Source organism: Python bivittatus, unplaced genomic scaffold, assembly GCF_059951505.1.
Source record: "Python bivittatus isolate LINGU-HERP-01145 unplaced genomic scaffold, Pbiv_v1 ctg000340_np1212, whole genome shotgun sequence".
In the NCBI taxonomy this organism is placed as follows: Eukaryota; Metazoa; Chordata; class Lepidosauria; order Squamata; family Pythonidae; genus Python; species Python bivittatus.
In genome coordinates, this window is record NW_028277056.1 from 10,861,419 (window position 1) to 10,933,507 (window position 72,089).

The window sequence follows — 72,089 nt, forward strand, 5'->3', positions numbered from 1 at the left end:
TACAAATCTATCCAGGGCCTTTTCCAAACGCTAAATGAAGGCTGAAGATCTGGCTCCAATTTGGAGTGTTGAGCCCTTGAAGTCTATTCCAGAACGAAATTTCAGACCTGTTCCCTGAAGATTTTATAAGTGTGCATGTAATGTCTATGCATGCATGCATTAGAACACAGTCCATATGATCAACTTTTTTTCTTCCTGAATTCTACTTTCCACAATGCCAGTAAACAAAAGATTCATCCTGGTAGCAAGATTTATTCCACATTGCTGTAGGCCTTCCACTGGCCAAATCTATACAGCCACAATCTCTGGAATTTAGAAATATTATTCCTACTCTTATAAGTCAAGAGGAATAGTCACCATCTGTTATTCCATTTAAAGTAAGTGGACATTAGCCATGGATTCCATTTCCTTTCTTCCTAATGTCCAAAATCTTTATATTAACATATATTCTTACAGCTATATTTGCATGGATATATCTACACGGGGACACACAAACATCATTCAGTCTTTGCCCTGTGCAAATTATTTTATGCAATTTTCTCCCTTTTTTTTAACCTATCTCTCTACTTCTTTCTTCTCCCCCACCATTAAAAGTTGAAGTTCATCAGAACAGTCTTTGTTCCGGTTCATACAGCAATGCAAAATTCTAGCTATTCATTTGATAGATAGATAGATAGATAGATAGATAGATAGATAGATAGATAGATAGATAGATAGATAGATTTATATGGAAATAAGTCTGCCCACCTTCCATCAGAGAAAACAAGACATATTATTTAAGTCAATTTGAAAAATCTAGGTCTGGGCAAACTTGAAATGGAGAGATGCCAACTAGTGCTTGTAGCTTAAGAGCTTAAGAGCAAAGACACTGAACTTCCTGATTGTACAAGTTGTTTGGCAACAAATCAGCTTCTCTCAGAGAGTGATGGATCCGCAGATTTAAGCAGATGTGAGATGGCTACCTATTTCAAGATTGTGGAGCAGTATATTTCCTACAATGCCCAAAGGAGTTGGGCTCCATGATCTTTCTAAGATATTGGGCACTGTTTCCATGGTTGTTAAACTGTGATTGACTTGGCTTCTGGGGTTTCCTATTTTTCTGGTTTCAACATTGCACCAGCAAATGGAGCCTTCAACCTCCTGAAGTATAAGATTACATTGAGTCCACAAAGGATGAGTCGATTTCCCCAATTCCACTTAATTCCTTGGATTGTCTCTGTTTTGCTTTACAGAACTCTTGAGAGTTAATCAGGAAAAGTTGTAGTACTAATTCCAGGTTTGGAAGGTGGGGAAGTTGCCTTCTCTTCCAGTTCATCAGCATCTGCTTTCTTCCTCTGTGTTTCCAATGCACTGATAAACTATAGTATTTCAAATGCAACCTTTGTGTAGTAGCAAATTTGACTCATTGTGGTTGGTTTTGTGCAGAGTATTTACATGATACCGAGATGTGCTATTCCTATAGAAACAGAAAAAAATACACATATGCACATTAAATTAACCATATATTATCCCATGAAGTGGTTTTCTGCAAGATTTTATCCATGCAGTTTGGTGTGTTATTATGTTTTTGTTATGCTTAGCTTGATACGGCCTAATGGCTAATCAATAATAAAGAATGAAAAATGAAATCTTATGCTTAGCGTTTGTCCCCCATGATGGCAAGGTCCATGTGCAGTCACCCTATTCTCACAGCAAAGTGAACAATGCATGACGTGACAAAAAGGCTTTGTTTATCAGCCTGTCTGTTGCAGAGCTGGTGTTGATTAGGACTAAGAGGCCTTAGGTTGGCCTAAGGTCACCCAGTTGGCTTCTCTGGTTAATGGAGGACTAGAACCTGGTGCTCTCCACTCCTAGTCCAGCGCCTTAACAATTACATCACACTGGCTGTCATATTGGGAAGGAAGGAAGGAACCTGTGGCCACCTATGTTTGCAAAATTCACAAATTAAAAAAAAAAAAATTCTTAATGTATTGTTTTCAGTTTAGAAGCAAACCAGGCAGGCAACATGGCCTTTTTGATTGTTACTTAAGCTGGGCTTTTATGATGCAGTATTACTGTTGGGTTAGTCATGAACAGTGTAAGAAAATTGAGGGGGGGGGGGACTCCCTAGACACTTGTGAATAATCTATCTTTTTTTTCCTGGATCAGTTATGAATCTACCTGTATGTCTTCATGCATTGGGTTCTTCTAAATTTATACAGCTCTCCTGGCATGAATTGTCACACCTTTCTGCTCCATACCAGAAAGGAAAGCACATCAGAAACTTCTTAAGACACAGCTGGGCGAGCCACTGGCTCTCACCTTGTATGCGGCTGGCTGTGCAGTCTAGTAGGGAATCAGTTGCATTAGACCAGCACAACTTATTCAAACTGTGAAAGAGACAGAATAAGACAGAAAGTCCCTACAATAGGAATGGGCAACGTCTTGATAATTGGTAGACACAGTTTCCCAGCCTGTGAGAGGAGCCACAATGGACATGATAGTACTGTAAGATGGTGATATGACCAAATGGAACAGGAGTGACATTTCTGGCCTGCACTTTTTCGGTTTTGGGGACTTGTTTTCAAGTAAAATTGAAGCCTAGCAGAGGCTTAACATCAGCCCACTCTGTAAAGATTAAGAGGCTGATTGTGGTTGGCCATGGATGTCTTATATTTTTCATTTTTGTTTTGGTTATTTTTAACCTGATGTAGGCCACCTGGAGTTGCAATTGCAAGTTGGGTGGCCATATACATTGAGTAAAATAGATAAATCAATACATACTTATTTTAGCCTAGTTATTTTTTTAAAAAATGCAGCTGAAAATCACAAATTTGTCTCCAATTTCAATACAACCTTAAAGAAGTCTGAGGTCAGTGAAATTGGGTTGGCTACATGCAAACTTCAAGCTGCCACCAGTGCATTACTATATATCTTGAAACTTTCTTTATCTGGCAATATTCTGTCTCCTCTAAAATTATTAAAAGTTAGAGGAATTACATCCTTCCTTACAAGCTGTTATTTTTTGCCACTCTCACGGAATGGATTCTAAACCCTACTCTCTCACAAGATAATCTGCATGTGAACTAAAAGATTCAGAATACCCACAGAGTGAGAATCCTACTTTCCTACAACGATTCGAAGTTTGTTCACTTTAAAAAAAGAGCTAATGTACAGTACATTGAATAGAATCGATGCTCATTTTCCACAACTCCCAGCATCTGTATCAAAAGGAAACAAATCCTAGATCTCTACAATATCTTGTGCAAGATATTGTACCTCAGAGGGAATTGAGTGGATTACTGTCTCCATTGCAGTTTTGATGCTGGTGATATCAGCTGATTTGCTAGATATGACTCAGTGATGTCCTTTGAGGAGGGCTGAGAATTAGACCCCTCTTGATCCTTCAAAGAGCTGAGTTTCCTTGAGAACAGCTATTCTTTGCTTCCTGCGGAGGTGAGAAGGTCACTTCCTGCTGGATTGGAAATGTCCTGCAGCTGGCACAGAACCAAGACAGCATCCAAGCTAATCCCATGTGGGAGCCCTACAGTTAATCATTCATCTTGATTACCTGTTAAATAACTTTCTTATTAGAAGCCTATCTTTGGATCTCAGTCTGGCAGCACAAGCATCATTGCAACCTTGAAAGAAGACATGGAGCTTGGGTCAAAAAGTTCCCCCCACAATTTTTTCCAAGCACATGAATTTGGCAAACAAAGACTAGCGTGTTTTTCATTAAGGGGTTGAGCTTGACCATATGACAGCTGTTCTTGATTTGGTGTTTTAAAAAGTTGCAGGTTACTTGCTGTCTATATTTTGTTTTATAGTCTTTAGTCTTCCATAAGGGCTCCTATCCCCCTCTCCTTTCTGGACAGGATTTAAGAGACTGTGGGATTAAGTGTTGGGAGACTGATAGCTTAGGGAACCTGTATTAAGAATAAACACATGATCTGCAAAGAGGGAAAGATGTAATATTTTGCTGGATGAACACATCAAGGGAGAATTAGATGAATCTGGGTTGCTGAGTTGTCGAGTTCCATTAGTGGAGGGATTAACAAGCTTGAAGGACAATGTTCAATCCTTATTACATCATTATTATCCTGGGGTAAAAAGTACATATATGGTGATATTGGCTCCTTGAATAATAATGAGGGATGCTTCTAAATATATCCTTGTATGAATTTCTTTCTAATTTTGCAGCTTTAAATGAGTTAGGAATGGATTTTCTATATCTACATCATCTATGCTTATATCTTTTAAACCAATAACTGTATCTATCTGGAATATATTGTTCCATTTGACAGAGAAAGAGACAGAATGAAAGACGTGCCTGGGTTTGTGTGTGCTAGTATTTCATGTTGAATATTGATTCACACATGAATGATATGGTATTGCTAAAAAGGTCTCTGAAAGAACAAACATGATATAAGCAAAGTGTATCATGATTAGATTCCTACAATTCAGTCCTTCCGTCCTCTTGAAGACTGTTTAAATAGAAATTGGTGAGAAATATGGCCACCAGGGATTTTACATTTGGGAAATTTTCTTCCACCCACCCTCAGTATTCATTCCATTTGACTGGCTGTAATTTGTTTCTGAACACGGTTGAAAAGAAGATAAGCCTTGGTCACCCTAATGATTGGAAGAGAAGCAGTTGAAGTGTGAGCCTGTTAGTCTCTTGGATCTCATGGGATCATTTGATACACTGGATCCTTTTAGTGAGCTTGGTGGAAATGGGACTTGAAGGATGCACCTTTAAGTGTATTGCAACAATGCCCAAATTTACTCCTTGTTTACTGCAAACTCTGGGTTGCATATGTCCAAAACATCATGGGCTACAAAGCACTAGACATAATAAAACAAGCTGAATTTGCAGAAAGTAGGGATACTGTGGATTCCTCATTCAGTGAATTCTATTTAAGATCCATGCCAGTCTTGGAAGAGGTCATATCCTGTTAAGGATCAAATCCACAGTTGAGGAGGGGGAAGGTCCTGGAATCATCACTGATGATGGACAAAAGTGTAGGAACTGACAAGGGGTGTGTGTGTTTGTGTGTGTTTTATTAATTGTGACTGATAAATCAGTAGCACCTGATAAGAGTTACCTAGTATGAGTGAAACATGCATTGATTACCTTGACTGGAATATTTGTTTTTGTTTGTTAGACTTAACTCCCGGTTTTCATTCAGGAGCTCAAGTCAGCATACATAAGACTCCCTCATCCCATTTCCTACACCCTCACAAAAAACAAAAAAACAAAAAAACACTATGGTTTTCTGTGAGTTCCTGAGGGTGGACTAACTACAACACACTGTAGTCCACTCACTACAGCACACTGGCTCTCATGATTATGGAAATGTGCTCCTTATGACCATTGAGGCTAGTCTGGAAATTCTGCATTTTCTGTTGTGGGTCCTCAATTCTGAAATAATTTGCTTTTGGGGCTGAGGTGCATTCTAACCTAACTGTATTACAGTTTGTGAGGGGCCTCAAAACCTTACCTTTCATGCAGGCCATTTTAGAAGTGTATATTGTTAATGCTGCTGATTCTGTGCTTTAAACTGTGGAATGGCTTTTGATTATTGTTTTATTTTGACATAGTTTTCTCAACTCTCCAGAACCATTGGTACTGGACAGTATATATGTACTTTAAATTAAAAAAAATCCCTGCAATTACCCCAAACGTTTAGCCCTGAACATATGACACTTCATGGCCCATATGTATGGGTCATTCATATAAACACATAACTTAAAAAAAAAAAGTATTATGGGACCATTCATTTTCAATCTCTTGGGAAACTGTACCTTGTTACTGCTCTGTATAAGGGTATAACCTTTCCTACCAATTGTGGGATCATGAATATATTTGCAATTTTGCAGTAAATCACAGAATTCTCCTAATGTTTCACAGAATTCTCCCAGTCACAGACCTAACCTTCATGAGACATATGCACAAAATTTAATTGACCTGATCTTGGTTCCAGGTTAAGATCCTGGAAACAGAAGCAAAACAGAAAGTGACTAACTTTGGGTGATAAATTTGTATGTCCCTTGCTTAAATGTCATATCTGCTACGATTCCACTAGCTGGCTTTAAGCAAGCCATTTCCCCTTAGCCTCAGTTCCTCCATTTCCAGTAGGATAGGTATTTGTAACATTTATATAGCCACCCTTCTCACACAAAGCAACTCTGGGTGGCATACGACAATTAAATAAAAAACAAATAGATAAAAAAACAAGAATTATAAAAAGATAAAAAGTAATGATTAAAATGAAAATATTATCAAAAAAATTAAAATACACAAACCCCACGGAGAGGGCAGAATATCAATCATAGTGGAGCCATATAAGAATGTAATAATACTGGTTTCATAGATCAGTCAGAGCTAAAATTCAAAAACTAAAAGTAATATATAGAAGTCATTACATCCCATAGTTAACTTCCTTTGTTTAAGGCATATAGAAAAAATATAAGATGACCAAAACACATTATTACTCAAAATGTTGCAAAGGGCAGATATTGGTGGAAGATAACTGCAGTGTCTCGGTTTCCCATTTTCATGAACTATAGAGTAATGAATCTTATTAGAAACAGATCTCAACATTGCTTCAGTAAGGCAGAAGAAACACAACAGGAAATTTCTGTCATGCAGTAAATAATTCCAAAAGTAATCTATGAAATGATATAATCCTACTTTTCAAAAGGTAGATCTTACAACACTTTTTGCTGTTGTTTGTTGCAAATGATTAATTCATGAGGGTGAGAAAGCAAAGGGTTGCTTCATTAATGAGAAATTGCTTCTGCTTGGCAAGTAAAACTGCCAACATTCTTGTTCCATTAATGGGATAGAATAGCATCTTGAGTCCAAGTGCATTTTACAACAAAGCTACGTGTATAAATACTTGGAAGTTAAGTCCCCAATGGAAAAAAAAATAGTCAGAAAAGTCCCATGTGTGAGAACTTGCCCCTGTTCCTTAATGGCCCCTTGGTGTTCAGAAGCCAACCAGGAAAGCTTTTCACAGCATGAAAATCAACATTTTCATTTGCTTGTACCTGCACATCAAGCTGAGGATAAAGCTAGAGCTATAATATCCATCTGAAAAAGTGGCAATTCTTGATGTTAGAAAATGAAATCAAGCATAGCACAGCAAGTAAATCAGAGCTAAGATGTCTTCAGAGACAGATGAACATGTCATCTTCAAGATCAGACAGAATATGAGTTTGAATGCCAGCCAGAAGGGAATGGAGATTAAAAGCAGTTCTATCACAGATCTCCCTGGGAGCGAAAGTGGGTATTTTCCTTACAGCAGATGCATGACAGGACTACTGTTACTTAGATGGAAATTCAACTAGCATTTGTGCTTCCCTTTAAAAAAAGTGACTTGGCTACATGGTCTTTTCAGGAAGGGCTGGGAAAGAAGCCTGAGAATGCTGTTGCGTACTGGGCTTTCAAAAAGTTTTTAAAAGTTGGAAGAGAATTCTCAGCCATTCTATAATTTTCTCCCATACGTTTTAAATAAAAAGTGGTATAGTTTTTCACCTCATGCAAACTATTAGTAGTGCAAGCTACACAGCTAGGCACAAAACAGCAGTTACAGCAAATATCCTAAACTTCTGCAGAAGAATCTGCTGCAAAAAAAAACAACCCCAAAAAAACACCACACCAAAAAACCAAAAAACAAAAACAAAACCCCGAAACAAAACAAGATAGCCGAAAAGAAAGAAAAAGAGAAAAAGAAAGGCTCATTTCCCCACAGAAATCAGCCTTTTTTTTTTTTTTTAAAGTGTCTTCTTTCAAGAAGGTGTGCAGAAACAAAAGCAGCAGGCAGGAAGAAATTAAGTCAATGTCGTAGAAGCTGAATAGAAGTAAATTTCAAATGCATGAGGGTACAGAAAAAAGGAGTTGTAACGAAAGGCAGGAAAAAAAAGATTTCAGAGTAAATGTTAATGCTGCATTGAAAAGACAGCTTTGATAGGTACAAGTGATCAACGGGGAAAAGGGCAGAGGTGCTGGAGCGCATGATTAAACAAACTCTTTCCTTTGGGTGGGATCCAGATCGGCAGCTGAACAGCTGTGCATGTAAAACAAAACTCCTGATTAATAAAGGAAAAAGGAAAGCTAGGTGTAATCATCTCAGTCTTGCGCTCTGAATGCATAAATTGGGGTAGTCAATGTCTCCGGGAAAAAGTATGGCATACACAGTGGAACAGGTTTCAGGTGTTGAGATGACATACTGGGTTTTTCTCATATTCTGTGTATGCAGGTTCGAAAGTGTGTATCTGAACCAGTCTTGGCAATCCAACTTTTTCATGTATTTGAAGTGGGAATAATACTGAAGTTCACACCTTCTTGGTCTAGAGACTGAAACTAAGTGACTCAATACTAATTTCCATCCTGCCTGGAAAATTAGAACTCTACAGCCCTTTGACCAGGATGGTAATCTAAATAGGAGAAGACCTCGGCTCATCCCCATTGCACACACATTTCTAGGTGAGATGTTTCCTGCTGATACAATGCAGGCAATGCCTTTTCTGATATTGCGCAGAAATCATTTCTGATAAATGCTGACACTCTGAGTGAGAAATGGGCAAAAACCGCATATGCCCTTAAAATAAGGTCAACGTAATTTAAAAAAAAAAAAATGCTCAACATTTCTAAGAAAACTTGGTTATGCCTGATATATTTGATATAGGGTCCTGTTCATTTTATACATTCATCCCACCCAATGGGGTCCTTAGCCTCTTCCAAGTAAATGCATTCAGCCACTAAAAGTTTGCCCATCCCTCATCTTGACCATGAAGGTGCTTCATGAGACCAAGTCTATGTTAGTTCAAACACATCTGTTTCTCATATAGTCAACCAGATGTCTTTCCAGTGCTTTCAAGCAGGGGTGGGGACATAACATCTCTCCTGTTTTTATTCCCTGTAGCAGGTATTTGGAGGCACGCTGCACCCAACCCAGAAGTAACACTCCATGAACTTATCTACTTCCCACCACCACCTTTAAACCGGCTATGTTAATGGCATCACTACACCTTGTGGCAATGAATTTTATAGATTATGTGTTTTGTGAAGAAATAATTGTTGTCTCTTCTAAATTTCATTCCAGTTAGCCTTATCAGATGACCTGTAGTCTTAATGTTATAAGAAAAGGAAGCAAACTGTTCGCTGTCCAATTTCTGCAAGATCTTTTACATCTCAATCATCTCCTAATCGGTGATGTTAGTCTGAACGTGGGAAAGAACTTGAGCTTCAATGAATCTTTTGCATTGTTATCCCAAAGAAAATCTTATCAGCCACCACTTTGAACATAGTGGCAGAAGAGTGGGACAGGTTGCATTAGCAGTGCAAAAAATGGTGTATGTGTGTGTCTTTGAATCAAACAAATTCTTCCTAACTCTTAGTTCGTTTTGGCAGAGATGCTGCCTGGTCTACTAGACAGTCATTTTTGAGATCATTTGTTTGGTTTTAATTTTCCATCTGTCAAGACGTGTGGGAGGATAAGAATTGTGTGTTAACTTCTCAAATAGGAGACTACGTCTGGAACCAGATTTGACCTGCAGTAAATAACAGGTTCATGCAGAGCTACTGTTAAATTGCTAGCACAATGTAAAGCAGGTCAGCTGGAAATATGCAAGGATATAAAAATAAATAGCCACTACTATCTTCTGTCTGGGAGCTTAGAAGACATTTTAAAGCGTAGGGGACATTACTAAAGATCTCCCATACAAGCATAGGGATACAGTCTTAGCTGTCATCTTAACATTGAGTGGCTAGGAGCACCCATTATACAGTGGAAGATATGCCATTGCACCACTTTCTGATGTGGCCTGACCTGCCTACCATGAGCCACACACTGCTTAGCTCCTGATCTGAGTATTGCAGTGGGCTGTACAGGGGCAGGCCCTTGAAGGAGTCAAGGACATTGCAGCAACTCTCAAAGGTGGGACCCAGGCTCCTGTCAGGAGCATATTGGTGGGAGCATAACAGAGCGTGGCTGGCTTAGCTACATTGGTTGCCAGTAGTCTTCCATGGGTCATGCCCCTCCTACTTAAGCAGTGGCTTCTTCCCTGCAACAGGGAGGTTTACCCAGGAGTTAGAATCAGATAAGGGCCTTCTCGTGCTGCCCTGGAAAGATGCCCTCTGGCAGGGGTAAAAATTGTCAAGATGGTAGCTGTAGCTACGTATCAAAGTCCAATCCTTTTTTTACATGTGTAACACACATAAAAAGCATTGGGGCTTCAAAGGTGTTTTCCTAGATGCCACTTGACTTTTTTTGGCCCTCCTTCCTCACTAAAGACACTCCACTACTTGGAATCAGAGCTTTTCCACGATCTTTTCCATGACAGCACTCATGGAAATTCCTTTAGTGGGCTTCTTCTATGTTTTAATATAGAAGAACTGATCTGATTTCTTAACTTGCACTCACAGTGCTCATGCCTATCTACTGCTCATTTTTATTGCTGATAGCATGTATTTTTATGTATTTTAATTGCACGTTTTATTGTTGTTGCAGGTTAGTTCATGGAGAGAGTTTAATCCAGAGGGAGGGCAGTAATGCTGGCTGAAGCATTTTCTCTGCTTCCCTTCATCCAGGGAAAAGTGGAAGAAGCAGATCTTCCCTTGCTCCCTCTCCCACTTCACCTGCTACCTATGTCAAGAGAAGCAATGGAAATGAGAGATGGGGTATCAGATCTCTTCTTCTCCCATGTGTGCATGCATGCATGCATTCATTCCTTTGATTTTTAAGGCTGCCCACTCACCAGAAGACTCTGGGCAGCTTACATAGATTAAAAGCATCAAAGTGCAGCCTAACAAATCCATAAAACTTTTCACTAGGATAATTAACTGCAAAATCCCCCCAGGCAGGTTCATGTGACATCATGGCCCAGTGCCTAGGGCAATAGGAGAAGCTAGGGAAAGAGAAGAGATGGAGAACCAGGGCAGAACACTTCCTCTTATGTCAGTTCTCTGTCTTGGAGGCATTGGACAACTGCCAGCAGATGGCCACCTCCTTCTCCCTCTCTCCCCCTCAAAGCAGGTGAGAGAGAAGGGGCAGAGAACAGCACCCATGGCTCCAGTCCTCTCATCATTCATTGTCCAGACAGAGTAGGAGTTGGAATGTGGTTAACCCTTCTTTAAACAGCATATTGTTCTACCAGCTCCTGCACTGGTTGACAGTGCTTTAGTGCTGCTGTCACTAAAGCATGTCATCATTCTCAAGCCATAGGCCCAGTTCAGTTGGTTAGACACATTTTGTCTAAGTGCAATCAAAGCCTAGCTTTATTCCAAGCATGATCATGCTATTCTGTGCAAACTGGGATCTCTTTTTAAAGGGAATAAAAAAAACAATGCTTTTATAAGATCTACCTTTAATAACATGTAAAAGCGTTGAGTTTGATATATATTAATATTCTTCACTGGGACTTGTTGTATGGATCTTCCCTCTTCCCTTCCCCCTTCTTTTATTCTTTCTTTCTCATTTTTCAGTTTACTGTTATCATTATTCTTTTGATTGTATTATCATTGCTGTATTTTTCTTACTGTTTGCAGTCCACCAGCTTGGAAGTAAATCCAACGTACTAACCTATATTCAGATAAAAGAGGTATCTGTAAACCCTCACATTCTAACTATAAAAACCCCAAGCTCCTTTTCTCAGAAATCATATTTCTTGTCAGCAGTCACATCATTCAGTTTTTTCCACAGTTTGCCCCATCGTACCAATTGACAACCTTACCTGGGACTAGTCTTGAAGCAGAACCTTGAAACTGTACCCATTTCATAACAATATACAGAGACATGCACACAATTAAAGCTTTGCGAATTAAGATGGATATGGTGATATTATCATAGGCATATTAATTTATGCATCTGAGGAAGTAAGTTGCAGCTCACAAAAGCTTATGCCTTTTAATAAAATGTGTTAGTCAGAAAAGGTGCTACCAGACTTCTGATATTTTTGTCAACAAACTAACACAGCTGTCCTCCAGTTATGGTCTTGGAAGTTCACTGCTAACTGTGATACTTATATCCAATAGCTCCAGTTCTATTTTAGTACACAACTCGTGACCACAGAAAATCCTTTTGGAACCATGTAATTTCAAACTGTTAGCGGATATATGCTACTTTTATTCTTTGTTTATTGAAAAGTTCAAGGCAAAAAAAAAAAAAAACCCACCACCATGAATTAAGGTAGCATGAATATATATATATATATATATATATATATATATATATATATATATATATATATATATATATATATTTAAAAACCTACAGAATCCAAAGAATAAATTCACCAGCATTGGGGAGAAGCGGGGAGGAAGATATTCAAAGATAAGGGTCATGGCAAATACTGAAAGCCCCACACTTTTTTACATGTTCATAGGGTGGGGTTTTGATTTTGCTGTTGAGACTTGTCTTTTTGGACTCTCCCCCATGGATGCCAGTGAATACATTCCAAACATTGTGATCGTATTTTGCTTAGCCCTAATAAAGATACAGTCCCAATGTGGATTTAAAAGATTGGATTCTAGTCCATTATTACAATACTCAAAGGAAGATTTTTGGCATAAAATTGACATCAGAAAGGAATGCATATCTTCCATCTCAAAATCCAGTCCCACTTTGCGATCGCAAAATACCTATGATGGATTCAACAATTCTGTTTGGGCAAACTTTTACTTAGATGGAGGTGCTGATCATAGATAGGAAAACTGGAACTGGGGACCAGTTTTCTTATCTATGATTCAGCTTGCTTTTGTTAGGGTAGCGCTCTCCCCACCATGGAGCAAGCTTGCAATCTTGGGATCTCCTTGATCTTCAGCTGTCAATGGATTCACTGGTGGTGTCTATGTTGACACCCTTTGCACAATGAAGGTTAGTGCACCACGATTACTTCTGAGCCTGTTGGATTGACAATGATTAGCCATACCTGGGGTGCTTCTTGTTGTGACTGCTAATGAGTTCTTCATGGGGCTATCACTGACAATTTTTAACAACCTGCAACTGGTGCAAAAAACAGGAGTTAGATGCAAGGTATTTTAGTATTAAATTTAACTTATTTTTTTAAGTTGCTCATATTATTTTTATTACTGCATTAGCTGATTAGCTATCTCGAATACTTGTCAAGGTAGAAAGGAAAATAAACACTGAATAGCTAATAATAGAGTAATTAAAATAATCATATTAGTATTATTTTCCATGGTGTGCAAGCTATACACAAAAGGGCATTTCCTCTGCATAACACCAAAATTCCTAATCTGATCATTAAGTACAATCACATAAAAACTGCATTTTTACAGTGTTTTATCAATGTGTACAATGAGATGGTGGGGTAAAAACAGAACCGATCAATGGAAAATACTAATTCATGGATTTTGCTGCTGAAATAAGACCTGGGAATTCAGGAGTGGAAAAAAATTGACAGAGTTTTAGAAGCAGCCCTTGTCTAGACCTGACTTAAGAAAAAGCAATAACGCTTGTCAGCCTTGCGACTCATCAAAAGATTTAGAATTTCTCAAGCCTAGGTCCTGTAGTTTTGAAGGCAGATGGTGAGGAAGAGATGACTCTCAATTCCACCTTGACTATTGCAGTCCCAGTTTTAATTGTATCTTAGGCAACCAGCTGGATGGCTTTAGATCAAGCAGCCAGCTCAGACAAAGAAAGAATTATGCTCCAACCCTACAGATCTCGTCAGTCATCTGAAGCTTACAAACAGGGAAAAATGCAGTCTGAAGCCTCCTCCATCACCCTAAGCTCACTGTTCTCCTCTCCTCACATATGATTAATAACATCTGGGATCTAAAATGAGTTCAGCTGCAGTCAAATAAACTTGGTATCAGTTGTACAGGGCACAAATAACCATGTAATGCAATAACTCTACAAATAGCAGACAAACAGGGGCTCCTGGGGTGCAAGGGTGCAATAGTTCAACCCACAGAGAAACAGGAAGGCGCTAGATTCATTAAATTTCAGTGCATACCCTCAATCTCTTGCAGCAATCATCTGCAGCCTTGTTATCTCTTCCAGGTTTCTCAAGCAACTGCAGGAGAAGGAATCTAAACTCAAAGGGGTAGCTCAGCTGTTCAATTCAAAAGCATTGGAAACAGTTGGGGGATTTGACCACCTGGGGTTATAATGCCTTGTGATTTCCAGGGATACTAAAACTCTCCTCAACTCAATTAGGAATTACTTTAGTATTTGCAAACTTTCTCTTCAGGGTTCAGAAAGCTTCACTGAGGGTTCTCTAAGGGTTCCTTTCCCACCCCATAGTATCCCCACTGTGTTTCCGGGTTTTGCTTTCACTTTTTTCATTCATAAAAAGTATCTTGGTTCTTCTGTGTTTTTACAAAGGGCAATAGAAAATAAACAGGTAGGCCATGGAGTTTTGAGTTACATTCTGAACTGAAGGCAAAGGTTTCATGAAAATGATGCTTAACTCATAAGGCTGTTAAGCATCATGAACTCATGACATTCATATTTCAAAAGTATCTAGCCAATATTGGCAAATACTGCTAGGTGTTTCCCCTCCGTTCTTTCTGTTTTCCACAGACATTCAGAGACGAGAAAACTGTTCCATGGGCTGAATGGGTTTCATGCAAGGAGGTCCTGTCCTCCTTCAAGTCTGTCAGCCCTCTCAGGTAACCAGACAGGAAACACGACCAGATGAACTAATTCTACTTTGTTGTAAGGCTACATTAAAAGAATCTTGCAAGTCTGAAATACAAATGTCATCTCCTCACTGTGGAGCTTCTCTTTCTTAAAATTCAGTGGGTGGGGCTTCAGAGTGAAGGACTTACCTAGATAGCAATCTGACACTGTTCTAGTCTTTTATTTTTGGGGTGGGGAAGAAGCTGACATTGGAGTTAGATCCTCTTGCACATCCTGAGTTAAAATATTGTAACATGGGGTTGATTCCATCAACCTCTTTTTTACAAGCCTTTGGAATCTCCTAAAATCATGCCAGTGAAACTCGGTAGCAAACTGCCAAATTATTACAGCACAACTTTTCATGCAAACACACACATACATTCAAACTTCTGATAGGCTTAAGCAAGCAACCAAATAAATGCAAAATTTTAAAAAGACCAATGTTCCCACCAGGCCATCTTAAATGATATCCCTTCATCGCCCTTGTACTCTTGTGGTCTTCTGAGGCTGAAAAAAGCAATTTTAAAAAAGTAACAGTTGTTTAGCAGTTAACAGTTGAGGAAAAGTTAAAGTCTTCTTCAAGCTAAGCTTCATTTCTAGTATGTGCATAGACACAACCATGCAATTTTCTTGGCAGCCATACAGGTCATTTCCCAATCTAGCTGACAGTTCCTGGTGATCTGCTATTCAACTATTAACCAGGAACTGGGTAACAAAAAGCTGTTGGACAACAGTAGCTGGGTGGGTGGAGGGTTTAAAATTGATAAGATGGCAGACAGAATGTACTGATGCAAGCCCTGCCCTCCTTTGAATGTACGTGCAGCATTAATGCATGTACAAAGCAAGGTGGGTGTCCATTGTGATCTTGCTGATTTAGATAACTCCTCTCACTGCTGTTGGAAGAAAGTGAAGGATCATTTGGCTGGATGAATGTTTCACTCATCCTTCCTTGCCCTTCTCCTTGTTAATGCTTTCCTATAACTTCAGATCTCTGATATTTGCTCGCTATGCATTCTTTTCTCCTTGCACCTCCTTCATTGGAAAGGTATTTCCCACAAGGGCCAATGTTTCAACCATTTATCCTTTATTTGGGAAGAATGCACTCCAGTCCCCTAGACATAGATTATTTTGAACCACTACAATGAATCACTACATTTTACTGTATTTATCTTAAGGGAAACTTATATTTTCCTTTTTTTTTTTTTTTTTTTCGTGTTGACTCCTGGTGCCTGCCCGGACTAGTCCCTGCAGTTTTCCTGGCAAGATTTCAGAAGTGGTTTGCCATTGCCTTCTTCCTAGGGTTAGAGAGAGTGACTGGCCCAAAGTCATCCAGCTGGCTTTGTGCCTAAGGTGGTACTAGAACTCATAGTCTCTGAGTTTCTAGCCTGATGCCTTAACCATAACACCAAATTGGCACTCTTTCCATTATATTTTCATCTTTAATATGGGTATTTTGCCTTAGATTGACTAAGAATATTCTAAGGGAAGCAAATTATTTTCTCCCCACTCACCTTCCTTTAATTTCAGGGTTCTGTTCCTTTTAGATGGATATGGTGGAATTGGGGGCAGGAACATATATTTGATTCAAGATCTGTTTAGACAGTTGGTTGCTTGTGACCAATTTTGAACTGATATCATGCTTCATTTTCAATCCAAGGCACAGACTTGCTTTCTTTCTTTCCCAGGCTTTGACTGACTTATTGAAAGTAGATAAAGTTTAAAAAATTCAACCCCTGGTGACATCACAAATACATTCATGGAGTTTTCTTGGCAACAGCACAGAAGCAGCTTAACACTGCCTTTTTCTAAGACATTTCCCCCCATTTCCTAGTCTAGCCTACAACCCTGGGGTTTCCTGTTGGTCTCCATCCAAGAATTAATCAGGCTTGTCCCTACTTAGCTTTTTCAAAGTCAGCCAAGGTCAGCTGTATGCCACCACCTGCAGGTACATTGGCCAAGCTTATGCAAATAAACAGGAACCACTTTTAGATTTTCTAGAAACATTGCTGAGGCGAGGTAGTCCTTTTATGGTGGTGAAGGCTGACAAAGTTCAGACAAAGATACCAGAAATTCTTTGCTTGGCATATTTAAGGTTGTTTGAAGGAAAGCTGATTTTGCTACCTTAATTTGTACACATTCCAAAACCTACTTTTGGAGGGGGGGCATAAAATTGGCTTTCCCAATCAGCTGTCTCAAGTTGTGATAATCCCTACTTCAAGGACTGTGTCCAACTCCGAGCACCATCATTTTGGAAGGCTTCAGACAAATCGGAACAGGTGCAAATAGAGGCAGCGAGGATAATCAGAAAAGTGGAAATTCACTCTTGTAAGAAGGGATTGAACAAACTGAGTAATTTTAGAAAAGATGACTGAGAAGAGATGTGCTAGAACCTTTCATGTATCGGAAAAGATGTCACCCAGAAGTTCGAGAGCTATGTTCTATCATCCCAGATGTGAAGAATCGTTGCCTTGTTAAAGGAATAGTCTTACATTACAGATTTTGACTGAATATTAGGACCATATTAAATATTAGAGCATTTTGACAGCGAAATCAATTACCAAAGGAAGAAGTGGGCTTCCCTGACTAGATGTGTTCAGGATGAGACTAGATGTTAGCTGTATTCTAATTTGAACAGTTGCACTAAGCAGAAGTCTCAACAAATGACAGCACCCTGGCCAACTTTCCTTGCATTTGGAAGCTCAGCAGGGTTAGTATTGGTTAGTACTTGAATGGAAGATCACCAGGAGTTTAGGCTAAGCTGGAATGTAGAAACACTACATTCCAGAAGGTGATGGAAAACCACCTCTGTTCTGTTGCAAATAAAACTTCACGGGTGCATATATGTGCTTACCAGGAATTGAGCTTGACTCGAGAGCATAAAAAATCCTTCTGCGAGGGTAGCTTTATTTAGATGTTCTACATTAATCACCAGTTTTCCAACCTGATGATTCTGCATGTCCCACAATTCTTCATCTAATTTTGCATTTTCACCTAGGACTTGCAGAGCCCCCAGGCAGTTAGTTTTACTCAGTCCAATAGTAATATCAGGAATTGAATATGGGACTGAATAAAAGGCAGAACCATACAGTCAGACTGCTATGCAGTCAATCAGATTACATTCTACAATGGGTTGGCTAAGGGAAAATAAAGACAATTCCAGGTGAAGGCCACACTGAATGGAGGCTTTCTTTTCTGGAACCAGAAAAAAAAATTAAAATGGAAAGTTTATGAAAACGAGCTTCTCTGGACTAACAGCTCTGATTCTGAATTGCCCAGTGATGTTTTCCTCATCTATAAAATCAGGATTTGGTCTAAACACAAAGCAAATAGAAAGGCAGACAAAGTTGTTCTTTCTTTTTTTAACCAATGGGGGGAAATCCCAAATCCAATCTACAATTATGATTTATTTGTTCAGCTCTTTTTAAGATTCTAGGCAGTGTGTTATTGTAAATAATATTTATATTCTGCCTAAAAAAGAAAAGTAATCTACTGATTCCCTGTCTTTTGCAGTCATGGTGTGGTAGCCCTATTTTTCAGAGTCATGCCTCTTGAGTGCATCTTTGCATTGAACATTGCAGCTCATAAGATACACTGATGATCTGTGCAAGAGAAAACTGGAGAGGAAAACACAAATACTAAGCAACAGATTAACAAATGGGAAGATTTAAAAAAATGTGTATCAAAGTGAGTTTTTCTCCCACTTCAGACATCCTTTCATCATGTTGAAAAGGAAGGAAGAGAGAAAAGGATTCCTGTAAATGTTTTATGATCCTAGGGGTCATATACTAATTGATACTCTACTGTGGAGTCCTTGGTGTTCTCTGAGCTTGGTTGTTTGCTTGCAAATGTTTCATTACCTGACTAGGTAACATCATCAGTGCCTGAACGATGTTACCTAGCTGGGTAATGAAATGTCTGCAAGCAAACAACCAAGCTCAGAGAGCCCTGAGGACTGCACAGTTCAACCGTGAGCTACAGATATTCTCTTCTATTGGATACTCCATTGGGCTCAGCAATAATAATGACAAGAGCCTTTGGGGGCTTTCTCTACTGATGTAGAGTTATTCCAATTGGGCTGCAAAAATTGATGACCGTTAGATGGCTGCAAAGAAATACAGAGGACTCTATCTTTTGCTGCCAGGAATTTTTTGGGCAGCTTAGATATGGTAGCCCTACTTAAAATGGTCTCCACCCATCCTTGAGTTGCTGAAAAGTATAGTAGCATAAGATGCACTGTCCCTATTGCTATCCCTTTCTTGCTTCTAGGGTCTCTGTTTCAATTCTCCATGGTTCATGGTCAGCTTCCCTCGAAGGTAATGGGTGGCAGTGCCTAAAAGATGTATATAACTTGAGATCACTCTTTGCTTGGAATAAGGGAGTATTTAAGAGTAATTGATATAGCAAGGGATGACGTTAGCCTGTCTCACTAATGATATGTGGACTAGATCACAATCTTATGGGAATGCAGAAAAGAAAGGGATTACCAGATCATGTTTGGGCTGTGGTTAGATGCAAGGTGGGAAAGGTCCTTTGACTTTTTTTCTACTTTCTGTAGCAGATAGGGGCTACAGTTCAAAGGACTTCTGCTGTGGAGGGAGGAAAACCAGGTGCTGGCCTGGACCAGATAAAATTTCTTCTGCTTGGTTGTAATGGGAGAAAAATTTTTAAAAGATGTTCCTTGTTATCTTAATGTTTGTCTTGCCAGTCAGTTGCTGGAAGACCACTGGATTCAGTGGCAGCTGCAGAAAAGAGTCAAAATAGTGAATTATGCGACTGAAGCTCTCTTTCCTCTTTTAGATAGGTTGTGTATCCAACACATATAAAAAGAAGGGACAAGGCTTCAATTGCATGGTCACATCTGCCTTTCATGATACTCCCCTCTCTCACAAATGTTCCTGGTTGGGTTCTTATAACCCCTGGAGTTGGAGAACTCGGTGGATAGCATTAGACTGTTCTATAAATAATCATTTAAGTTTTTTGAACTGAGTATCTTCTCAAAATCCTTTATATGCCCAGCTCAGTTATGCTAATGCTTTTTCAAAGATCTGCATATTTAAGATTAAATTCAGACTACTTATTATTCCCTGCAAATACTGAGAACAGGGTAGAACTCCACCTCAGCAACACCTTTTTAAGTGTTTTAGAATCAATCCTTTGCCACAAATTGGCCTGCCACCATGACTCTTGAAAACTCTGACAATTAATGGGAAATCTTTTCTCCTCATAATTCCATTGCACTCTTGCTTTCCTAACCATGTTGCAATAACATTGTGCTGGTGCGCTTCCTTCCTATGGGGCTGATGTCAATCAGTGTTGATTGGGAATGAGAGATCTGGCCCTCAATCCCTACTATGTGGGATGCCACAGGGCTCAGTGCTCTCTCCACTCCTCTAACATCTGCATGAAACTGCTGAGTGAGATCATCCATCACCATGGGGTGAGATATCATCAGTGTGCTGATGATACTCAGTTGTACCTCTCCACCCTGGTGAACTAAGTGATGCTGTGGATGCCCTGTCCCGGTGCCTGGAGGCTGTGGGGGACAACTGAACCCTGGCAAGACTGAGTGACTTTGGGTTTTAGGGCCTTCTGATGCTGGGACTTTACCATCTCTGGTAGAGGATGGGGTTGCTGCCCCAAACAGACCCAGTGTGCAATCTGGGGGTTCTTCTGGACTTGCAACTCCTGCTCAAGGAGCAAGTGGCAGTCATGGCCAGGAGGGCCTTTGCGCAACTTCATGTTGTGTGCCAGTTGTGCCTGTTCTTGGATCATGATGCTCTACTCACAGATACTCACACCCTGGTCATCTCCTGAATGGACTACTGTAATGCACTCTACATGGTGCTGCCCTTGAAGAGTATCCAGAAGCTTCAGCTGGTGCAAAATACAGTGGCATTGGAAGTTATGGGTGTTCCTAGAAGGATACACATTACACCTCTGCTCTGTGAGCTGCATTGGTTGCCGGTTTCCTTCCAGGTGCAATTCAAGGTGCTGATTTTGACCTTTAAAGCCCTATATGGCATGGGGCCAGGTTATCTGAGGGACCTCTCTCCCCATTTACTTCTACCCATCCCGTCTGGTCCAGGAGAGGCATGTTGTGGGTCCCATCCACTAAGGAGTTCGATATGACAGGACCCAGGAGATGAGCCTTTTCTGCTGTGGCACCCACCCTCTGGAACTCCTGAGGTAAGGTTAGCCCCAGCCATTATAGCCTTTGGGAAAGCCCTCAAAAGGTGGTTTTTTCATCGGGTCTGGGGATCCCCTGATAGCAGAGAGCCCATGTGGTGCATTGGTTGTCCCATGTATGACATCTTAAGCAACCCTCTCATATTCTGCTTTTACTTAAGCTGATTATTTAATTGTTTTCATTGTTTTTATATTTTTTTTAATAGCTGGTTTTATTGTATGTCACCCAGAGTCACCTTGTGTGAGATGAGCCACCATTTACATTTAATAAATACATACATACATACATTATACAACATTAAAAGTAATCAGCAAAACCTGCTCACAGTTTTTCACAAACTAGGAATGTCCACAGGATATGGTCAAAAATGTTCAGACTGCTCACAATGGTGTGATCAAAGCTCTGATGGTTTTCTACATGTAGAGAATACTTGTTGCAACTGTAGCATATTTTTTGATAAATATGTTTGGCAAAACAACATTCAGACACTATAGTTCTAGTTCAGACATTTAGATGCTGTATTTCCAGAATTCTGGCTCAACTAGTCAGTTTGATCACAGTTCTTGCCACCTGATCTCCAAAAGGCTTGGGACTGTAGCAGACAAGAAGAGCCAAAATGCTCCAACTTTATTATTTTGTTCTCCCACTCATCTTTCCAACTGTACCTCCCACACATACTTTAGCAAAAAAAAAAAAAAAGTACAGGGTAAGAGGCTGGCAAACAGATGGACAGATTTGATAGATGTGCAGAAAATATGTTGTTGATTGCATATTAATGTTAGATATGGATATTTATAGAATGTGGGCACACACTTAATTTTAGTTGCATAAGGAGGATTTGCTTCCCTTACATGTGCTGAAATTTTGATATTCTACTAGTCTGGATAAATCTGCTCTCTTGGTACAGCCTTTTCATATTGCTTCAGCAAATATTCTCATCTCCCACTTGGTTTCCAAGCTTTTTTTTTTTAAAAAAAAAAATGTATAGACAAACTGTAAAATGATTGCTCCACAGTTAATGCCGCGTGCAGCACTTAAGACAAAGGGGAAACTCTATTCATTTACATAGAGAGTGCAGAGTAAATTGTAATTAAGCCAGCTTCTACAGATGCAGTAGAGGAGAAAATAAATAGGGAGAAGGAGAAGGAAGAAGCAGCAATTATTATTAATTTATTTATCATATTTATATGGCCGCCCGTCTCACAAAATGGGACTCGGTGGCTTACAATTAAAAAAAAAACTCATAAAATGAACAATATTAAAAAACATTCTACCACTAAAACATTAAAAATTTTATTAAAAGGCTAAAGAACTAGGAGAGAGCATTAATATTATTATTAAAAAGCTAAAAGGCTAGGAGAGAGTATTAATATTATTATTAAAAGGCTAAAAGACTAGGAGAGACCATTGATATTATTATTAAAAGGCTACACAATGTACACACAATGTAGTCCCCTCATTAAATTACCATTTCCTTGAGACCCCCGCAAGCCTCACTGACACAGCTAAATTTTGAAGGACTTACAGAAAGTTGACAAGGATCAGGCCAACCTCATGTTTTCACAGGGTGGGTGCCATGGCAGAAAAGGCCCATCTCCTGGGTCCCCTTAGCAGACAGGCCCTGCAACATACCTCTTCTGCCAGACCTGATGGAACGAGCAGAAGTAATCGGGAAGAGGCGGTCCCTCATTGCAACTATAGCAAGCAGAATTATATTTTTGCATTTCATTAACAATGTGAACTATTAAGTAGACTAAGGGATAATGAACTGAGGTTCATTAATGCATCTTACTGTAGGAACAGTGCTGCAGTATAATCAGCAATTTGGAAATTATGTATATAAAAGCCTATCGTACAGTTGCTTTGTTGACTGTTGGAACTGTACTTTTCATAAAACATCTATAAGAAAAGCAAGTATATCTCGTCAAGCATATGTGATAGGTTTAAGATAATGGATGTCAGCAGAATCGAGAGCTAACCAGATTCCACTAGAAAATTTGGGAACTCAAGAATAGGCACAGGTTAATATTAGTGATAGTATTTTGCAGAGAGTGGGAGATAGAAATCTGAGTATTAGAACATTTTCAAGCTTTTTTTTTATTCATCTCAACCCGTACCTCGACTTGTGTCAGTTATTACTATTAAAAAAATGTCCACTGTCATGTCCAGTTACCAATTAGACAATATGATTACTTAAACCTTTTCTCATGGCTGGGTCAAACAGAGTATTTTTATTTTATAAGTAAACATTGATTTGAAAGTTTCAACACACATCTCTTCACTATAGTGAAAAATGTAAATTTTGCAAAATGAAATCTGGAGAGAGAGGACTTTGGAGAGGGGAAGGGGGAAAGCATAGCAAAGCAGCTGCAGAAAACTTACTCTGGGCCCAATCATGTCAGTTTTCCCATGTTCCCCTCGTATAGCAATGCAGATTGTTCATATTCATAAACCTTTTATTAAAATGATTAGCCTCAAAGCCAAGCCTTTGAACCTGATCGTAAGTTTATATTTTCACCATTCCTAAGATTTACTTTTACTCTGAAATCTCAGCCACCTGCAGGGGCTCCTGATGTTATTTTTCTCTAAATTATCCTGCTGTCCGCCTGCTGATTCTGTAGAAGCTTGGAAAACGGGAGAGTTTTTTTTTAAAAAAAGGCCTAGACAAATAGTTACAGTGTTGGTTCCCAAGCAATCTGTAGCCATCCTTTCTCTGCAAATGTTGGTCAAACAATTACCAGTGGCAAATATTTGCTGGGGTGGTAGTGGAAAGAAGAATACACACAGAGAAAGATAATGCCTATGCTGTTTGTGGACAATTAGTTTCAATGAAAACTAGGTTAAATTAGTCCCAATAAATTATTCATTGGGAATTATTCACTTGACTGTACACAGAAGGCAATAAAGACCAAATAATATGACATAAGAAGGCAGCCTAGGTCATTTGTTCTCCACTACTCCCCCTGGAAAGCACATTCAAAGGCTCTCTCATTGATATCAAGACCCATAAAGGTGAACAAGATCAAGGGAGCAAGACCTATGCAGATTTCAGGAAGGCACCTTTGACATTAATCTGGAGTAAATATGGAACTTTGGAAACTGAGAGAGGGATTTCCCACCCTCACTTATAATGAGTTAATTATTTAAGGCAACTTTCACTTCTGTTCCTTTCCAGCCTCCCCACAATCTTTCATACATGTTCTATAAGCCACCTGGGACCAACGTGATGATGGTGGCACTGTGGTTAACATGATTGTGGGTAAAAGCCCTGGAGAGAGGTGACAACAGAATAGTCAGATGATTGGCGCGAAGGAAGTGAGTCCAAATATTTGAACATGACTGTTAGTTGGCTTTCTGTTAACTCTCTTTCTCTTTAAGAGGAATATGAGGAAGAGGAGGAGGAGAAAATGCAGTTCCCATCTTTTCAAACTTATCTTTTACATTCACTAATGTGAGCTATTAAGTAAACTAAGGGGTAATGAGCTGAGGTTCATTAACTTACTGGAGGAACAGTATTGTGGTTCAGCATAATTAGCAATTTGGAAACAGTATATATGTAAAATATGGTGCAGCTGCTCTTTGGATGGATGGAATAGTACTTTTGTACTTTGTGGCTTTCTTAAGACAACAATACTTTCATGGGATAAGACGTCCCAAAGAAAAGAGAGAGCATATGTAAGTTTAAAGAGAGGGTAGATTATAAATTTAAAATGATGGAAGGCAATAGAATCCAGAATGCACCAGTGTCTCATCCCCACTAGGTAGGAAATCAACTCCACAGGAAGGCTAAAACGACCTTTACTGAGATTGGCTATTATAACACAATCTTACAAGTCTGATTGTGTTGTATCTCACCCCACCCCATCCCCACACACTATTTACACCCCTGTGAATCAGGGAGGCCTCTGCCTGAACCACTTCTGAATATTATCTTGGTTTCCAGGGCAAAAAAAATTGTTTCAGCACCCTTTGCCTAAGTCAGTGTTGTCCAAACTTGGCCACTTTAAGATGAGTGGACTTCAACTCCCAGAATTCCCCAGCCAGCCATGGTGAGATACAACACAATCAGACTTGTAAGATTGTGTTATAATAGCCAATCTCAATAAAGGTCGTTTTAGCCTTCCTGTGGAGTTGATTTCCTACCTAGTGGGGATGAGACACTGGTGTATTCTGGATTCTATTGCCTTCCATCATTCTAGGTAATGGTTCTTGTGTATTTTTTCCTTACCCTATACGGTTTTGGAGATTAACATTCATTTTTAGTTGGCATCGTGGTGTTGTTTACTATCCCATATATTGAACCTTCGAGTAGGTGTTGACTCCTGGCAATTGTCTGGACATGTCCTGCAGTTTTCTCCACAACATTTTTGGAAGTGGTTTGCCCTTGCCTCCTTCCTGGGGCTGAGAGAGAGTGACTGGCCCCAGGTACTACCAAATTTCATGTGTACTAATGTCATTTTTTTAAGCACATGGTTTATTTAATCTATTTCTAAACCATGTCCCTATATTTTTTTTAAAAAGCTCATAGTGATGTGGATTAAAATACAAATAGATAAAACCTCCTCCCCTCTGAGATATTCATAGTCTACACTTTTGGAAGCTGAAATCGCCCACCAGTTTTAATGGTTTCTCATGGAGCTTGGTTGTTGACCTGTTATCATTCTGATAGTTTCCTTTTAACCCACAACCCCAGCTTCGTGTCTTATTTAAAATAGAGTGTTTAGAACAGGGCACAGAAGCTTAAGTTTGATCTAATCAGCGCATTCTAGACTAGACTTATCTATCTGTCATGAACTGGATGCAATGTTTCTGTTCATCTAGGAGAGATTGCATTGGCCCTTTAGCTGTGGTTTCATATGGCTTGCTCATGTGCAGCTGATGGTCCACTAATACTCTTAGATCCTTCTCACACATGTGAGCCAGGACTCCCCAATCTTGTGTCTCATTTGTGTTCCTGTGCAGCATTGTATTCTGGTAATTCTAATGTGTGCTAAGTATTATTATTATTACTATACTACTACTGCTAATCATTATCAACATCAACATAATGTAGCAGGAGGATTACTGTAATTTAACTAGCCACATTTCTAAGCCTGTGTAGATTTTCAAGTAGGTGCACTCTCTTGAAGATGTTTTTTGAGCAACTGTCCCATTGCTTCTGGGAACAAGACCAAGTGGCCATGTTGTTGCATTTTGCTGTTTTGTTTGCCTCTTCTAACCCTTGTCATAGCCACGATGTACATGTGGACCATAAGAAGCTTTTTCCAGTTTTTACAAGAGCTGGAGGAAGCTATGAAAAGGCTGCAAAGCAATCTGAAGCACTTTGACAAGACCAATCCCCTCTCTTCTTCACCTTGACAGTCTGCATTGCTTTGCTTTCAGAGTGAAGTACCTTCTTATCAAAGTGAATCAAAACTTCCTTGCATATGTCTCATAATTCCCCATAGCTGATCCACCATTGTATTTCAACTGTGTTTTAATAGCAGTGAACAGAACAATATGGTTTGCCTGTGGGTGTTTTCTTTAATTTGTCACTGTAAATAGCAGGTGAGACAATTATATATGATAAACAGTCCATCATGGACAGGCTGTTCAGATTCAGAGGAAGCAATTCTGATTTTGGGGGGAATAATATTAATGAGTCCATCAGAACCAAGGCAGGCAATCTGGACTTTTTTGATTCTTTGGAGTGCATATTTTTGGACTCTCCAGATATTTTAACAAATTGTGTTGGGCTATCTTTTGGTTTTAACCTTCTGTTCACTGCCTAGAATCACTGCTGAGAAATAAGAGGCCATATAAATTGTATAAACAAACAAATAATGTTATAGTTAATTTTCTACAGTGTTGTCAGACTTCCCTGCTGTCAGCTTGGATTAGAAATCATTAATACAATGAACGACAGCTCTTCCAGAGCTTTGGTTAATAGTATTTATTAGAAGGAAAGTTAAGATGAGACAGTACACATTAAGCTGCTTCCAGACAACTTCCAGACCATTGTCAGCAGCACAGAATGTCCTTGAGGCAGAACCTGAATGGACAGTCTGCCTCACAAAGCATGTCTTTTACCAACAGCTACTGACCCAAATCTCCTATTATCTATTACTTTCTTTGGATGTCCCATCTGCTTCTGCTATGTCTGTAGATACATAGTGAGTCAGAGCATCTGAGAAACAAATAGAATGACAGTCAAAAAGGAAGCCATCTAGCCCTTCAGGGCTGGAGGAAATAACTCACCATCCAGACAGCATTCTAAATCCAGGTTGCAGTGACATGTAGCTCCCTGACCAGACAGACCACCAATGGCCCCACTGATGTCCTGCTTCTTCCTTTGCATCACAGTTTATTGCCATCTCTCTCTAGCGAGGAAGCAGCTTTTGTTCTGGTAAGGTGCCTTAATAATATAGGAAGTCATGCTCCCAGCTCCTTATATATCGGCCTCAGATTCTGCTTAAGGGCCAGTATTTCCTTTAGCAGAGGGCTCTTTCTTTTCCTCTTCCATTTTCCTTTTCCTTTCAGCTGATGCTTTGTCAGCTGTTTCCTTTTCGTCTTATGCACCTGATGGCTAGGATGGTGTGTGAGGCACGCTAAAAATATCTGAAAAGGTATCAAGGAACAGCTATTTTGAACAGGGGTGTGCTTTTTTTTGGTTTGACCCACAATTGCCCTTTGATAGCATCTCAATGGCATCTAAAAACAGATGGGGCCAGGATAAATATTAAATTAAACCTAGTTTAATTCCAAGTAATTAAAATTAAATGTCCATGATGAAATACACAATTAATACAATCCTCCCTATGTATTTAATCATTTCCCATTTCTACCACATTAAAAATGATAATGTGATAGCAATTACTGCAGCGGCCTTGGAGTGTGCACCCAAGGAATCTCCAGCCCTTTAATGTAGCCTCAGATTGGCTCACCAAATGAACTGAGTTATTATTTCTTTTATGGAAATAACTTAATTTATTTCTGAAGGGCAGAGGGATAGGTTTCAACTATAAACATCATGAGACTCCAGTCATATTCCTAGATCGATAAAAAAATATGTTCTTGGTATATTTGTGATAATGCTCCCATGTTCTGTTGTAAGGTGTTTAATGCTATTTAATTGACGTTTCACTGGCATAATATTTCCACCCAGGTTCACCTGTAATCAGAGACCTCACTGATGCTGAAAACTTGATGAATATGATATATCATATTTAAAGAACAAAAAACTCTCTTTCTGTCTAAGATTTGGAACATTATTTTTTTAACATATTGAAATGGGATTCCTCAGATAGTTATTGGTATGTTGGTTCAGAAGTACAGGTGATCCTCGTTTAGTGACCACTCGTTCAGCAATTGTTCAAACTTATGATGGCGCTGAACGAGTGGTAGTTGCGACCCATCCTAATACTTATGGCTGTTGCAGCATCCCACAGTCACATGATCATGATTTGCAACCTTCCCTGCCAGCTTCTGACAACCAAAGTCAATGGGAAGCCATCAGGAAGTCGCAAGTCTCAGTCATGTGTAGCCCTTGCTTAATGACCCGCATGGTCCTCACTTATTGGGACTGCCAGTCACATGGTTACATGGCTACAAACTACATCGCTTAGCAACAGAGTTTCTGGTCCCGATTAGCATCACTATATGAGGACTACCTGTACTGTCCTTGAATTGTACTTCCTAGAAAGGGATGAATTTTAATCCCTAAGCCAGCAAGGTATTATCATTATTAATGGTAATAGTCCATATTTAGCAGCTAGAATACTTATGGGTGTACCTTGAGGCACTCCTATAACACCTCTCTTCTGAGAGCAGTCATGGTTTCCAGTTGACTTTCAGGTGCAATACCAGGTGCCAGTTGTCAACCTAAAAGTCCTTCATATATCATACCCACCTTTTTCCAATAACATTTGGCTGCCTGGTAAGTGTTCATTTAGAGATTGTCACCTAAACTGCCCTCTCCTCTGAAAAATATAATATCCCTCCTCCCCCAGCAGGAATTTGAATGGCCCCTTTCCCCTAGTTTTCAAAAGACCTGGTTATTCAATTAAGCCTTGCGGACCAAACTTGTTATTACTTTCCTCCTGGGCAATAAATCACTTTTATTTTATCCTGAAGGCTGATTCCCAGTTTTTATATGCCTACTTACAATGTATGATTCTAATTTTAACATTTGATTATTGATTTGTTTTTTTAAATTATGGGGACTTGTACACCACTCAGAGTTCAGAGTCAGATTATTTATTTATTTGATTTATATGGCGGTCCATGACACAGAGGTGACTCTGGATGGTGTACAAAGATTAAAAGCAAAAATATCATAACATGCAACTCCTGGCACCCAAGAATAAAACAGCGATCCCATTCACAAAAACAAAATAAAACAACAGTCCCCACACACACACACACACACACACCTCCTATATCATCATCAACAAACTCATCTAACCTCCTGACCCCAAAGCCTGGAGAAACAGTCAGGTCTCATAAGGGCAGAGTGAATGGCCTTGAGGAAGAAGAGCCACTACTAAGGCAATGGTCAGATAAGAGGGGCTTAAGCCTGGGCCAAGAAAATGACTTGAGAAAATAAGCCCCTTCCTAGTTCATGTGAAGATAAAGTGTGTGTGTGTGGGGGGGGAGCACATTCAGACTTGCAAGATTCTGCTACTATAGCTTTACATAAAAGTAGTCCTGACCTACATGACATTGGTTTCCTAGTCTGATGTATCTTGAAGATAGACCTACCTCAACTCCTGTATCCATGTAGTTTTCTTGGCAACAGCATGGAAGCAATTTGACAATGTCTTCATCCAGAATATTTTCTGACATCCTAGTCTAGTTATAGCCTTGGATATCCATTCTAGTCTTCTGTCCAGCTGTGACTCTGCTTAGCTTCCAAGCCCAGACAAGATGCCACCTGTTGAGATGGATGGATGGATGGATGGATGGATGATAGATGGATAGATGATAGATAGATCTTGATGTCCTCTTCATCTTCTGTATTAAAAAAAAGGTTTATGAAAATTATGATATCTTTCATGTATCAATCCTTGCCAAATGATCTTCTCTTAGCTAAAGCACTAACACCAGGTGTGTATGTAAGCTGTTGTGCTCTTACTGAACTTTTATGTGGCTTATTTTTGTGAAAAGATAGACATGAATTGTGCTCTAATGTTTATATCATCCATTTTTGTTTTGAAGTGTAGAAAAGCTGACTATTTTTTCTTTTCACCTTATTCAGCTGATCTGTGGGTTATCAACCATTACAAGTGCCACTATTACCTGACCTGACTCACATCTCTGATAGGTTCTGTGAACTTGTCAGTGCCTTTCTTGCTCAGTTTATTATTTTACCAAAATACTTTGTTGCATTTTCTTTTCTTTTTTCTTCTAATATATTTTTGTAACATTCAATTTATTATGATGCTAAATTTATCTCTTACAAATACATAGAATGGACTGAGCAAGCAGGGGAAGAAGAATTTTCCAGTCCAAAGTTATATTCCAAACTAGCTTATTTTTCCCAATGTGTCAGTTGTTGTTTCTTCATGCGTTATTTTGCAAAAGTATTGCAGCTCTTACAGACTTTCCAATGGATTATGTCTATGTCTAGTCTCATTGTCCCAATCTATTTTTTCCCACATCAAGGTATTGGTTTTATGATAATGGTTTCAATCTTAAGCTAATTGGTTAATATTAAAATCTCCATTGTATTGTTTATGTATACCAGTATGTATATACACATACATACATATACTTACACACACGCACACACTTTTTACATGCAGATAAAAGGGGGAAAAAGATATACAAAGCAAATTTAACAAAAGTTTAAACAGCTAATAAGTATAAAAAAGAAAGAAAAGGAGAAGGAGAAGGAGAAGGAGAAGGAGAAGGAGAAGGAGAAGGAGAAGGAGAAGGAGAAGGAGAAGGAGAAGGAGAAGGAGAAGGAGAAGGAGAAGGAGAAGGAGAAGGAGAAGTATTGTTGGTTTCTGACTCCCTCCCTCAACTTATACACCCACCAATTTGCAATATTTGTGGGCATTCAGGCCCCCTTAAAAGCCAGACTACAGATGGTTATATTTACCATGGTGCATAATGTGCTGCATGCATGGAAACCAGCCCTGCCAAAATTTAGTTAAGCTTCTATTGTGTAAGTACACTGTTACCTTTCCCATTGCTGCACGCTCTCCAAGTCCAAGTTCCCAGTCTGTCACCCTTGTGAGGCAGTCCAGACAAGAAGCACACCCAAAAGTACTAGCTCTAACTTTATTGTAAAGTTACATGAACAGAATCTTGCAAGTCTGAAAGCACATCTTTCCCACCTCACTTTTACAGTCCAAGAAACTAGGGAGGGTCCCTTCTGAGATGTTTGCCATGCCCCCGTTCCTTCTGTGGACCAAGCTGTCACTTGTCTGACCGGTGTCTACTCTGTGGCTCTTCCTCCTGTCTCCCAAGGCCATTCCCACATATCATTACACAGTCAGACACTGTAGAAACCCTGTCACTCCTCTAGTGCCAACCACAATCTATACTTGCCGCTGGAAACATACATCTCATCATACATCATGATATTTCTTGTTGATTTTTTTCTGAGATTATACCTAGTAGACAAAGTTGTGGTTTCATTTCAAATTTAAATTCCAAGATTTTCCACATTATACTATGTATGTCTTTCCAGTACTTTTGAGTCCTTTTACATGTCCACCACATGTGCTAAAATGTTCCTTCTGCTTCATGGTTTTTCCGACATTTATTATTATTTGCCTATCTTAGATATTATTGATGGAGTTGTCTACCATCTATAAAACATTTTGTATCAATTTTCCCTTAAGTTATAACTTGGTGTAAATGTTATAGATTTAGTCTATAATTCTTGTTGTCCTGTACTGTGTCTTTAAAGTTTTGTATCCAATTTGTCATATAGTTTTTTCTTCATTCTGTCTGTATCATATCTAAGTAAGAGTTTGTATATGCACCCCAATAGTGGTGTTGGTTTTGTATGAGCATTTCAAATTCTGTGCTTTTTTAATGTCCCTGATTCCCTCCTGAAATTTGAATTTATCCTGCCAGTTATTTGTAGATAGATCAGCCATGGTATATTCCAGCCTTCACTAAGTAGTTCTTGCTGAGTTTTTAATTTGTTCACAGAATCTGAGTAAAACATATCTGCATATAATTATAGTTTCCTTGCTGTAATTATCTCCAACACGAAAAGCATTTGAGGGAGAAGCCAGAGGTGAAATTATTGGGCTTATTATTCTCTTTGTAGAATTCCATACCTTTATCAAATTTTGTCTGATAATATGTCCTTTTAAGTTTTTATCCTCCTTTGTATCTCTGTACCATAATTATCTGTGAAATGCAGTAGTCCTCGCTTAACAACCATTCGTTCAACGACCATTTGAAGTTACAATGATGCTGAATGAATGGTAGTTACAGACAGTCCTCAAAGTTACAGCTGTTGCAACACCCCTGTGGTCATGTGATCAAATTCAAGCACTTTTGGAGGAAGAATGGCAGACTAAAGATCGCTGTGCAAAAAATGAACCCGCTGACCATGGCAAAGAATGAAATACCAGTGAGTAAACTAGTTCTTTGAACCTCTCCAGACAAAGGAGAGGACAAGAGATTGCCCACAAGTGCTCCAGACAGTTACTACTTGCAAGGAGACCATAAGACAGTGATCTCTGGTGGGTTTTGAACACTGGGTGACAAGGAATAATCATCTTGCTCAAACCATGGTCCTTTGAAAGGACACTAAGTTCACATACTTCCTTTTCTAAACACTTTTGGAAATGGCTTGTTAGCTACTTTTCAGCTATTAGAAATCTTTGGATCAACAAGTTTGAAAGCACTGGATGTGATGGAATGTATCTACGAGGAGGAGAGTGATGTGGGAGATCAAGGTTATCAGGAAAGAGGGGCAATGTTCCAGCAGAAGAAAGGAGGCAAAAGACAACATAGTCTGCAAGGGGAGCATGGGAAAAATAAGAGGTTCAGGATAGCCACTTCCTAGAATCTCCCAGGGTATATCCACTCGTTGCTATAGTATAGATTTAGTTTGGCAATATTCTGTCTATAAGGTATAAGCAAATAAAGGAACTGTACTCAACTGGACTTTTCATCATTGTTTCATCATTGTTCTTGGGCTGGGCCTGATGCTGGGTGAGTTTGCCTTCAATCCTTAATGAAGAAAGTTTTAACTACAAACTTAAGAACTTAATTTAAAATAAATAAACAGCAAAAGCTAATTAAGACTTTGATTTTAGAAAGTTATAACCTGATTAAGGGTCCAGATAAATTTGAAATAAGATTTTGGAATTAATTATAAAGATTCTTTCCCATGTGAAAGTCAAATTGTTTTGATTTTTTAAAAAACATAATAAGATAACATTTTAAAAATTGGACACTAGAGAAAACTAAAGATTTAAGTTAAAGGAGAAGTACACGTAAACCTGACTAACAGTTACAGAATGGTGCAAAAAATTCTAACACTGGAAATATTGAAAGACACTTTTGAAAAATAGAATCAAAAATTAAAATTAACAATGTCAACAGTGATATCTGCCTATATGGATAGACTGTGTCTAAAGGATGTTATGGAAGAAGAACAAGTTTTATCTGACAAGATTGAGACTGAGTTAAAAGTGGAGTTACAAATGACAGGCTTACAAGAATGACATGGAAAAAGATGTTATACTGGACATACAGGAGAAACCAGCTGATGTTTTAATAATTAAAAGGGATATACAAATAATAAACCAAGAGAGTGACCCGGATATTTTTTCTATATTGGATTTACAAAAGAGGCTTGTTAAAGCTTTGAGGAATCATGTTAGAAGGAACAAAGAAGAAATCAAGAGAAATCAAGTTCTATGACATTATTTGAATTGACTAATGATTAAGACGTAAAAGGAAAGAATATAAAGTTGGTTTATTTAATCAAAGTTAAAATTGATATGTTATTATTTCTGGTAACCCTTAATGGACTTTTGCTGACACCAGGACTGAAATGACGATGCTTTATGGATTTGTTTATAGATAAGAGATGGGATATGGGAAGAAGAGATCAGTTGTTATATTACAAGAGGGGGTAATACATTACTAAAATTGTTTATGCTTGCTGTGATGAAGGTTGGATGTCACTTCTTTATATATTCCTTTTCTTTTTCTTTATTATATTCTTATTTTCTTTCTTTTCTTTTTTTTTCTATTTTATGTCTTTTTTTTCTTTTCCCTTTGCAGCTTTTACTCTTTCTTTCTATTTTTCTATCTTTCTTTTAGTTTGTATTAGTTTTTACTATTGTAATTGTAACGTTTAATAAAATTACTTGAAAAAAAAATTGGGCACTTGGCAGCCTGCCCACATTTACAACCGCAGTGTGTGCAACTCCCCCCCCACCTATTCCCCCCCCCCCCACCTTTTTGGCCACCCTGCCCTCCGCTGCCCCTGCTGCTCTGATGCCCCCACTGCCCTTCACTAGGCAGGTGCTGGCTGCACACAGCCTTCCCATGGCCTCGCAAAGGGCCCGGCTGGACACACCTTGTCAGCAGTGGGAGGAAGAAGACAGCGAAGGTCACGCAGGGGGCAGCATGGGCAGCAGGGGGGTGATGGGGGTGGCAGGGGTGGCTGAGTGCAGGGTGGCAAGGTGGCGGGGCAGAGGAGGACAGGGCAGCTGGGTTGCAGGGTGGAGTGCAAGGTGGCTGGAGCAGCAGGGGTGGTGGAGGGCAGGGTGGCAGGGCAGCAGGGGCAGTGGGGTTCAGGGTGGTAAAAGGGTGGAGATGGGGGGGAGATAGGTGGGTGGGGGGAACTGAAAGGGAGGTGAGTGCGGCAGGGCAGGGGAAGTGTGAGGTCCTGGCCTAATGACGGTGAAGGTGGTCATATCTGGGCAAATGAAAAGATGCTTATTTATTTATTTATTTATTTATTATTAAATTTATATGCCACTAATCTCCCCCAGAGGAATGGTGGGGGGATGATGACAGAAGCAGAAAGAAAAATAGAGACAAAAGTGGTTGGAAAGCAGTAACTCTTCTTTGCTGTCAAAATGCAGTGGCTCTTCTTGCAGAGCTTCAGGGGCTCTTTCAGACCGTAGCTTGGGGCCATAGGTCGTGCACCTTCGACTGAAAGTACCTCCATGTACAGATGCAATGAACCAGTTTTGATGACACAAACCAATGGTGTCACTTTTCACAACTGCATTAGGTGGTCACTGGGACTCTCAGAAATAAGAATCTGGTTTCAGACGACCTTTAGTAGAAATAGAGCTTTATTTTTATAGCTCTTTCCTTGCACAGAGCCTCAGGCGATCTCTTAATCTTCCTTCCAGAATCCCCCGTGCCCTGCCAGTCAGCCCTCAGTCTTGCTCTGTTGTTTGGTTTTCAGTCTGAAGTGTGTTTTGTTCTGTTTCTGTATCTATTTGCAATTAATTAGAAAGTGCACTGAATGCATTAAAGCTGCATGATATACATTTATTTTAAAGTTTGCATTTTGTAAATATTTTTAGTGTACATAAACACTGCTAATAATGTTGCCCTCTCTGATGTGTTTTTATAAGCAAACTCAAATAAGACTTTTCTTTATGAGTCCTTAATTTGTGCATCTGATATTGGCTTTCAACTGGAAAATAAAGTTAGAACATTTGAAAATTCAAAGGAATTGAAATATCACTGTCTTCACATACTGGGTTTCAAAGTGACAGGTCCATTTTGATTGCAATATGAATTATTATTGTTGGTGGTGGTGGTTGCACAGTCAGCCAGATGTTTAGACTGGATTTGGCATTTTTATCCACCTCCTGAGTCCTTCCCAAGGACCCGGGATAGGCAAATGTTGTTGCTTGGTGGTGTTAAAGGTATCGTCGCAGGATATAAGTTGTTTTAGGTCAAGCTGCCTTTGCAATTGGCTGATGGTGATTTTGTCAATGTTGATGGTCTTCAAGTGGTGCTCCAGATGTTCTGGGATTGCACTCAAGGTGCTTATTACTATTGGTACTAACTTTTTTTCTTTTGCCATAGTCATTCTACTTCTATCTGCAGGTCTTTATCTTTTGTGATTTTTCTCTAGTTCTTTTTTATTATTATTTATCCTTCATGAGCTGGATGGCAGCACACATGAGCTGGTTACAGTTAACCCATATTTTGGGTTTGCGCAACATAAAGAATCATACATTGAGTTTCCCAAACCCCCAAGCCAAAAAAATGCGAATTCAGCTCAGTCAGAGCCAAAAAAAAATCAAGATGGAAACCACAACGGTGCAGCTGAAGCATTAAAATAGGCAGAACGTTGTGCCTTTGTGGCCACATCTTGACATTTTGGACCATATCCTGCAGGTACCCCTGTGTTTGACTAGGACCAGGAATGCCCAGGATCAGGTCCATCTTCAACCATGAAAACTCAAAGATGATTTTGAGCCAGATTCTCTCAGCCCAGCTGATTTTACAAGGGATAAAATGTGGGGATAAAATGAAGAATATGCCCATGTCATCACATTGAATTCCAGAAGGTAAAGTGGGATATAAATGTAACAATGAATTAGCATAAATCAGATGCCAAGTTATATAAATGCACCTAGTACAACTTTGAGTTCATTATGTAGGACATGCAATTTAGCCTCTGTGAAGCAGGTAGTTTGAGTTTTTTTTTTTAAGTTATATATGCTCTTATAAAATAATTGGCACAATTCAAACCAAGCTGCACCTTTCTTCTTTGAGAAGGGCATCAGGAATAGGGTCAGAGCTCTTTGGCAATCATCCAACTTCCAGTTGTCTCAGCGGAAGTATTTCTGAAAGATAGTACACGAGTAATGACCAATCCATAAATAATATGTTCTAGGGCATAGCCTCAGTTCATGCAGGGCTTGGCCAGATCTATAGGGGATGAGGGTTGGGGATAGATGCTTATTACAAGCCATGATTCTTATCTCAAAAATTACAGCCCAGATGAAGAGAAATTGAGAAAGAAGAATTTCAAATCATTCAGAGAGATACTACCCTAACAATGTCAACCCGCTATAAAGCACAGTTGGAAGATCCTCTTACATTTTCCATGATTCTGTATTGACCCCAGACAAGATTCAAGATTTGTCACTGAAATCTGTGTTGTTCTTGCTTCCTTGAACTTGCCCAGCTGGCTCTGGTTTGACAGCTCCAGTCCTAATACAACTGATACAAATTACATAACCTGCCTCCTTGAACAATTATGTCATGACACATGTGATGTCACTAGTCTTCCTTGCTGCTCTACAGATGTCCATGTGTTCTATGATCCAGCATCTTGCAGGGGAAGATTGCCCCAAACTACAAGTTTCCAAACAGAGCTGGGTAGAGAAACTGTCCCACGTTTTTGGCTACCAGTTTAATGAAAGAGAATTTGTATTAGGAATTACTTCAAAAGAGAAGACAGTTGGATGAAATTCTCATTATCTGGGGTTCTTGCACTTATTTGCAAATTTGCACTTATTTGCACTTATCTGCAAATTTGCAAAAATAAAAGATTACCTGGATCCCTTTCAGTCAGGTTTCAGGCCTGGACAGCTCTCAAAAAGTTTTTTTCAGCAAGCCTCAGGATCCCCTGGCAATAGGGAGCCTACGCGCTGGTTATACTGTATGCAAATATCTTCCCTCTTATGGTCATGTTTTATCTATGTTTATTGTTTTAAGGGGTTTATAAAATGTTTTAATTCTTGGTTTTATTGTATGCCACCCAGAGTCACTTCGGTGAGATGGGCAGCCATATATATTTGACAAATATAAATGAATGAATGAATGAATGAATGAATGAATGAATGAATGAATGAATGAATATTTAGTTATGAGCTGGCCAAATTTAGTGTTTGTGAGTATCCTGCTTTTCACTGTACAGTGGTCTCCAGTGGTCTCCCTGATTTTCCATGTTTCAGTTCAATCCAAAAGGAAGTTATTCATACTCTTATAAATCTTTTTCAATATTAGTGCTAGTATCCTGCCTTGAGATTTTTTTTTTTTTTTTAGAATTTCTCCTTCACCAGGAGAAATGCAAAGAACTGCTCTTCTGTTTTCTTTGCTCATAAATTTGGAGGAGAATTTCAAACAGTCAACTCCTGTTGAGATATTATGAAATCAAACATCAAAAGGAAAAATATGTAGCATTAAAAGAAAGGTGAATCTTCTTGTAGAGAAAAAAAAGGGAAAGGGTCACAGTGACATTTATGAGTACCAGGTTGTTTACTGAGGTCTTAGTACTCCTTTTGGAAAGACAACTGCTAAGATATTTTCCAGGGGTTGCCTAATAAATTAAATCCTTGACCATCTTTATTCAAAAAGATTTTCAAAGAGACTGGGCTGAGTTAAAAGCAGAGTTTACTACATATATGCTAATAACACACTAAGAGAGCCAGTGGTTAAGATGTTGGACTAGCAGTGGGGAGACCCAGCCCAAACTCCTTCATAGATTTCTTGTTTGACCTGGACTGGGAGATCTGAGTTCTGGTCCCTGCTTAGCCACAGAAGCTTCCTGAGTGATTTGGGGCCAGTCCTTCCTTTTCAGCCCAAAAGCCAATGTGGAGTAGTGCTGAAGGTGTTGAACAAGGAGTGGAGAGACCTGGGTCCTAGTTTACCCAGAGCCCTGGAAGCTCAGTGAGTGGGAAGAGGGAATGGCCTTGAAGGACAGGAGGAAGAGCCTCTATCAAGGCAACAGTCAGATAAAAAAGGCTTGAGTCTGGGGCAAGAATGTAACATGAGTAAACTTCGCAGACAAGCTCCCCACCCCCCAGTTCACACAAAAATAAATGGGGGTCGGGGAAGCACATTCAGAGTTGCAAGATCCTCTTACTGTAGCTTTTCAATAAACCTAGCCCTGACCTACATAGCATTGGTCTCCTAGTCTGATCTACCTTGAAGGGCTCATACTGTCTCATACAAGGCCATGTTTGTAGGGAAAAATGGGAGGAGGAAACACTCTGTACATTGTATTGAGTTTCTGTACAAAGGATGGGATATACATCAAATAAATAATCAAGTTAATTCCCTTAATTACCTTTTGCTGATACTTCCCACATAAACTGAAAAGCCTATTGGACCATCGAAGGGGAATTGTTATGCAGATGTATTTTCTCTAAGCAGGATCCCTGTTTTAATGATATGGATGTCCTGGAGCCTATGCTCTAGTTTGTTAAAACCTGCTGAGCTACAAAATATTTCAAAAGGCCAAATGCACATTCCTGGATCACCTGATTCCTTGGGGAGCAATTACCTCCCAAAGACATTTTGCAGTTGGGTAGAAAGGTGGTTATAAAACACAAAAAAGGAGAGGGTTTTTTTTATTTTTTTTCTAATTTTATTACAAGCACTTCCCTTCCATTCTGGCTGTCTTTCATACTTCCCTGTCTCTTGAGGATGCTGACTCTGTTACTTGGAAAGGCAGTAAGAGGTGCCCATTTTGTAAGCCTGTTATCTTGGCTAGTTTCTTCAAATTGTCCTTTTTTTTTTAATTTATTTTTTAAAGAAAGACTGCACAAAGCTCCAAGTCATTTATTTCATTCTGAAAAGTTTCAGCCTTTGACAAGACATGTCAACATCCCTTGTCTTTTTACTGGTAACAACAATATCTGTATATTCATAACTCTTGTGCAATGTAGCAATTATGCTGAGAAGCAATGGTGTAACTATGAGATTTTTTTTTTTAGGTTGATTTGATGGCAAGTCATATTTCCACTCCTTTTACTTTCTGGGATCTACCCATTAAAATCAATTGCAGAGCAAAAATAATTGCCATTTCCTAATATAGAGTAAGAGTTCTAAATCTAACATTGTGTTCAAATGGATCCTCATTTAAAAAAATTTTTTTACTTTTTTTGTAAAAGATGTGGAGCCTGCTAAAAACTCAATCTGTTTTACTTTCTTCTTAGCAAAGCAGATTTCCAATTTGTCAGTCTGCTACCTGGATTTTGAATGAAATAACTGGAGGTAAATTAACTAGTTCATTTAGGGACAAAGATGTGATCATGTCATTCTAGAAAACACTGCAAAGAAGAAACAACCGTTGTGCATAATCCTGGCTTGTTGTAAATATGCAAAGAATACTTACTCAGAAAAGAAATAAAAAGTGACCTTTTTTCGAGGAGCAAAGAAAGTTAGCTCGATTGCACTCCTGATAGCAGTGATGCACTCCTGAAAATAAAAAACCTCAAGTCAGCTACCAGCAAGATCCATGGCAAAATTCTTTCATATCCTTAATCTGTGGTCAAAGAAACTGGAGAAATAATTTCATCTGGTTTCTCCAGGGAGAAGTAAGTTGTCTGGCAATTACTTGGGAGGGGGCCCGCCATAACAGCAGCAATATCCTCCTTTCTATTTCTAAAGTTGTTTTATTATCTTGTATTTTTGCTTCCTCCTCAGGAAGTAGGTTCTATAGAAACATGGCAAAAGCTTAAAAGAAAATTGCCTTTTTTGTTTTAGACTATGAGAAAAATGCTGGCTATGGTTTTTTTGTTTCTTTTCTTTAACAAGAGATGATCAATTTCATTAAATTCCTTAATTTCATCTTCATTCATGTTTACGTTTGTAGATTTATTCTGACCTGTCTCCCAATCAGTGTTAAAACTGGATGAAAAAGAGTGTGCGTAAACTCTTGTTCCCATTTTGTACCATTTGGATTAGCTTTACTTACATTAAAGCCAAAGAGATGTACTGTATTTTGTTAACATCTCTCTCATTTTGGTGACCAACAGCTACATATAGTCTCTTTTTCTGAGATCAAAGGTCAGAGGGAGAGACGATAAAGTGTAAAGCAGGTAGAATTGCATTATGCATATGACTGGGGTCAGAATTTTCATCTTTGGGTGCAACTTTTCCTGCTTTTTACGCAGTGTTAAAATTCTAGTACATCTGCAAGAGCTTTATGATGTTCCCCCCCCCCCCCTGGCATCACGCAATCTATTTTCAGCTCTGTCTCTGGATTACAATGGCACACTCAGATAGGATTTGGAGTCTGCAGAAAAAATATTCATTGCTATGGGTGGCTTGTAGGTCACAGGTTATCCACATGTTCTACAGTGTGATGGAGACACATCTGAATCTGGCATCATACCAAGGCATTCTGGCATGTCAAAAGAAGAAAAGGTAGCTCCTATGCTATGAGCACTACCCAACTCTTCTAATAAATACATTCAAGGTTATTAAGGAGAAAAATCTCAAGAACCTCTCCATTTAGAAAAGCGGGGATCTATGAAACTTCCACCAGTGGGGGTGGAAGAAACCAGACTTCAAAGAAGCATGCACTCTGAAGCCAATCTGTGCTTGCATTCTTCCTTTCTCCCTCTGGATTCTTTAAATCAGTTGAAATAATACCTACCCCAGAAAAAGCAGGAATGGATCCTAGCGCCAGGAGCTGAAAGTAATTACTTTCTGTTTTGTCACAGCTTGGAGATTGGAGAATTAAAACTCTCCCAAAGCTATATGCTTGGCAGTCTGCACATAAACTGATTATTTTCTTAAAAGCAAAATTGTTTTGTTGGCTGCTTCTTCTCATCTGCTCTGTCTCCTCCTGCTCTCTCTTCTCTTCCACCCTTGGAGGAGTTGCAGTTCAATAATAAAAGAGTTTGCCAGCATACAAATAAGGCCTCTGTGATTCAAATGGGGCTGTACACTAAGTGTGAACCATTAACCTGAAAGATGCAGAAGAATTTATATCAGTGATAAAAGATTGGGTCAACATCCTTACAGCAGCAATCAGAATAAGACTTTTGTTTTTTACGAACCAAAATAGCTTGGATCCTGCTGATTGTGAAGTCAATTTCCTCTGTGGGTCCTAGCATCAAGATTTGCTCCAGACCAAAGTTGTTGTTCTTCCTTGTCACATATAACATACAGATAGTGATGTTAGCTCTAGGTAGTAATAGCTGTTGAGGCATCACTGGGTAGTTTATCAAACTCTGGGATAGAGATGAATTGATCTGGATTTTGGTTTGTTGAATAACTGCATGTGCTTCAGATTTTTTTCTAAAAAGGTTTAAATTAAAAAAAATGTATGCAATTTCATGCACATTTCCCCTAATATATACACTTTGCTGTGCATTTCCTAATGATGTGCATTTTGGTACATTACTTCTACAAGCATTTGAGTTTCCTTAATACATCAAAGGACTACATTGCAAAAACTGGAAGTGCAAACCTGAAAGGAAAAATGTGTTTTAGTTGAAATAAGAAGAAATTAGATACATTCACACAAGAAGTAAACCAGACAAATATTCCCCATTTCTAGTCAAGGATAAATTATTTTGATTTCCCACAGTGCTTGGAATGATAGTATGTTGAAGCACTATGGACAATTGAAATGATGTTGGGGAAGGAATTATTTGAAGTGCTCCAAGTTTGAAATCTTCTGTGAGTTCAGGTAGGACACCAAATCCTAGGAATCTGCCTTAAAGACCCAGACCTGTTAATCACCTAAAAGTGATGATGGTCCTTTTGCCTTAAAAGTCATTAAAAAGATGTTTACTCTCTTTAAAACACAGCCAATCATTTTTCTAAAAGTGTGAGATGAATAACTGGATGTAGGTAGAAGGAATCGTGTGCCTTCACCCAGCTTCAATTCCTGTACCAGTTGGACCTCTACTTGGAGTGGAAGTCCCTGGCAACAGGGACCCATGCCCTCATCACTTATCAATTATACTACTGCAATGTACTTTACACAGAGCTGCTTTTTAAGACTACTAAGAAACTACAGTTGGTACAGATTGCAGCTGTCCAAATGCTGGTAAGTGAGAACTTCCTCAGACGTGGAACACTTATACTGTGAGTACTGTATTAGTTTTAAAGTAGGCTTCCAGATACAATTTAAAGTGCTGGTTTTGACTTACAAAGCTTTACATGACTTGACCAGTAGGTATCTCCAGGACCACCCCTAGGACAGAATTGTCCCATCCTGTGTGCTTATCTTGGCTGGTAATGCTTTCTGTCCCTCTCATGTGGAAGGTTTGAGGGTTGGGGGCCCAGAGGCAGGTCTTTTCTCTAGTGGCCCCACTCTGTGGAAAAGCCTTATTCAAGAAATCCAATTTGTACGTACCTTGGCACTATAACATAAGGCTACAAGATGAAATGCTCCTGTAGAGCCTTTGGAACTTACTTGCCTTACTTAGTTGAGGTTGGGGCCAATGACTGGGTTTTGTATTGTTTTATTTTACTGCCTATATTTTTATTAGAATTTTTTCTTGTTTTTAGAACTCTATTTGTATTTTGGACGATTGCACTGAAAACCACAGTAAGCCATTCAGATTTGGTGGTATATAACCATAGTAAGGCAGTAAACAAAGAAACAAATTTACGATGGCTGGTGTGGGTCTTCCGGGCTGTGTGGCCGTGTTCTGGAAGTTTTGTTTCCTAACGTTTCGCCAGCACCTGTGACCGGCATCTTCAGAGACCCCCCCAATCCCCCCCTTCCCCCCCGATCTCTATAAATACCCACAGAAGGGTCACATCACCCTGGGCACAGAGAGAACTGCTCCTGTTTGTGCTCCTGCTCTCTGAAGATGCCGGTCACAGGTGCTGGCGAAACGTTAGGAAACAAAACTTCCAGAACACGGCCACACAGCCCGGAAGACCCACACCAGCCATCGTATGCCAGCCGTGAAAGCCTTCGACAAAACAAATTTACCTTTTATTAGTCATGGATAAACAACTCTTGAAGCAGAAATGTCTTAGATGAAATCATATAAGTAATTATGTAATTAAAAGCATTTTCATCTCTGTCCATCATGAACTTATATCCCATCATAGCTTTGGTTCTATTTTATGGAACCCAACTCAGCCCAACTGTATCACAAGTTATCCTATTCTTCCTTTCCTTTCAAAAATTTAAAGTTCATGGCAGGGCCCTTGTTTGTTCTGGATGTCAACTTAAATAGGAAAATTGATGGGGTTAAGAGAAGCATTTTGAATGAAGCTTTGGATTCTAGAAGATGCTGGGCCCAAATCAGCATATGCTCAAGCAATTAAACCTATTTAGATGTAGTATTTAAGTCCCCTAGCTAAATACTGCTTCATCACTGTTTGGGATCAATATGTTCATTAAATCAACATAGATCTGTCTATGGGGGGAAAAAAGTCTGTAAGAAAAAAAAACCCGAATTTTTTAGAACACATAATCTTCTACTAGAAAGACTATACTGATGAGAGCGGAGCTAGGCCTAGCATTCGTGAGAGTCAAAAATTGCCTGAGGTCCCAGATGTAGGCAAGAGAACAAAGGACAAATTCTCAGCCATTCCTTCTGAACCTCTTAACATTTTCTTTCTTTTGGAGGACAGAACACAACTATATTTGCCATCCAGCCTCCTGCTAAACTAGAATGTTGTTTTTACCCAGAATGAAGAAACCTATCCTTTCACCAAAGTTGGATACAACATTTGTCAGATACCAACTTGTCTGATGCTTCGGGTGATAAAATGTCTTTACTAGTTCTCAGCTAGATTCTGTAGGTACTTCTTTTAAAAATATGTACTTCTTTCATGAAAGATTGCTCTAGGTTCAAAAATCCTTCTGCATGTCTTGCTGTTGTTAAATCATTATTTTAACAGTTTATGAGACTCACTTCAGAGTTTTTGAAGTATGCCTTGTCTGAGGTTATAAATCTTCCAGGGTTATATTATTTAAAGAAATAATTTATCTTTAAATCATTCACCAAAGCAAAAAGGGACTTTTTAAAAATTAAAACCTAATTTGGTTACAGGTTAAAACAAATAAAAATAATTTCAAAATATTACAGAGTTGACTAAACCTGACCCAGCATTCACACAGCCAAAGTATTAACTCATTCTTTATCATGGCTTGTAATATATTTTATTAACAACTTTATCTGACCCATACACAAGTGAAAATAACTGAGCTGTCAGATTTAGTTGAATTGGCATCCACAAGAGTTACCCTTTTTTACTGTATGTTCTCTTTAATCTACTATTTATATAATCATTCCTATCTTACATTTGGCACCATTTCGAGTCTCAAATCATAAAATACTTATGTATTTTTTCTTCTATGTATATTTTGCTGAGATAGATTTTCAGGGATAAAACAATATTCCCAATATATGGAATATCTGTACAGTATCTTCTTTAACAAATTTTCTATCACTTTCTGAAGTTCTGCTTATCTAAGAATCGAATAATGAATTCATGATTCTAACACCCCTCATTTTATGGTCTTTCCTGACTTTGAGTTCTGCTGATGTAATGTCGTTGGACGTCAGGGTGAAAGTTACAGTAAGAAATGTAAGCTGCTTTCTGCCTCACTGGATCTTAGCTTCTTCCCAGAATCATTTTCATTTTCTTGGCCTAAGGCCAAATGCTTTCGCTTGGAAATATTCTATATTTGATTCACTGCATAGGTTCATTATATTCTGATCCGAAATTAAATCTTGCAGGTAGCACTTCCATCATCACATTAAAAAAACAAAAAAACTCTGGTGCACAATTTAAAGGGAGCTGAAAGTTTTAAATCATTGTAGCTAATAAACCAAATGTTTGAACATGGCATTACTGGTTGTATATGTTTCCCCGTGATGATTTTTCAGTTGAATTTTCCAAGGGGAAAATTCATCCTGTCTAAAATGCATGTTGTCCAACTGTCGCACGTGTTCTCTTTTGTGTTTTAAGTTGCCTTCTCAAATTTGTCACAGTTTGTAACCCGTCTCTTATCACTTTCCTCCATCTATACATGTGACACTTTCTTTTCTTGTCCCATTCCCTTCACTTACATTTTCTCATTCTATGAAAATGTGGTCATTATTACATTACCCATTTGCTTTTCCTTGGCCACTAATCTCATGACTCTTGGTTAGAAGGAACAGCTGGAAAAATAGCTTCCCTTTTTAGGCCTGATCTGTTTTGAATCTGCTGTTGTTGCAAGAAATTTTCCCCCAAGGGACTTTTTTTTTTTAAATTTCCTATTGCTTTCTCTCCATTACTATGAACTCTGTGGATTTTTAAACTCTTTCAGTTTCCCATTTCCCCTTGCCTCCCCTCTTTCAGTTGCTGAAAATACCTGCCAGTTCCTTTCACACTTCATCATGTCGCCTGGATCACTGGCTCTGCATCCAAGCCAGAAACTGCAGCACACAGAATGCATCACCGCGTATGTCTCTCCACCCTTCTCCGCTCTCATTGCCTGTTGTCACATCTTCCCTCAGTTGTTGGCGTTTCTGTGTTAGAAGATGGAATATGGAGATACAGTGTGAGATTCCACCATCATCCAAATGGAGGACAAGAGAACCATTCAGTGGTTATGTCTTTTATCATTTTGCATGGGATCATGAACAGCCCCTTTATGGCATGGTTAATTGCAGACCTGAGTTAATAAACCTTCTTTTTTTTTCGTTAAGGAGAGAGAACTAGACGGCATCTTTGGAATAACAAAATGCAACCTAAGAATAAACTAAAATGGCTGAAATATAGTAACATTTGCCCAATCTTGGGAGATTTCTGTGCATTCATTCATTCATTCATTCATTCATTTTATATGCTGCCCATCTCGCCCAAAGGGTGACTCTGGGTGGCTCACAATTAAAATCAAACATCAAAAACAGTAAAAAATATAAATATCCACATTAAATTAGCTTAAAAAAATCTTGCTAGATAAAAAGAGTATATGCATAAGAAGACTATAAAATTCAAGATGACGGTGGGGAACAGAATCAATTACCCCATGAGCCAATTCCAACCATGTGATCCCCCATCCAGCCCCCAGGCCGCCTGGTGCAACCAAGATTTCACATTCTTCCTGAAGGCTGTGAGAGTGGGGTCGGACCACACCTCAGGTGGTAAGTTGTTCCACAGAGCGGGGGCCATGGCGGAAAAGGATAACCTTTGCATAACATCTTGTGCAACTACAGACAAGAGTATTATAAAAGCTCCCAAGATTTTAGGGAAGGATGAACATTGGTAGGAATTGGCAACCTTGTAAGATTTGGGCTATTTTTCCCCCTAGTTGTCCATGCCATTGTACAAGACATTGTGCAATTTACTAATTAATTTATTTTGATTTATATGGCCGTTCCTCTTCCAAAGCGACTCTCGGTGAACTGAATTTAAAATTATAAACAATAGAAATAGCTATAATCATAATATAAGATCACCGAAAAATAAAAAATGGCAGCCAAGAATAAAACTTCAAAACAAAACATCCCAGGCTTCGCTTAACTTCCTGAACCCAGGCTTAAGCAAACAGCAGTGTTCTACTTTCATTGAATAATGAATAATTATTTTATTATTATGTTATTATTTTATAATTATTATTATTTATTGAATAATGAATAATTCATTGAATTGAATAATAATAATTCCACAGATAACGCTCCCACATTTTGAGCTGCGAAAAACCTTGGTGACTGTTATGAGTTGTAATGGCTGCTAGTTTAGGAAGGAAAATCTTTAGTGCAGAAGTGATATATAGTATCATTTACTCAATCCCCCTCCCCCCCCCAAATATAGGCAAAAACAGAAGCAAGAAAGTTTCAAGTACATAGCCATATTCCCTTGTAAGATGAAACAACTTCCATTTATTTTTAATTCTTGAGATCCCTCAGCAATGGAAGTCCTTGTGGAAACAGATAGGGTTTATCGGTTGCTTGAAGGTTACATCAGGAATACAGAGCCACTGTCATCACACACACAGCTGACTCTTTTTATCTACTCATTAGACTCCACCCACAAGTTATACAATGCAATACATTGCAATTCATAACCATGGCCATATAGTCCAGACACCCACCTAGTGGAACACCTCAATTCGGGATACTACTAGGTGCTCAAATATTGAGTCCAGCCTTGGTAAATAAAGGGAGAGCCTACCCAGCATTCACTATCACATAGCTTGGACTTAGGAAGCTTCTAATACTTGGTCCAAATTTCCTTCCTTGCAGACTCTACCCATTGGTTTTTTATTTGCACTTCTTTTATTTCTTGTAATTCTGGGTCATCTCTCTTGGAGAGCAGCCAGGAGAATCCAAGGGACAAAAGTCACCATATCTAAAATGTGAAGAAAGTTGAGAGAGGTGCCAGAGTGGAAAGGGAGGGAGGGAGAAGGTCATAAAGAGAAACTTCAGAAGGGCAAAGAGAAAAGGTTATAAAGGCAATGGAGCAAGGACCAAAAGGTGACAAATGTGATGATAGCTGTACAAATGCAAGGGAAAGTACAGTCAGAGTAGTAAAAACAGAATGGTGGGGGAGGTTGGTCACAGTAGAGGGAGAGGAGAAGAAAGAAAAATAGAGTCAAAGGTGGTTGAAAAGCAGTAGTTCTTCTCTGCTGTCAGAATTTAATGGTTCTACTTGGCAGAGCTCCGGAGGGTGTTTCAGATCATAGCTTCAGACCATAGGTCATGCACCTTTGACTTAAAGAACCTCCTTGTTCAGAGGCAACAAACCGGTTCTGGTGACACCGGCCAATGGTGTCACTTTTCACAACTGCATTAGGTGGTCACTGGGACTCTTAGAAATAAGAATCTGGTTTCAGCCTACCTTTAATAGAAGTAAAGCTTTTTTTTATAGACCCTTCCTTGTATTCAGCCTCAGGCAAGCTCTTATTCTTTCTTCCAGAATCCCCATGCCCTGCCAGTCAAGAAAAGTCTTTGATTAATTCAGGGCATTTTGAAAGTCTAGACAGGATCAAGGAATCAGTCGTAAATATTACAATCAGATCAAATAAGGTTCTTTCGTGCCTATGATTCTCTCTGCCATCAATGTACTGAAAAGAGGAAAAAAGTTTCACAGTGTGCAAAGTTGCTTTCTAATGCTAGAGATCATTAATTTCATGTGGAGTGACATTGTATGAACGAGCCTGCCATTTCTTTCTTCCCTAGCAAACTTTAGACAAAATTTTCCATGTCAGATTTCCTATGATTTGAAAAACCAAACACAACAAAAACCTATGTTTGCTTTTATACACAATTCTCTCTTATTTATTTATTCATTTTGTATGCAACTTGGATTTTAAAAAATTGTAAGAAATCCAGTTGATATGCAATTTTCTTACTTTTTTAAATAAATATAATTTCTTGATTCATTTTCCTGTGTAAAAAGCCTTCAAAATCAGTAATGCTGATTACACACAATTTTAAAACACAAACACAAGCAGTTGACTATAATGTTTCTAGTTAAAAAAAAAAAAAAGTAACAGACTACAATATTACATCTTTCCCAGCTATATAGTGTTTTGCATGTATTTTGTCCAGATGTATGGACCAAGAGCAATGACCATCTGTGTTGTCCAAGGCTCTATTAGAAAATCATTGGAAGAGCATTAGAAGAGCAAGAGGCCAATTCCAAGTAAATGTTAGAAAAAAAAATCTTCCTCATAATAAGAGCAGGTCAACAGTAGAACCAGTCATCCAGAGAGCTGGTGGGCACCCCTTCATGGGATGAATTCAGGTGGATGCTAGATGGTCATCTGTCTGGAATGTTTTAATTTGGATTCTTGCACTTAGCATGTGGAAAAGGGCCCTGCCTAATTTTAAGATTCCAGGAGTCTGTAATCTTTTTTCTCTAAAACCAACATAGGACAAATTTATTTTGCATCTCTACTTGAACTGCCACTTCTGGTGTTTCCAGAGTCTGAATACAAGCCTTTTTGAAAGGTAGCCTTCCATTCTACATAACCATAATCATCTCCTATTGATTCTATTCAACCATAATCTCTTCTATTGGTACATAACCATCCACAGTTTGACTAAAGGAAGGGTCTGAAACAGACTGTGATTGAATATGGTTGTTATTTAGTCGCTCGTGTGTTTTCAAACAATTAAGAAACACAACCAGAAGAGATCCAGAGGCAAGTATTGCTGTAAGGTATCTTCTCCTCTGGAATTCCCTACCACTGCATATAAGATCTGCACCCTTGCTTTAATAATTTAGGACACTGTTACAAACTGAGCTCTTTCAAAAAACTAGCAGTAAAAAGTTAAAAATATCACAGCAGCATTGACACACTGTTAAAAGGCCTAAGAGAATAAAAATCCAGAAAAGTCAATAAAGATAGCACCAGGTTTGGGGTCTGCTGCTATAAAGTTTAGAAGTTGCAGTTTGGGGTCTGTCACTATAAAGACTGGAACTCCAAGGAATTAGCATCTTAACAAGAGAGGAAAGAAAACGTTTCATGACAGACACAGAAGCCAAATGTGGGCAGCTCTCAGTTGCAGGTTTTGTGTACCATACCAAGATCAGATACAGCTGAAATTTGATAGCAAAATGACATTTTTTAAAAATTGCCAGAACTCTTTCCTGCCTTCCTGCCTTCCTTCCTTCCTGCCTTCCTGCCTACTGCAACAGAAATAGAAAAGTTAACTTTATGTACCAATTTTGCACCAAGTGGGGGGGGGAAATCCAGGACCTACAAAGACATCTCCAAACTGGGGCAAATTTCAGCCTTGCCACTTTCACTAAATTATTGCATCAATGGCCACATTTGCAGCACCTTTTAAAAGTAAAACAAGCACCCCAAAACAAAAAACAAAACTTAAAAAATGCCCCCCAGTGCCCCCCTTCCCAAATCAGATTGCAACTCCTGAAATAAACCCTCTAAGAAGCTGAAAAAAAGGCCTTCAGATTTTGGCCACTGAGCCCATTGGAGTTGAATAGAATCGTAGAATTGGATGGGGTTGTTTGGAAGATGACTTCAGCTTCATTATATCCAGTGAGTAATTGATTCCACTGGTCCATTATTCCATTCACCCAAGAAATCTGCCAATGGCTTTTATTGGTTTCCTAAATGCATTATGCAGGATAGTGCTAGATATACCCCCCCCTCAAAAAAATACAAGGGAAAAAAATGACCCAGTTGTCATTACAACATTGTGGTTGTTGTTCATTCGTTAAGTCGTGTCTGACTCTTCGTGACCCCATGAACCATATTCCGCCAGGCCTTCCTGTCCTTCACTGCCTCCCTGAGTTTGCTCAGTTTCATGCTCATTGCTTCAGTGATGGTATCTAACCATCTCATCCTCTGCTGTCCCCTTCTCCTTTTGCCTTCAATCTTTCCCAGCATCAGGGTCTTTTCCAAAATAAAAACCCACCCTTCTTTGGAGGATGAGAAATCGTCACAATTCTCTACGCTTCTCTTGCAGCTAAATTCCTATAGGTTCCATATGTTGTATTCTTGTTTTTACCACTTTTGAGCCTCCAAGGATCATTAGATGAGATAGGTGGCCATATAAAGTTCTTTAAATAAATAAGTAACAACTGCCATTGCCCGTTCCCATGCATTTGGCTGACATACCCATTTCTGCTGTTTGGCCTGTTTGTGGAAGTTCCAGCGTGCTAACCACAGCGCACATGGAAAATGTTAGTGGAATCTGAAAAGGAAAGCCGTGACTGATGACCCACATGGTAAATCCAAAAGGGTCCCTGAGCAATTAAAAATACTTGCCCTTTGGCATAATCAGGTTGTACCTGAGGAAAACAAATGAATGCTCATCTCTGTTTCTTTCAGCCCCAGGGATGTCACCCTTGGCAGGTTTGATTTAGCACCATCCAGAGAAGGAGGGAGCTTCTTTAGAGACGGGGAATAGTATCTGAGTCATCTGTTTCAAAATGAGTGCAAAGAGGAAGATTCCAATAAGATCCCTTGAGGAGCCTCCCATTATAACATTACTCACAGGTTCAGATCCTTGTTTGTTCTTTCTCTCTCTCTCTCTTTTCCCCTGATCCTCACTCCATTTTCATCCTTCAGTCACTGGAAATAGGGCATGTGGGTTTCATTTATGACCCAAATATAAATTAAGATTAGAAAGATTCTGCCCCTGTGATTTATTGAAAAATCTGGATTTTGAATAGGATGATCATCAGAACTCAACCACAGACAAGGTTCTTCTCGTACCGCTTTTGACTGATAGATGATTCTAACCATCTCACCTCCATCTGATCTGGTGCTTCCCTCTTACCCTTTGGTCTGATTTTGTCAGGTTCTTCTTTCTTTGCCTTAATTCCTCGGCTCTGATTCAGGTTTGGGACTGAGAAAAAGAAAGTGTACAAGGCCAGTGTTGTACAGCCACTCTAAGCATAGCACCCCACAAGTGGGAACATTGTGGCCTAAAAAGGCTATGGATTAGGTAAGATTATAACTTGCATTGCCATCGTATTTGGGAGGTCCCAGGAACAACTAAATGACTCTTCTTAGAAACAGACTGCTGAGTTAGGTTTGATAGTTCTTCTATTTTCACATTAATACTGCCTGCCCATATACATATCTTTTTGAGAGGACTTTTTGAGATTAACCTATATGTAACTGAATAATTTATGGATATAATTTCTAGTCCATTCCACTAAAGACACTCTGCACATTTAAAAAAACACATGCAAAAAATCTGTGTTTAATTTTGTACACTACCTTCATTTAACTCATGGATGCTATAGCCTTAAATATACAGGATGTATTGCTATGCCCAGTTTTTGAGTCTTCCAATTCTATGTTTCTGATCTTTTTTTTTTAAGACTTATTCTTTTATTTCTGCTCTGGGCCACTTTTTTCCTTTTCCATTTGTGTGTGTGTTTTTTTTAAAATATGCACCAAATGTTTACATTTAAATATACTATAATAAACGTGTTTTTTTTTTTCTGTAGGAACACACTGTTTAATAGATCAAAACAGCTGAAAATGGCATCAGAACATTTGGGAACTGCAAAGCAAGAGGAAAAGTACATCCTGATTGACACATTAGTCTGGGAGATTACTTCAGTTCATACTGGAATTTGGAAATATAAGATTTCTTAATCATCTCTATCAAGTGGTTTGCAGTCTGGGTCCATCAGCTTCTTCACTAGGGATTCTTCACTAGCTCACAGATTTCAATGGATTTTCCATATTAGGAAGATAAGATATATTTCAGTTGAACCAAGATCTCTGTTTTGGCTGGACTGGTTCTATTAAAAAGGTAGGCTTTACATCAGGGAACACAACAAAACCCCATCATGAACTTGATGCACTCCAGACTATATTTCATTTTTGTTAGATTGTTCAGTACAAGGATGCCCTAGCCAAAAAGGAAGGACAGCTGCAATAAAGGATCTGTCAGCAATTTTTTACTACCTTGGATTAAGATCGAAGAGCAGACTTCTAAAAAGTTTGATATATGGGACTCCACTGAGTGCTTTATTTATTTCATTGTTTATTCCATATTTTTATCCTGCTTTTCAGAGACTCCTTGTCTCACAAGGTGGCTGACATCAATTTAAGATAAAAAGGGGAGGAGGCTGCAGTCATAAACCAAGGGCTATGTTTATTCCCAAGGCCTCTCTTGCAGCCCACTAGAACCCTCTCTGATCATGTCATTATTGCCAAAATCAGTTGTATGGTTTACTACAATTTGGAAATGGAAACACACAAAATTGGGAAGTAAGCTAAAATAGGCGTTGCTTGCTTAAGGAAAAAAAAAAATCCCTCCAATCCTGTAAAACTGGAAATTCTCACTATACTCATGTCCTTGCTCCTTATTCCACCAACTTCACCCATTTCGATGGTGATGAACTTCCCATGAATGACATGTACAGATGCAGAAGGTGTGAAAGAACTGAGAGAAAAGGGTCATCTAGCCAATGTAGGAAGCCAGGAAATCAATCCTATCAAAGTGCTGGGGTCAAAATTATCTAAGATAGTCCAGGAGACAAGGGTTAAGTGAGGAAAATAATCTTTCCCCAGAAGATGGTTGATATATTCAGGGAATCAGGATCTCAGATTTCAATCTGAGGGCTCAAAGATGGACTGAATGAAGATGGACTCCACCTCTTATAAAGTCCCCAAATGCTGGACCAGCTAAAGCTCAGCTGATGTTCATTAATGGGGCAGTTTGGTGTAATGGTTAAGGCATCAGACTGGAAACTGGGAGACCATGAGTTCTATTCTGGCCTTAGGTAAAAAGCCAGCTGGGTGACCTTGGGCCAGTCATTCTCTCTCAGCCCTAGGAAGGAGGCAAAGGCAAACCACTTCCAAAAAAACTTGCCAAGAAAACTGCAGGGACTTGTCCAGGCAGTAGCCAGGAGTCAACACTGACTCAAAGACACAAAAATAAATAAGTGTGCTATTCCAATCTGGCCCTTCCTCCCTTTGTTTCTCCACTCAGGTATGGCAGACCTGCTTAGGGTTCAGAAATGGAAGGGGTGAAAGATTGGACCAGGAAAGTTGGAAGATACCCAAGGACTGCTGCTACCTCAGCCTTCATTACCTGAACTAAGCCCTGGCTTACAGCAAGCATTACCAGATCCTTGTTCTCATCCTCTGATATTTCTTCCTCATTCCAGATGAAGGCTTGAACTAGTTTTATAGCTCTCCTACACTGATCGGAGGTTTCTAAGCTGTTTCTAGACTGATTCAGATGGTGATACCCTTCCAGGAACAGTTTTGGAACTGTTTCCTCAGGAGTTCATTCCACCATGTGGATGTAAGTAATGAAAGCTTAGCATCTTCTAGGCAAAGCTACATATGCAAGTCTTGGACGTACAGGAACCACTTGGCTGGGATTGAGAAAAAGGAGGAATCCACGTGAAGGCAAACATTTCAAAATTCCATCAGTGTTCTAGGAGATCAAGCCAAGGGGGGGGGGGGACTATCCCATTCCTTTGGGTAACTTCTAAATAATCCTGTGCTTGCCAATGCCTTGTTTACAACAGTACCAGATTACAAGCAGAGACTGCAAAAGAGTTGTTGCATTTGAACTGTTCCTGCTTCTCCCTACTGGCAGCCCAGTTTCTGACCCAAGTTTTCAGGTTCCTGAGATTGTGACTTTCTCTAGCCTAGTCCAAGTCTAGTCTGCCTGCAGGAGTTTCTCCTTTCAAGACCTATTTTGATTAATTGAGCCATTCCCATCGCAGCTGGGAACCAGGTGGCGCAATCCAGTTGCTTAGAGACGCTGCATTCTGGGTAATTGCTTTAGTTTATTTTTAATCTTTTAATTTAGTGGGAGTAAACTTTCATGTGTTAATTGGAGAGGTTTAGACCTGCAGCATCTTGACAAATGTCTTATTAACAGCCATTGTTTATTGATGAAAGTAGCTTTTGCAGGCCTAGAATCTGGTTGCGGGGTGGGGGGAATGCAGAGGTAAGACTCCTAGCCCTTCTCCCTATAGCTTATAGGACGAGAAAATACTTTTATGTTATATTTTCAATTTTCTCACTGGAGTTCTAAGGGACAGAGGGAAGTTGGTACTTTTTTTTTTCCTTTCCAAAGGAGCTGGTTATATTCCTAAGTAAAAGCAAACTAGGGAACTGGAGCTTTTTATACGGTAGAAAAAGAATTAATGTTTGAGTTGGACCACATGGAAATTCCATTAACTGGATGATTCTTTTACCAGGTCTCACGGCAGGACAGAAAATAAGACATCTCATTAGCTTAGTTGAGCACAATGGCAGAATCAATTTTGTTGTTGTTTGTTGCTTAACGGAGTCCTGGTGGTAAATATATTCATTTGTGTTTTGGTTAATTACAAGTTTTCCAGTGCTAATAAAGAATTCTTGTCAGGCTAGGTATGTGCTCGCTCACTCTCTTCCCTCCCCCTCCAATTAAGCAGATGATTATATCTTCCATTTGTGAGATCAAAAGCAAAAGAAAGACAGCTATGAATAAATGTGATCCCCCAAATTACATTTAGGCTGCAAAGAGTTTGTAAAGATCCCTGCACTAGGACAAGGATACTTATTTGTATCATTTTAATATGCTCCTTTGAAAAACTTCATTGCTTTTTTTGTTGAATACAATATGACAAAGATGATATGGTAGGGAAAGGGCAGTTTTCACCAGATTAACTTTCCCTTTACTCCTCTGATACCATCCAACTGTAAAGGTATCATGTAGTTTAAGAGAAGTGCCAGCCATGTAAATCAGGTTTCTGAAGGAACTCTGCAATTTAATATAGGTTCAGCACTGTTGCCAGTTTGATATTTGGAAATACGGGTGCATTTAATTTCCGTTCCCTATCACTAGCAATTTGGGAAGGGATCATCATTTTAAGTCAGTTATAAACAGTTTATAGATCAGGAAAATGCATGGTTTTCACACAGAGAGTCTCAAGTTCTGTTTCTGCTATCATACAGGAGCTGATATGAAAGATCATATCTTTCCAAAATGCTGTTACCAAAGTCAACAATATTGGGATTCATAATCTGAATCAGCACAAGACAGCTCCCTACGTTCCTAAAATGCTGTTCATCTAACAGTTATCCAGGAAGAGGTCTATCTATCTGTGAAGGTGTCTGGCTCAGGAATGGATGTGCTTATGTGGCTTCATGACACAGTAAATCCATCAATTTTATCTCAGAGTCATAAATTCAGTCCAAGTTGGATACATGCATGATCAGATTCACAAAGGAAAAAAGTAGCCAAGGGATCAGCAAGAGAGAGATTTCCAAGGAAGTGATCTTGGCATTTTGGAGTTCTAGCACAAGAATCGATGGAGGCCTTCACCCATCAAAGTTATTCTAGCCACCTTATCAAAGCTGGATTATTACCAGCAGCATCTGACCCGACCTGAGCACAGCTTGCCCCAATGAGATAAGGCTTTCTTCAGTTGAGTGACTCCTAAGTTTTTCTTTCTTTCTTTCTTTCTTTCTTTCTTTCTTTCTTTCTTTCTTTCTTTCTTTCTTTCTTTCTTTCTTTCTCTCTCTCTCTCTCTCTCTCTCTCTCTCTCTCCTCCCTCCCTCCCTCCCTCCCTCCCTCCCTCCCTCCCTTCTTTCTTTCTTTCTTTCTTTCTTTCTTTCTTTCTTTCTTTCTTTCTTTCTTTCTTAAATTTGTATGGCACCCAACTCTCAACAACTCTGGGCAGCTCATAAGTAAAAACATTAAAATATATATAATAATGAACAATAAATAAAGAATAAAAGATATCGAAGATGACAACACTGGATAGAAATAATAATATTAATTAAAAAAAAACAGACCCACACAATCCAAAGGACTTTACTCACCCTCACCAAAGTCCTCTGAGAAGAGCCAGGTCTTCAAGCCCCTTTGAAGCGCCAGTAGAGTGGGAGGCCATCTGGACCTCAGGGGGAACCTCAATCTAAGTTGTTCTGCTCGCTGCATAACCAAGCACTGCTACAATTCTGGGTTTTGTTGGTACTTTATCACATGCCAGTGTTCTTAAAGGCTAGAAAGTGGAGAATTCCGGTCAGGGTCAGTCTGCTAAGTACAGGGCAGGAATGGTAGGGGCCATGGACATCCATGGGATGGGGGGGATAAAAAAAGTCAAAATGTGATCATAACCACACAAAAAAGCCCCACCCCTCTTTTATGTACATTGCATGGGATTTTGATCATATGATCATAGCTTCCAGATTGACTTTTTTTGACCACCTCCTGTGGATGCCCCTGACTGGACCAGTTAGTGGCTCAGCATCATTGCTGGGGGTTTGATAAGGCAGAGTCTAGAACTTGGGATAACATTTCTTGGTCTGGCTGGTGTGGGTCTTCCGGGCTATGTGGCCGTGTTCTGGAAGTTTTGTTTCCTAACATTTTACCAGCATCTGTGACCGGCATCTTCAGAGAGCAGGAGCACAGACAGGAGCAGTTCTCTCTGTGCCCTGTCTGTGCTCCTGCTCTCTGAAGATGCCGGTCACAGATGTTGGCAAAACATTAGGAAACAAAACTTCCAGAACATGGCCACACAGCCCGGAAGACCCACACCAGCCATCGTATTCCGGCCGTGAAAGCCTTCGACAATATATTTCTTGGTCTTCTTCCTTATCTGAAAAGTGCTTTTGAGATGAGGTTATTTCAACAGTCATATGGAAGAATTTGCAGAGAATCAATGCATTAGAATAATCAAACAACCAAGAGATGAAGCCTGCCCCTTTATTCTTATTTATTCATTGTATTTTTTATACTGCTCAGTAATTCATAACCTAAGCTACCTTTCATTGCTAATGAGTTCAAAGGGCTAAAAGGACAGATCAAAACCAACACATTGTTCGAAATAAGCTCAAACAATTTTAGCATCCATTAGACTCTTTGTGGAACCATTCAGTTTGTCCCATATAACTAAACGTCAGTTGCAAAAGTCAAAAATAGCCTGTCTTGAAAGGAACTTTTTAGTCATGATGCAGCTGCAGAAAAGGCCCTGCCTCTGAGATACAATAGGTGATGGACTCAGAGAAATATTGGAAGTTTATAACAAAGGGAATCTTTGTAAGGTTGGAATAGCTGTTAGATACTTACCACTGAAGAATTAAGTACAGTTGGGTGCAGAACCATGCCTGATCTGGAACAAAGAAAACTAGCATATAAATGCCAGGAGGAATAATTTAGTTTAATTTACTCTATTTAATATAGCTGCCCACTCTAGAAGACTCCAGAAGATAGCTGGGTTGACAAGTATGAGAAACAAGGCTTTTTCAATGGCGGCCCCATTTTTATGTAATTCTGTTGTCCAATGATCAAGCTGGTATCCTTATTTCCTTCTAACTCAGCTTTAAGAGTCAATTAGTGTTTCTGTTGCTGCAAACAATGACTGTGCTTTAATGACAAAATGGCTCACTTGAAAATGAAATGTTCTTTATCCCATTCCATTCTTTGGTTTTGCCAACAAATGGTTCTCAAGGTGGCATTGTTTCTTTTATGATTTTAACAATTGTTTTAATGGTTGTTATAATATGATTTTGTTCTGTACACTGGTTTGGGAAAAAACTTTATATTTCTTAAATAATCTAATACTTTTAAACAAACACATAAACCAAAGAATGTTGTGCTCATAGAGTCATTTTCCAGAAACACCTTTCTCATTTTATTAACAGTTTTTCTTTCCATTCACTGAGTGAATAATATCACCTGCCTGGGACAGAGAGAAAGACAATGATTTATTTATTTAAAGAAAGAAACATTTTAGTATTTGGTTTAATATTTTAAATATACTGTCTTGGGGGGGGGGAGTGCTTGCAGATGACCAGTACATTTTAGACAACACCTGTTTGTTTTTTTAAATTTTTTTAGTGGTGGTAGTAGGAGAGAACCCATTAATGTTCTTCACACTGTGCAATGTTGGTCTGATAAAGCAATAATTTCCCAACAATGCAGAAACAGAAAGAGAGAAATTAAAACAATCTGGGTGGTGGGAAGGGCAAAGGGCTGTTACCAAAATTAGAAGTTTGCAAGAGATGTAGTGTTGAAATTGAGATGGTGTATGAGCAAGATGCTGTGAGAAACACCATCCAAAACTAATCAGTGTGACCTCTAGAGGCTTATTCAGATGCTGTGTAGGAGAAAAACCACTAGTCCTTAGCTCCAAATTACCTTTGGACTGCTCATATTATGGGAGACAAGAGTTCACTTTGAAAGATCTGCTTCCCCCATTATTGGGGGTAAGTAGCTTTATAATGGGAATTATTTCCAAAGAATGCATATTAAGAACACAAGAGTCATGATTCTAAACATATGTCCTCTCAGTCCACTGGAAGAAATGGGATTTGGTCCTGCTTAATCACTTTCAATGTACCAGATTAGCATCCAAAGATTACTGTGCTTTTTTCTTTAGGGCATCATTGACCTGGAAAAGGAATGTGATGATGCATTTATAGAAGACACAAATGTTACAACTGTTTCAAGAACAGGTCTGATTCTAATTATTTTTGAAAGGAACCAGTTCTGTTGACTTCTTTATACCTAAAGACTTTGTTTTGACAATGAGTCCAATTTTATACAAGGAGTCTGTGGTTGCTTGTCTGTAGAAGGCATCATAGAGGAAAATGCAGTATAGGTCCCTACGCACACATAGCTACACACAAGGAATGTGAACTGACAATCAAACTGCCCACAATGAATGCCTGGGAGTGAAGAGGGTGGGGGCCAGTGGCATATGAATTTTTGTTTTGGGGGGGAGTCAATGGGATAGATTGCTTTCTTTTTCTCCAACTCTTCTTCATCAATTCATTTTTTTTTATCTTTCATCCTCTAAAATAATGTTTGGGAATGGAGTATGGGGTTGGGGAAGATCTGGAATGTGTTGTTCTTATGGTCTTAGATATTAAGCTGAATAGTCATTTTAAAATAGGGTTAGTGGAGAAATCCACCATGGACTTCCTTTTATCTAAAATGATGCCCTTCACTGAGAATATTGGTACTGGTTTTGCAACAGCTCTCATCTCAAAGACTAGGCACAAAAATGTGGTATTCTTGGGGATGTTACATATAATCTAGTATATCTTTGGGAAATGCTGAGAACCAAAATGTATACAAATAGGAAACCATCATAGAAAAGGCATATCATAGGAAACAATGCATATAAGATCTATATAAAGCATATAGGCAAAGGTATGTAAGAAACCAAATGCAGGTGTTTGTGCCTTAAATATAATGCAGAATTGTGTTGGAATGGACTAATGACTGCATCTATATGATGGAGACCCCCCACCAATAAGATCTGGGGCTGTAGGTTTGTTTTATTCCCTGCCCCCTAGGAATATCATACTCAGGGGCTGCAAGGATGACTCTTCTCAATCTCAGCCTCTCTTCTGTAGGACAATGTTCCCTCCATGATTAGATTAGCCTCCACCCTGTTGGTTTTTGAAAAAGCCATTCCAGTTTGGCTATTTCAGGAGCAGACTAACTTTGAGTGAGTGGGGATTCTCCATCTTCTGGAATGTGTTTTATCTCTGGTTATTTCTTTGTCAAGAAGCATTATTAATTTTTTTATTGTAGCTTATTTTCTGTCATTCGTTTTTGTTCTCATGAGTTGTAGGTTGCTGCTCAGAATTAATTCTGATTGGAGTGGGAGAAATAAATGCAGACTATACTGTACTTTTCTGTACTTGACTGGTGTTGAGAAATTAAGTGTGATTATCTTTCTACTTCCTGATAAAGTCTTCAGAAACACAGGGGAGATCAAACACTTTGCAGGTTCAAAGCTTATTGCTGCTTAAAGCAAAGGAAAAAAAAAATAATACTGGTGTCTAGTAGCCAGAATCCTATTTGAATCTGAGACCTGAGATTCAAAAATGGAAAGATTCAATACTGAGATTTAAAAGCAACAAGATTCCCTTCAAACTAAATTGATTCAGTCCAAAGATTCAAGCATGGGCTGTCATGAAGAAGTGTCAAAGTGTTTGCAACTGGTTCATTTTGGGGCAGAATAGGATGAAAGCAGCAAGAATGATCATCCCTTTAGAGTGCATTAACCCTAAAGTGTCAATCAGATAGATTGATACTCTGATAGACTTCTGAAATATTCCCTCTGTATCTCTGTCATGGAAGAGAACATAGGGCTGACAGTATAGCAGCTTCCAGACTATCAACTAAACTCAAACCAAAGCAGAATGCGTTTGAATGCAGACCAGGACTCCAAACTCCTAGACTCATGGGTGTTCCATCACTGGAGGTTTTCAAGCAAAGGTTGGACAGCCATTAGTCCTGGATGGTCTGAGAATGGACAAGGGGTTGGGCCAGAAGGCAGCCAAGGTCCCTCCCAACCCTATGGTTCTGTGACCAGACAAAAGACTAACAGGGACTATACTACAGGGAAAACAAAGAGCCTGGGAATTAAGGAAGGATAAGGGTAAATCAGTATGTGCTTGGGGAAAATAGGGAATTGCACATAAAGTGTAAGTCAGATTTTTAAAATATGGAGATTGCCGAATTCTCTCTCTCTGTCTTCCTCCGTCTATATGACCAGCCTAAAGACTTTCTAACAGACAGCAGAGCTCTGATATTCAGAGGTGATAAAAACTTATAGACTGCCTACTCACCTCAGTATCAGAGAGCTCAACACATCACTCAGCCTCACCCAAATGCAAAAGAAGAGCTACAATAAAGTTTGAGACACTACAAAGGCGGATTATACCAAAAAGTCTGTCAGATTTCCAAATTCAATTTGGATCTTTCCAGAACTGTTTGAGGTCCCCTGATGAAGCAGTGATTCAATTATATTTCTTTTGAATCAATGCAGCTCCTCAAAGTTTTGTACAGTGTGATGATACCCCAACTCATTCTAATATCCTTCACCCCATTTGAGGAGCATAGGGCATCTTAGTAGGTTTAGAGGAAATATGCCACCCCACTGCTAGAATCTACTGCCGCCACCACCTGTATTTGCAGCCTGAGAGAGCCAAATGCCTCCAAATAGGGCTTTCCCTGGGAAACTTGATACATGTTGGTAGTTGTGTTCATTTGTTGCCACTTCCCCATATTAAAAAAAAAAAAATAGCATCTATGGACTACAGAGTATGAAATGTAAGCAGCTTTGCAATATGCAATTAATCCATTCAGCACTTCATCCCCAGTAGAGTAACATACAAGTGAGGCTGGAATAAAGTAACATTCATTTGAATGAGATTAGGTCTCCTTCGCAGTGAGCTTGGTCTGGATGACTTCATAGAATGTCCACGTATTGCTTGACAACAACACAGAAATGGTATGCCATTGTCTTCTTCCAATTTTTTTCACCAACTTCAGTGTTTAAGGAATTGCAATGATTTCTTGGTGATACCGTGATGGAATGGTGTTATGAAGGCTGCGCTCGAGGAGATAAACATTCCCTTAGCCCTCAACAGGAGCATGGGAAGTTTAAGAAGATGAGACTGGCACCACCCTAAGGAATTCACAGTGTTGTGGCTTGCTGGCTTGGGAACTTAGGTTCAGTCTGAAGAGATTTCTGTCCTGAGGTGGAAGCTAATAAACGCAACAGAACTATATTACATTGTCTCGTGGAGTTCTTTGGGCTGAAACTGACATATACTAACTAGGTTGTCTTCAAGATCACCCAAGTTTGGCTAGGTCTTGCTATCTATCTGGAGAAAATCAACATCTGATGACTTTAGGACACATCCCTGTGGTTTTCTTGGCATCAGCACAGAAGTTATTTGCTATTGCCCTTCTTCTCAGATCTTGTTTTAAATTTCCCAGTCTAGCCTACAGCTTAATCCTAAAAGGATTATACTAGAATAACCTAAAGCATTTGCCATTTATTTGAATGTGATGAAAAACACATCAAATTGACCTACATCTCACTTGTAGCTAGAAGTCAGAAAAAAAAGTGATACATGCTAATTAGTTTAGAAGGAGGATAAATTAGCAATGCTATTTGAAGAAATGGCATTAACATGACAGGGGTGTTTGGAAAGAAGCTCTCACATGTTTTTTTGCACATCTCAACTGTCAAATTTCAAGCACAGCTGTATATATCAAAAGGTAGGTGGTTATGCATGTTATTTTTACATTGCAAGCCTGATTTCTGAAGCTCAGTGATTACTTTTAAAAGTTTTGACCAACAGAAAAATAAAATACAAGTTTTATATTCATGCTCCCCCCCTCCCACCCCAATCTTTGCAATATAATGGAGAGAATCTAGAATAGGAATTTGGTCTATGCAGAGGGGAAGAAGATGTATAATGTGAGGTAGTTTCATCTTCAAGGGAATAAACATGTCTCATTGAATGAAACCATTTGAAAATCCATTCTGTCAGAAGACCAGTGTGTCTGTTCTGGAATTCTTCACAATTCTGCCTCTTCTATAGTTTCTTGGGGAATTCAATGTCTTTCTTTTCTGGCTGTGGTCTCTCATCTTGGCAGCAGAGGTTGTGTTGCAAAGCAGTTCAACTTTGCTGCCATTTTAGGGGCACCTGCTAGTGGGCATGACACTAGGAAGTCTTCTGCTCCTTAGAATATGCAAAGTGCAAGTAGATCACAGGAAGTGTGAGGCATGTGTACACTGGTATTTCTCTTTTGGGAGGTGAAGCTTCCTCCTTCTGAAAGGAGTGTAAAGATTCCAGATATAGCCTGTAGAAGTGTCAGGTTCTACACTTCCTGCACCCAACACATTCTAGGTGCAGTATTGAATGCACCATGCTATACCCTCATAACACCACTGCTGTGTGAGCTGGACTGTCCCCCAGTACACTTCTGTGTGCAATTCAGGATGCTGGTTATCACTCTTAAAGCCCTATATTCTGGGCATTTTTCTTTCTTTGATTATATGCTATCAAATTGGTGTCTTCTCTTATCCCCATCCTGGACCCTCAAGTCTTCCAATGACCCCATTGCCATTGTAACTGAGTCCATCCATCTTGCTGCTAATTGTCCTCTTTTTCCTTCCATATTTCCCAGCATTGTGGACTTCATAAGGGAGTTGGATCTTCACATAATGTACCCAAAATATGATACCTTGAGCCTGGTAATTTGTGCTTCAGTTGAGAACTCAAGATTGATTTTTTTCTAGGATCTATTAGTTTGATTTTTTGGCTATCTATAGTATTCACAGGAGTCTTTCAACCTCAAAGTTTAAAAGCATCAATGTTCTTTCTGTCCTGCTTCTTTGAAGTCCAACTTTTGCTTTCATAGAGTGTCACCAGGAGTACCATTACCTGAATTATTCTGATGTTTGTAGGTATAGACACATCCCAGCATTGAATGCCTTTTCCGAGACCTTTGTGGCTACCCTACTAAATGCTAGTCTGTGGCTTATTTCTTGACTGCTGGTTCTTTTACTGCTGATAATTGATCCTAAAAGATAGAAGCTATCCACCACTTGAATATCTTCATTGTCAGGTCTAAAATTGGATGCTATACTGTTGTCATAAGTTAGAGATTCCAGCCTCTATCAAGAATCCATTAGCAACCACAAACATGATTCAAAATGAGGAGATTTTGCCCAACGCATGCAAACACAACTCCATTAGTAATTTTCATGTCTGCATAGACTAAAGACCTAGATTTTCTTTTCAGCTTTACACGTAGCTTCCTAGTTAAGAACCCCTCTTCTTTTCTTCAGAAAAATTATACCTCCCAAGATTTTGAGGATTTCTTTCTTTTCTTTCAGGAGTTCTATTTGTCTATGGGTTACTTTGTTTCCCTATCCTCCATTCTGATTTCTCAACTCTCTTATGCCTGTCTCTGATTATATTTTCTCGTTAGTTTAGACAAAGAACTAAGGCCAGCTGGGAATCCACAGCCACTGCTTTCTTATGTTTCCTGCATCCAGCTTCTCTGAATGCAGCATTGAAAATTGGTATCATTCCAAGTATAGAAAAAAGCTTTAGCATAAGACTAAACCTATGTAGGTTTAACCAAGTTTTCTAAACCAAAATAAAAAACCCTTCCACCCTCTGAAACAAAAGTTTGAGGCCAGTTGGAGCTTTGAAAAAATAGATTACAACTTCACAGAGACTTAGATTCAAGTCAGACTAAATTCAGAACCAGCAGTTCCAAGAAAACACTTAGTAGCATGCATAGAGGCCTAACCAGTATATGCTATTGATCAATAGAATCATCCAAAGCTCTTCTACACTCAACCTCTTCTTAGCATAGATCTATTACCTTCATGAGCCAGAGTGGAAGGTGCCAAATATGCAGAAAGGTGATGAGTAGATAAGACCTTTTCAGAATGTTTGGACCTTTTAGCATCTGAAGTCTTCACATGATTCTGAAACACCCCAACACCCACCAACCCAGATGGTGAACATCTCCATGATTAAAGAAATATGTCTTCCATTGTCAGTTTCTATCCCTTTTCTCAAGTATGGGGAGCATGAACAAAAGAAGGGAATTGTTCTGTGTATCTTAATAAACACTGCACCAACATCAACCTTGCAATTTCTCAGAAATGCATATTTTTCCCTGAAGAATGGGTCCCTGTTGCCCACCTTATTTTCTGAGAATTTCCTTTCAGCTACTGTTGGTCTGTGTATTGTTTCTTCCTAGCAGTGGACTGGGAGTGCTTCCACTGTTTTGAAGGATGGATTGCATATCTTTCTGAAGCTTCCCTGTAGACATACTTCTCAAGAAGAAAAAGACCCATGGAATTAGTTCCTTCACAATGACTGTCTTTTGGGTTTAGGCATTTCCCTAAAATTCTATTCCTGTATGAAAGAAATTTCAAAAGCAAATTCCATTTTTAAATGAGAATTGGTAGGAAAAAAATGAAGATTTTTTTTTTCTCCCCCTTCAGTGCACTAGTTTTAAAATTAGCCATGGGAAATCTTGCATTAAGAATCCCAGGCCTTTGTCTTCTTTGTTGTTCTTCATGCTGTGTGCCTGGCATATATTTTCAGCCAACATCCCAAGATGAAATGAGATTTACATATCACAGTTCAAATGAGCTTTGTGCTCACAGGTGTTGTAAAAGTAAGCAAACAGGTTGTCAATTGCAAAGGCAGAGGTAAGCAATTGAAAGCAGGAAATGGGTGAGCATTTCTTTTTCTTTTTTAAAATATAGATTGCATTATAAAAGGAGCAGTGAAACAGAAGTCATCTGGAAAGCATTATCAGTCTACTTCCAATGCAAATAGGGCAGGCAAGGGGAGACTGAGAAGTTTTCAATCAGACGTTTGCAGGAAGATTAAAGAAACTAACGTGAGTTTCACAAGCAGACAAGGAATAATCGTTTGGTGTGTAAATTGGTGCATATCCTTGGAGCCAAAAATCCAGTACACAGTTACAATGTTGGGGAATAATTGTTCCAATTTTCTTAAATGGTAATTTGGTGGACTCCAGAAAAATGAGGTGGGAATTGAAAGGCACTTAGGAAGCTTAAGAGCAACTGTCCTGCAATCAAATTTCTTGAAGTAAGGCAGAGTTAGAGGCAATGCATGGCTTCTCTGTGACCATCTGCCTACCTCCCTCCCTATCTACTTCTCTATATTTGAAGCTTAATAGAAGAGAAAACATGGCCAATGTTTAAAACCTGTGATTTCTCAGATTTGGAAAAGAACTTAGAAAGTTTCTGCCAGCCTATGTGTATTCTGCAGTATTTTGATTGACGTAGAGCAGGTTCTTAGATTTATCCTAGGATTCCTTTAGGTTATGGCAGGCAAAGGGTTAGTATGGGTTCTGGAGACCTTTCTTTTCACCCACAGTATCTCCAGATTTTGAGGCAGGAAACATATACATTGAACTGTAAGTTCTACAATAGGTAAATATATATATTAAAAAATTCCCCCTCCCCCTTGTGAGCGGTATGTATCTTCCTCCATCTTGGGTTCTGTACCAGAGACCTGGGAGTTTGAGGGTTCTGCACAGTATCTTAGCTGTTCCTAGCACTGCACTACTCTGGACCCTGATGTTGTTCCTGTGATCTGCTAGAGCCGCTCTCTCAGCTTAGGAGTCACAGCCCTGAGTGCTCCTGCCACCACTGGGACCACTTTGGCTTTTACTTTCCACATCCTCTCTAGGGACCCTTCAGGCCCTGGGGCTTCTCCACCTTCTCATACTCCTTCTTCCTGATGTTGCTTTTGGCACCACTAGATCTATCACCACCACTCTCTTCTGGTCCTTGTCTACTACCATGATATCTGATTGATTGGCCAGTACCTGCCTGCACATCTGGATTTAGATGTCCCACAGTGTCTAGCCCTGTTATTCTCCACGACCTTCTGTGGAATCTCCCATCTGGATTTGGGAGGGTCTGGCCTATACACTGTGCAGATGTTCCTGTATATAATGTCAGCAACTTGATTGTGCCACTCAGTTTAAGCTGTTCCTGCCTGCATCTTACACCCTGCCACTATGTGTTGGACTGTCTCTGAGGCCTCTCTGCACAGTCTGCACCTTGGGTCCTGTCTAGCATGGTAGACCCCTGCTTCTATGGGTCTGGTGCTCAGTGCCTGTTCTTGTGCTGCTATGATCAGTGCCTCAGTGCTGTCTCTTAGTCCAGCCCTTTCTAGCCAGTGGTAGGATTTCCCAATGTCAGCCATCTCAGCTATTTATCAATGGTACATCCCATGCAGGGTCTTGTCTTGCCACGGCACTTCCTCTGCTTGAACTTCCTCCCATGTCTGCTGCTGCCTCAGGCATTCTCTCAGCAGCTCACCTTCGGATGCCATCTTACTGATGTACTCCTGGATGCTCTGGGTTTCCTCCAGGACAGTGGCTTTGACACTCACCAGACCCTGTCTGGCCTCTTTCTGGCTGGGTGTTAGACTTGGGGTGGAAACTTCATACATTGTGAGGAGCTTCCGAGTCTTCACATCGACAGCCTCCATGTCCTCCTTTGACCAGCTTACTATGCTGGCAGGGTATCTGATGACTGGCAGGGCATACGTGTTGATGGCGTGGATCTTGTTCTTCCCATTGAGCTGGCTCTTCAGGACCTGCCTTAACCTTTGGTGGTACTTGGATGTTGCTGTCTTCCTTGCCTCCTCATCGTGGTTCCCATGTGACTGTGGGATACCAAGTTACTTGTAGGTGGTCTGTATGTCTGCTACGTGGCCTGCTGGTAGTTCCACCCCATCGGTCTTAACTACCTTCCACTCTTGAACATACTGTACATACACGCATACATATATTTATATCTCCCTTAAGAAAAGATGGGGGGAAATGGTGATTCTACCCATTGTGGACTTCACACACACACACCCCCCCCACACTCTCCACTTCCAACTGTTAAATGCAACCACTAGAGATCAGAATTGTGACATTTGTGGGTTCTTACCGCCTGCTTTTGCCAGAATGAAGCGAGTAGCATTGCAATATCATGCCACAAAGCCTTTGGGTCTGTGTGCAATGCCACAATGCTGCTTCGGTCTTCTTGCACACCCCTGAGGATGCTGTTGCACTATAGTTTTGTCTACCATTGCCATGGGATAAATATAACATGGTAGGATAATAGCATTTACTATTTCCATTAGAGTCCCTTTGACCACAAATGCGGAAGGGATTCAGAAGTTTGAACTGGTACAAAACATGGTGATTTTTGTAGAGGAGTACAGATGAAAATAGGCAGCAGCTTTGACAGAAAACATCATCTTAGCCTAGGAAAACAGGGAGGGGTGAGGAGGAAACTCGTGTTTGCACCACTTTGACTCTCTTTGGTATAAGAGGGATGGAAAGAGAAACTCTATCAGGCTTTTAATATTCTGTGGTTATAGCCTATATCAGTGTTTCTCAACCTTGGCAGCTTTAAGATGTGTGAACTAGAATTAGAGTTGAAGTCCAGATATCTTAAAGATGCCAAGGTTGAGAAACACTGGCCTATATCAATAAAGTAACGTTCTGGCATTACTTGCAGTGCCTATTTCCTGGCCTGGTCTACTTGAAGGGGCTGACAGCCCACCAACTGATGCCAAACTTGCCAACTGTTCTGGTGACCCAGGAGAATCTCAGTTTAGGCACAGTCATCCTGCCCTCCAAAAATCATCCTGCGAAATCCTGAGTTTTACAGAGGAGAGGAGGAAGATCTAGAGGAGCATGAAGTTGCCTCTGCCAGCCCATCCTTCTGCTGCTAGTTCTTTTCTCCCTTGGTAGGCACATGTGAAACACAGCTGCAAAAGTGCAGTGGTGTGAGCATCAGGTGTGTGAACAAGGCATACCAATGTGAGGGCTGAGGGGGGCATATTTCATGGCGAGAATCATTAAGAAGATTTGCTACCTCCAATGGTCCCTCCAGCCAAGAGCCTTTCTTATACAAACCACTATTTCAGGTCCAAAAACTGCTGAAGTGCTCAATCAGGGCCTTGCTTCTCCAGTATTTTGTTTTCAGAATGGCATGGTTCTATTCTGCCCAAAGAGAAATATCATAAAACCACATTAAAATCCTACTCTACAGAGGCCAGGGGATTTATGAAGCCATCCAGAAAAGGACACATATGCCTTTTGTGAAACATGTGCTTATGATTTCTCAGAATCCCAGAAGAGGTTTGATTATGTAATCCATGATGTGAAGGGGCATAGAGGTACCATCAAGCATAGAACAAATGCAGAAACAGTCAAAAATGTTTAAAATCCTCTCAGGTACTGATGAGCTCTTGATTCAGTCCATATGATCCAGCCAAAGAGCTGTGAAGGTAGAAGTATTTTTTTTTCAGGGCTGCACCATTTGCCCTTTGTTATGAATGACAGCTTCAGTAAACTGGGGGATAAAATGTTGACAGGCAGTGAAATAGCTCAGAAATATGCATGAGGAAGCCCCAGAATAAATCAGCTTACTCACTGCACTGAAAAAAATACAGCAGAGGTAGAAAAACAGTCCAAAACCAGTCCAAAATTTGGGGGAATGAAAAGAACCCACAACTCATTATGCTAGATAAAGGTGGTTGGTCTACCAAAGAGACAACTTTTCTTTGCATGGCATCGCTAAAGATTTTCACAGTTCAATTAAGACATACTTTCTGGGCATGCCCACAGCCAACCATACCAATGCTGAAAAATTAATTAATAAATGAATGCAAAGGCCAATTAGAAATGTCTCTCTTATTCAGGAATCAGCAGCTAACCTTCACTCTACGTAGACGAATGTCTTTGGGCTTCAAGAGGTCCGCTCTCACAGTCATAGACTTCTGCTAGAAGCCATGATAGTGTCCCACGTCACATCGTTGTGTAAATTTGCACAATGGAGATACTATGCATGCAACAACCCCTTCTCCACCCCCCCTCCACCCTGGATGTCCCAGGACCAAATGTTCCCAGGTGATTAATGTCTTGTTTGGATCTCACCTTCTGGAGTTTGAGAGACTGGATGCATCCTGGGGGCAGCAGTGGGAGACAAACTATCAAATAGGTACTTTTTTCATGATGCACTCTGAAAGGCACACTGAACGAATCACAAATAATAATGGGATTTTGAATATAATATATGAGAAATGCATGAGGTGTTTTTTTTCCCTTGCTGTTGCAGTGCCTGCCCTTGGGAACACCATAAGCCCCCTGAGATTAGGTTGGCCCCGACATTCCTGGATTTTTGGAAAGTTTTAAAAGGTTCGTTGTGTTCCTGGGCATGGGGGTCAGGAAGTTAGTTGGAGCCCATGAAGGGTTATTAATTTATCATTGACTGGGTTTTGCCCTCACTTACCATCTTACGTTTTATATTGTTGTTAATTGCTGTTGGTTCCGGCAAAGTGGTCACTAAGTCATGCAGTCACTAAGAGAATCACGTGACTGAGAAAGAGAGAGAGACAGAAAGAGAGACAGAGATGCTGTGAAGAGGGCTGGTTGCTGCCATCTCCTTCAGATAAAGTTCTCTCCCACAGTCTCCTGTGCCTGACCCATTTCTCCCCCTTTTTTTGGGCTCCCTCACAGGGCAGAGAGATTGCTTAAACAAGCTATCTCTTCCTGAGCTCCTCCTTTCTCTAAAAAGTGCTAACCACAAATTAACAAGCTCAGGTCTCTGACCTTAATTAGTTGATTAGAACCCTCCAGCAGGTTCACAGCTGCTGCCTGAAACTGACCAGGCCTTCATCAGTTTCACACTGAAGGTTTTTGTTGTTCTAAATGCCTACCTTGGTTCGAAAATTATTTTTTTATTACTGCTTATTATCATGGTATTTGCAAATGGTCGCTATCGGAGACAGTTTAAACACGAACTACCTGTATGTTTTTATGTGGTGTTAATGACTAAAAGTGCTACAGTGAAATGGCTGGCCAGCTAAATTTAATAAATAAATAAATATGTTTGTTTATTTATGGAATGTATACCTTATCTCAGCCCAATTTGACTCTAAGCAATTTACAATATATTTTGATGATGATGATGATGATGATGATGATGATGATGATGATGATGATGATGATGATGTAATAATTTAAAAATATAAACAATATAGAAATACAGAAAAAAGAAATACTATATTGGTGGCTTGAAAAGCCAGGGCTGCTATCTTTTTTTTTTTTTTTTAAGTACTCCTGCAGATGCCTCACTGATCAAGGGAGCCCATATAATGTATGGTTCCTTGTTTGAAATGTTCAGGTGGACTGATCTTTTTAGACAATCAAAATATAATCCCCCAAAGCTATTTCAGTATTTTAGATTTCCCCAGTGTTTTCTGGGCTACTGATTTCAAGAGGCACCAAACGATGGAGAAAAAATTCGCAGACATAAGATGCTGTGAGAAGAACTGTGGCTAAGAGCACAAATCTGCTTCTTTCAAAGTTAGATTAACCACCCCACAAAATTTCTGGCAATTTGGATAGGGATCTACAGCCAATGACACAAGCATGCATATCAGGAATATACCATGACCTGTGATTTAAGCTTTCTGTATACAGAATGTAGGGAAGTAATTGATTAGCCCTCAGCAAAACTAATTTCAACTAGTTTTACAAATGAGTTAAACTAGGGAGCGAAGAAAACCAAAATAATTTAAATTGAGTTTCTCCAGCTATAACTACTCCATTTCCAGCATAGTGCACTCCAATAAATCTCTTTGAATGTCCACCCTGGACAAAGAGCTGATGCAGAAGAGCTTGGACTGATTTTAAAATAACTAAACTATCCTGAGGTCAGATCAGACCCTGCTTGGGTCATTCATCTTCTAATGTTAGAAGAACCATGAGGCAGGCGTCTGTCCATAAAAAACCATCCTTCACTGTCTCCTGAGTCTGTAAGTACATAAGAAAAGTCTAGTTCAGTCC